At 44.0% G+C, this 72,089-nt stretch overlaps 1 protein-coding gene across 1 annotated transcript; it reads right to left on the bottom strand.

Moving 5' to 3' along the window:
• Window positions 1-4,624: 4,624 nt before the first annotated feature.
• Window positions 4,625-24,282, bottom strand: INHBA (inhibin subunit beta A). The gene is made up of 2 exons (XM_043979023.1): window positions 23,478-24,282; window positions 4,625-10,651 (listed from the first exon to the last, which is right to left on the bottom strand). Exons 1-2 carry the CDS (start codon window positions 23,869-23,871, stop codon window positions 9,771-9,773), a joined length of 1,275 nt encoding a protein of 424 aa, XP_043834958.1. The 5' UTR covers window positions 23,872-24,282; the 3' UTR covers window positions 4,625-9,770.
• Window positions 24,283-72,089: the final 47,807 nt, after the last annotated feature.

The following is a 72,089-nucleotide window of genomic DNA, read 5'->3' on the forward strand; positions in this document are numbered from 1 at the left end:
CCCCAATTGCCTCACTAAAAAAAATAAAAATAATAAAAAAGCTGCCAAAATAATATTCTTAAGGAAGAGATCTTACCATGTCACTCCTGTAGAAAGGGGGAGTCATGGTCATAGTGGTTGTGAACTTCAGAATCAAATCATGTTCAGATGATTTTCCAGGGCCCCAAGCCCCACCACCCCCAGCCTTATCTGTGCTCATTTAAATCTGGCTCCTTCCTATCTTTTCTACTTTCCGACACTTTTCTCATAGATCAGTGCCTGGCACATAGTAGGTTCTTAATATATGCTTGTTGACAGACTGACTATTCCCCTCTGGTCTCTATGATCCAGCAACACTGTCCTACTTTCTGTTCTTTACATATAACACTCCATTTTTCAAATCCGTGCATAGGTGTTGGTTATCTCCCTTGTCTAGAAGGCTTTCATCTCCTATCTGCCTTTTAGCTTCCCTGGTGGCCTTAAATCCTCAGTCAAATCCCACTTTCTACAAAGACTTTTCCCAGTCTACCCACCACTGGAGTCTTACCCTCTGGTGTTATTGGCCATCTACTTTATATGCTTCTTATGTGTACCAGCTATTAACACATTACAATGGAAGGTCCTTGAGGGCAGAGACTATTTTTGCCCTTCTTTATATTGCTCAAAATTAACACACAGACTGTCACATAGTAGGTGCTTCACTAATGCCCATCACATATTGGCCAACCAACTCATGAAGCTTGTGTTTATACATATCAGAGTACATCCATAAGATCACAGGCTCACAGATTTAGAGTTGGATGGGACATTAAAAGCCAATCCTCCAATGTTATAGATAAGGAAAGAGAGGAAGAGAGAGGAGAACCAACTTGCCTAGGTCGAACAGGAAGTACATGAGTGAGGCCAGGTGTTATCTGAGGTCTTCAAGTCCATGGTGACAACGATGAAGGTGACGATGATGAAGATGAAGGTGGGGATGAAGATGATAATGATGATGTGATAGTGATAAGATTCTAAGGCATAACAAACTCATCTTTTAGTTGGACAAATGAAGTGAACACAGAAAACATTTACTGAAAGATCGATGGGCAGATTTATCTTACTTCCCTGGTTCTATTTAGGAAGGTTTGACAACTTTCTTCAAAGTCCTCTGTAAACTAACACAATAAATACTTTGAAGCAGGCACTCTTGTCATCTGCCTAGAGGCCTACCTGCCATCTGAGGCATGGATTAACTTCTCTCTCTGTCTCTCTCTCTCTCTCTCTCTCCCTTTTCTTCAAAACAAAAGATTTTCTTCTAAGTTGGGTCTTGATCCCATGCAAGAATGAAGTTTTCCAGGCATCCCAAAACAACTCCATTAGCAGAGGAATGGAGTTTTGTGACTTCATGGTAACATTTGAATAAGGGCCCAGCATTCCTTCCTGCCAAGATGATTGGGGCTAGGCAGCCACTATGAAGCCCAGTATTGGAAAAACCACTCTGGCTTTGCCCAGGGTCTGTGAGCACACCAAACTTTTTCATGTGTGCTATCAGAGAACATAAAACTCCTCATGTTCCCCATTACTTCCCTGACTAATTCCTGAAAGTCACAAGGAGAATGCAAAAATGCCCATAATTGCTATGGATTTTATTTAAAAAAATAAGATCACATCAAGTGATTGCTTTTCTGTTAAGTTACCTCCCAACTTAAATGAATTGATACATGTAAAGAATAATAAAAGTGTTATTTTCCATTGTTGTGATTTTCAGGTATGATTTAATCCATCCTTCTTAGTCTTAGCCTATAAAGAAACCATCTGACTATTAGTTATCAGGCCTTAGTTAATCCTTTCTCTTCACTCACTATTTATGTCTTGCAAGTCCATGGCAATGATTTTAGATGAGGGATTGAGAGCTGGGTGGGACCATTAAAATGGCTGGGTCTAAGCCCTTCATTTTACAAAGAAGGAAACTGAAGCTATCTTGAAGGCAAGGTTATTTAACCACAGTCACACAAGTAGTAAGTGACAGACTCAGAATTTGATAACAGATCTTCTGACCCCATATTTCTTAGAGCACCACTAACTTTCTACTCTACTTCCACAGTGCCCTCCATGACTAGAAAACCACTGATAGAAGCCACCTATTCAAATGCAAAGAGAAAGGAATTACAGCTGTCAACATCAGTGAAGGCTCCTAGGCTCAATTCTGGTCCAAATATCTTTTTTTTCCCCTAGAGATTTCATTTTTTAAATGAATGAATGAATGAATGAAAAACACTCATTAAGTGCCTCCTTATTCCAGGAACAGTTTCAAGGGCTATGTAAACAAATACAAAAGTGAGGTAGTCCCTGAGTCCCTGTCCTTCGATGAGCTCAGAACAGGAAGAGCTAGCACAAGGCCAGTGGCTGGAAAAGGGTGTTGTTTTTTTTAATGGAGCCACAGAGAAGGCAGTCAATTGGCACTCTTTTCTCAGATGCTATGATGCCATTGATTTGATTACTGTTCCTGAGGGAGAAGCAGAAGGGAAAGGAAAATTGAGAAGTTGACATGCTTGGATATAGCCACATGTGTCCAGATATTCAGGGTGGATGGTTTGGGGCCAGTTGTTTAGGTGGGTTTTTATCATTCTCTGTTACTCAGCACATCATGAACTCAGGGAAGATTTCCAAAGCTCAGTGGATTACCTGTCCCAGGGAGAGGGGCTGGGTTGCTGGAGAATTTCTGGGGTGTGGTGTTGGTGAGAAGAGGAAGCCAGAAGCAGGAGATGACGTTCTCAGCAAAGTAGAAGGCAAGGTCATGTGCTGATAGGGGAGGAAGGTGTTTGGGACAAACTTTGGGGGCTTAAGGAGAGAAGAGAAGGTCTGAAACAGCCCCTTCAAGAGTATGTTAGAAAATTAATCAATATAAAATTATCAAATTGCTAGACATCAGTGAAGATCTAGTTAAATAATCTGAACTCTTAGTGAGTCGAAATCAGTAGGTCATGCTCCTACCAAAAGGTGGATGGTGTTGGCTACATAATAGTGCAAAGGGTGGGTGGAGAAGAGGGACCATGAGCATGAAGGGCAGAGGAGAGTGCCCCATTAATCTGCTTAACTTCCACATAATGACTGAGAAAAGAGGAAAGAGACTGGGCTCGGGAGACTGGATGGAAGATGAAGGTTGAGATGGAGGGATGTGGAAGGAGACATTGAAGGGCAGGAGAATATGGTCAGAAGGGGATTTGGTGAAGAAAAGAACAATTCAGTTAATTGGTCAGGTTTTCAGTCTGGATCTACTCAATTGGTTCTAAGGACTTTGTTTAAGGGCTTGAGTCATACGTTCAAGCCCTGGTGGCTGATGGGCTTTGCTCTGAACCCCTGGCCTATACTGAAGCCAGCTACCCCTCTGCCAGGTGAGGGTTACAGGTAAGATGCCCAAACAGAAGAGAGGGAGCCAAGGACACCAGGAGAATACTATCCTCCTGTTGAGGGAACCAGGTACGGAGCTTCTGAACTATGCCTCTTCCCCATGACCAATCAGCATCATTTTTTATTTATTTATTTATTTTAGTGCAGCAATTTGGGTTAAGTGACTTGCCCAAGGTCACACAGCTAGTAAGTGTCAAGTGTCTGAGGCCAGATTTGAACTCAGGTCCTCCTGACTCCAGGGCCGGTGCTCTATCCACTGTGCCACCTAGCCGCCCACCAATCAGCATCTTAAGAAAATATTTATCTGGGTGAAATAATGGAGACAAGAAGAGGCTTATTTCTTCATATCAGATCACCTCCATGAGAAGAACAATTAGGTAGAAAATAGTCTTCTCCATGGAAGATTCTGGGGACTTCTAATAACTCCTGGCCCAGCAGCTCCAAACTTCACCCTAAACTTGTCATACTGGGAACAATTTTACTTCCAGCAACTGGGAGGAGTAATTTCTAACTCCCTAAGGATACAGTGGGGCTGGAAACCCTTCTGTCTTATTGTTTTGCTTTGTATTCTCAATTTCCCATCCAGCCACTTGTATAAAGCTACAATCACAGAATGCTCAGGAAAATAGCTTTTGTTTACTAATCATGTAATTATCTTGTGTTGTTCCCATTGTTGTTTTAGAAAAAGGGCAAGAATTTTAAAAATGAAGCAAACAAAGCCATCCCTGGCCTAAACTGATTTAGCATATTTCTCCAAATGGCCCAGTGCAAAGATAGTCCCAACCTCACTTGTTCTAGAGAACATTTTCTCCAAATAGCATGTTGTATGCTCTCTTGTCTGTGTGTCTCCCTCCCATGTTCCATTTGATTTCTTCTCATACTCTTATTCATTGTCTTCCTTCCTTCCTTTGATTCCATTTCCCTCACTTTTCCAATCATTTTCTCAATTCTTGATTCTCATTTGCTCTCTTCCTTTCTCTAATATGTTCTCTCCTCCTTTTCATCCTATCATTCTTTCTCATTCATACTCAATACTCTCTCTCTCTCTCTCTCTCTCTCTCTCTCTCTCTCTCTCTCTCTCTCTCTTTCTCTCTCCCTCCCTCTGGCCTCCCCCCTCTCACTTTCTCTCTATCCCCTCCCCCCTCCCTGTCTTACCAATGCCTCTGGTTACATACACCCCAATATCCATGAGAAACCAATCATAACAGTTAAGATAGAAATACGAATAAACAATAAAGGCCAAACAGGTCTTTTTTATTTAACATAAGGCAAAGAAGCTATCAGGAGCTGATGAATATTGTCCCCTAAATGTACAAAGTAGAGATTGCATGTCTTCCAAATATCCGAACATCAGATGGAATGCCATGAAAATAAATAACTTCTACAATAAACAGATGAAAACATATCACACTGTTATCTCTTTAAACATATTGTAAATAAAAAAATGACCAGTCCTTCTATACAATAAATATTCAGAAACCATTGACATAGTTGAAATGCACTCATATAAATTAACAACTTGAATTAGTTAAAGCACTGCTAGGGGGATGCCCAGGCCCCCAAACCAAACAAACAGACAAAATAAAATAACAGCAACCACAGAGCACAAGCATGTTTAAACCAAACAGGCTTTAGGATAACTTGGCTTTCAGATTACATTTCTTTTTTAAAGAAAAATAGTTAAACCATTGTCAATATCTTGTTTTCCAAGCATTTAAATAGAGGGGAGAAATAAAGGAGGGGATGAATCCAGAAAAAAATAATATTCACTTGAAATCCAAAAGAAAGAGCAAGCGAGTGAGCAAATATAGCCCAAGCAGTATTTGTTTCTGCCCATGGAAATGGGGACTTCTAACCATTCATTTTCTTTGACCTACACAACAGCTCCTCCAAGATACAGGGTTTAATTTAAACCTATACAACTCCCTCCCCCAGCCCTCCTGCCCACATCTTCAAGTTTTCATTTTATGTGTAGGTTTTGGGGTGACTCATTTTTTTTGACATCAAAGAATAGGGATGCCAGGAGGCCCACAGAGAGGAAGGCATTTACAAGGAGCTGGATGATTGGAATCCAAGTTCAGTACAAATTGGAACCTCAGAGTGGGTAGAGATTCCAGCTCATACCTTTTAGGATCATAGATTGGAATCAAGAAGAGTCCTCAGAGGCAGGCTAGTCCAACTTCATTTTACAGATGAGTAAACTGATGGAGAAGAGAGAAAAACAGTAACTTGTTCAAAGTCACACATGTAGCAAGAGGACACTCAAGATTTGAACCCAAGCCCTGAGAGAGGATCTAGCCCCCTTGTCAATGTACCAAAGGAGTACAAACTTCCTTTCACTCTCAGGAGAGCCCAGGTGAGCCTCTGGGGAAAGGAGCATGGATTCGATCCCAAATCAATAGTTACATTTTTCCAGCAAAGAGATCTAAAGTCAGTGTCTGAAAAAGGCTTGACTATACTTTTAAGGGAACTCAAGCAAAACAATCACAGATAACAACCACATTCCCCAACATCATCTCTCTGTTTTCTTATATAGGCATTGGATGCAAAAGATTTTTCAAGGCATCAGATTGATTTCATTGGGTTCCTACAAATTTTTGTTCCCTATGAGAAAGGTGAACTACAACAACAGATAGATGTATGTGTTTAACATATAGAACAGTGGTTTGAGTATACATACCCACATATGCATGAGGATATATGTGTGTAATATATGTATATACATACATACATACATATGCATATGCATATGCCTATGCATAGACACACAAACACATAAAGGTGTGTGTTATGTGATCTACTCATAGATCTAATTTTCAGAAAGGGTCTGAAGGAAAACAGTGAAGACAGCTTCAAGAAAAGCCAAGTTCAGCTTTAACCAAACTGAATAAACCCAACTGGACTCATACTTAGAAAATGGCTATCTAAGAAGGTTATCACAAGCATGGAACCTCATGTATCTCCTCCACCAAAATATCTCCAAAAGGGTGAAGAGTTCTAATTTGAGTTAGCCTGTGGAAACACCAATTTAATTAAATCAAATTCAAATGTACATGTGTGTGTGTGTGTGTGTGTGTGTGAGTGTGTAAACCCAAATGATGTCAATTGTCATCCCAAAAGTATGTGTGTCTACTGTTGTCGAGTTTTAGTTTGAAAATTCAAATCCAATAGGTTTTCATTTCTTTTTGTTTCCTGTTATATTAGCCACCAATCAACCCCAACTTCACTTGTCGGATAACTTCAAGGATTGTGTTTAGTTAAATTGGGAGATGAGCTCTTCAATTTAGAAACGCATAATCCAGTACCAGCTTCCTTTTCTCCCTCCTATTTTCTCCCCTTGGTCCCTAATGAAGGACACAGGCCCCAGCCTTGCCCACTTATTCTGGAACTCCCTCTGCCCTTGGAACTAAATGGAACTGGTTTCATCTTGCCTCATTTGAATGTCTTCAGCACTATCATTGAGGCAGATCCCAAACCCTTCAATTGGAACACTGGCAATGAAACTGAGTCTTGCCCTCTCTCCTGCTCAACCCTGACCTGGCAGAGATGTCCTAACAAAGAGAAATGGGGAATAGCTCAGAAGCCCTGCCTGTTTCTGACCCTTGGTTCTTTGATACCCACTGGCCTTGCTCCCACACAGACACAATGGTCTTACCTTCCCTGCCAACAAGTGTGAGGGTACAGTTACTGCACAGACTTTACAAGGACAGCTGCTCAATCCTTGGTCAGGTTTTGTTTCTTCCCCATTGTTGCTCGAGACCCCAATGTGTTTGTATGAATGTGCACACACATCCATATTTGTGTAATGTATGTACATATGCATAGGACTATATGCATCTGTATATGTCTGTGAATTTATATATACATACATAGATAAATAATCCTACAGATTGACAAGGTTTGGAAAGCCTTCGCATTTTACAAGACATTTTAGTGATGAATTTAATTTTTACCCAATTATTAGCAAATTATTCCAAGATTATTTTCTTTTTGCAAGATGCAAACAAGTCTATAAAATTATATCTGTATAAAAAAAGCACATACATGAATAACCCATAGCGGTATTAGGCAAGCTAAATATTGTGGAATAAATTAAAGAAAACTTAGCTATAATCACGGACTTTGATATTTATAAAACAAAAGTTTTTTTTTTCTTTTTTTGCATTTCAGTTAATACATAGAAACACAGGCAGGCAACACAACACACACGCGTGTACACACACACACACAAACACACACACACACACACTCTTTCTCACATACATAGAGTTTTGGCTGAAGATACAAATAAAAAATTAAGGGATTAAACTCCTGCCTCCTTTCTTCCTTCTCTCCACCTAATTTTTCTCTTCTTATCCTGACTTTTTGGACAGCTTGACCAAGAGAAAATTCTACAGGAATCCTTTAACCAACACCAGTGATCATTGGCTTTCAGGTTTTTCATGACCCAGTTGTTTCCAGAGAGCCTGGCAAGTCTCTAAGAGCATATTTGTAATTGAAAGCTGCCATTGACCAAAGATTCTAGATATCAAAGCTTCCCCATTTTCACCTGTAGGGGCTGACAGCTGGGGGTCAGCTGGGGGAAAGAAGAACGAAGAGGAGGCAGGGGATCCCACGTGACTTTAGAGAGGGCCTTCCCGAAGAGTCACTGGCATTTCAAGCTCAGCTTCAATCCAAATGTTCAATGGATTCCCACACAATCCAAAGAGAAAGCAAAAATAAAAGCATACCCTCTTTAAAAATACTGTGTTTTGCACACAAACATTCATTATTTTAGGAACATTAAAAATGACAGCCTGAAGTTCTGAAAATATACGTGGACAGGATACAACATAGGTATACATGCACACATGTGTTTGTATGTGTGGGCCATGTATACACAAGTGTGCATGTTGGTTTGGGTGTATTGTACATGCACACACATGTGAGTGCATATTACTTGCACACACACAGATGGACAGGTGTGCACACACATATACCGTTTCATGAATCTGATTTCCAACAGTGTACAACTACTACACGTCCAGCAAGAAATGTCCCCTGGTTCCCGGCCAGGTGAAGGTGGAAGGTCTTCCTCTGTACGCTCTCACTCGCCCGCTCTCGCTTGCCCGCTCGCTCCCATTGGCCTCACTCACCCTAGCACGGGATGCCTGACCTGTTTCCTCGGAATGATCCCCATCACAAACAGACTGTTTAAAGGCTCACACAAATGTCTTTGGTGTACGTGTCTATTCATTTGTAAGGTACAAAATAATAATAACAATAATTATAATTATAATAATAAAAATAGCTATTTTGTGTGCGCTAGCAGTTCTTCTATAGCTCACATTAAGTGCAGCTCTTCACCTCCCACCCCCCACCCCCGAAAATACTTGTTAAATAAGGATTAGACAGGTCAAACACCATCATAGTGCAAATAGTAAACAATAAACAACAACAATAACAACAACATTTACAAAAGATAGAACTGTTTGGATCAAACAGTGTTCCTTTCAAGTATCTCTCCTTGAAGCAAAAAAAAAAAAATTAATCATGTTACTTCCAATACAAAAAAAAAAGTCTTTCTTTTTGTTCTCTCTCAGGTAAACAGTTTCAAACCAATTAGGTTGCATAGTTCTAGAATCATGAGCACCTTAACGAAATGTTACTTGGTATGTTTCCTTCCTTTGTTCTCTCATTTTTCCCACATTCTTGTCCGTCCTCTCTCTCTCTCTCTCTCTCTCTCTCTCTCTCTCTCTCTCTCTCTCTCTCTCTCTCTCTCTCTCTCTCTCCCCAAAGTAATGCAGAAAAGGTGTGACCCCTTGCACAACACATTATCCTTTTCTTCCCAGGCTCATCACGCCATAGGCAGTGTGTGCAGACATCGATGTGCTCTCACTGGGCACATGCACTCATTTGCTCAGAGATCTATACATATATCTGTGTGTATATACACACAGATATATGTATACATCATACAGGCATATAGACATGCCTTATGGCCTTGGCAAATCAGGGCAAAAGTCCCTGGGAATGTTCCACTCCGTGGCTTTCTGGATGCTCTTGGAAATGGTGGGGATCCATGGGACTGACAAGTCAGGGCTTGCACTGAGAGGGAACAAGGGGTGGAGGCTGTGTGTGTCCCCTACCAAGGTGGCCAGTTTGATCTCCTTAGGAAGAAGGGAGGAAGGGGGATTCCCTCCTCTTTCTCCCCTCCACAGCCCCCTGCTCACTTGCTTCTTCTCTGAACCCAGGCTAATGATGATCTGCATTTTTCCTTCAGTCTTCAGTTGATTTAATTTCAAAGTTTCATGGAGAAACTCTGCCCCAAAGGAGGCTCTTGTTTCTTGTCATTCATTGCCCTCTCACCATCTCCTGTGTCTGTCTGTCACCCCCCAGCCCCAGGGGCAGGAGAGGGCTTAGGAGCAGCCACACTCCTCAACTATCATGTTCTGAATGTCTTTCTTGATGATATTCTGGCCATCGTCATAGTACAGCATGGACATTGGCCGCAGTTTGGTGGGCACACAACATGACTTGAGGTTGGAAAAGGGGCTGTGCCCCCTCATGCGGTAGTGGTTGATGACGGTGGAGTGGAAGGACAAGGATGAGCCCGAAGTGCCCGCTATATGGCTGGGGCACTCCCCCTCGCAGTAGTTGGCGTGATAGCCGGTGGGTGCTATGATCCAGTCATTCCAACCAATGTCCTTGAAGCTGACAAAAAACTGTTTTTTGCAGCAAATGTTGACCTTGCCATCACACTCCAAGCCCCGGCGGCGACGGCGGTGCGGGTGGTCCTCAGACTGACGGGCTTGCATCATGAGGAAGGGTCTGTGGGTCTGCTCTTTCTCTTCATCTCCTCCAGCCCCACCTTCTCCAGCCTCCTTCTTTTTGCCTTCTCCTTCCTCCTCCTTCTTCTTCTTCTTGCCCGACAGCACTAGGTTGGCCCCTGTCTCCTGGCACTGGTCACAGGCAATCCGCACATCCAGGGAGCTCTTGCCCTGGTCCAATAGGCGCTGTATGCTGCTGGAGACCGGGAAGATGTGCCATGTGCTCTTGCGGGCATCGACTGCCTTTTCAGAAATCAGCAGCTCGCTCTTCTCACCCTCCTCAGCCTCGTCTGCCCCGTCCAAGCTGCTCTGAGATTGCCTCTGGTTCTGGTAGAGGCGGATGGTTACTTTGGTCCTGGTACGGTTCGCCTTAGGGACTTTCAAGAAGAGCCATATTTCGGCACGCTCTACCACAGAGAGGTCACTCCCTTCTTTGGAAATCTCAAAGTGTAGCGTCTTCCTCGGAGTGCCTGCATGGGAAACAGCACAAGAAGAGAGGGGGAGACCAGTTAGGACAAACACTTGGATCTGGTCACTGAACTGAGCAAGACCACAGGACGATTGATCGACAGTTTGAACAAACCTTGGGGATCACTTGAGGGCAACCAACACATTCTAAAACAAAAAAAGGAACCCAAAGCCCCAAAGAGAGGTGGAAAGATTTGTCCAGGGTCCTAGGGAGTAAAGGGGGATGGGGGAGGGAGGGAGAGAGAGAGAATTTGGAACTCAAGAAGTTTTTTAAAAGATTGCTAAAATTTTGTTTTTACATATAACTGGGGGGAAAATAAAATAGTAAAGAAAAAAGGGCTGGGACCCAAACCCAGGCCTCTGACGCTAGCTCTGCTCCCCAACAATGGGTAAAGTAGAGCTCTCCATTCTTTAAACAACCATGGGCATGCCACACACATGCATGTGGGAGCACATAGATCCTGACCAAACCCCAGAGCCATGAGGACATTTTTGATTTCTGTCCTGTCTTTCTGTCCAGACGCTCTCTCAGGAACTGAGCATTGCTCAGAAGTCATGTTCCTGAAGACCCACCCCATTGTGACCACTTCAGAGTTTTCCTTCAATACAAATGCCCTCCTTCACACATGCCTCTCTCTGCCTGCCAGGTTGTGTGTGGTCCAATGGTTGGAGCACTGATGTTTTAGTCTGAAGCAGCCAGGTTCCAATCCCACCTTGGACCTAATCTTCCCTGGGTGACCTTGGACCAGTCATACCCACAACAACCCCAGCAGACTCTATGAGTCAGAGATCTGGATATCAGGCACTTGTCACAACATTGAAACCCTAGGTGTAGACCATGTCTAACCCCCACCCACATGCAAATACAACCTATGCATAGAGCCAGATATCAGAAGAGCATCGTGTGTCCATGTGGCCTTTTATAGTGTGTGTATTTGTAAAGAGGAGTATATACATCTATGTGTACTATGTACATGATGCTGCTTGCATGCATTTCTACACACTTAGATATGGGATGCCCATCTTTGTAGTTACATGCATAATATGCATGTGTGCTCTGCACATGCATTGCATGGGTGCCCACTTGACACACATAAAATATGTGGCTATATAAAACACACATGTATATAGCATGTACACATACTACACATGCCTTCACAGAATGCAGACTTGTGTCCAGGAGCACAGTCGGAGTAATATACCATAGAGATGTGATTTTCTAAGCCTGTCCTGGAGATCTTTGGGCATCCCTAAGGTTTTATGGTCATAATTTTATTAAAATATTCTAATTTATAATACAGTCAATAAATGCTAGCTAGATCCCACATCAATGAAAGCTTTTGGGGAGGGGGTCCTCAATCATTTTTAAGCCTCTTGATGGGTTCTAATACACAGTGTTTGAGAACCATTGTGGTAGAACTAACAACAAAGGGCTTGAATTCAAGAGGGACGCCAGCTTGACTCTTGCCTCCGATGCTGGCTGGAGACTCATAGTTAAGCATTTAGCCTCAGTTTGCTCATACACACATTTGGTACTGTCTACTCCTCAGTTGTTGTGAGGGAAGTGTTCTGCCAGCCTCATCCTCTGTGGGTTTCAATGTGCCTTTGTACCTGTTTTGGTCTGTGTATTCGATGAGATTCCAACTATTTTAGTCCAACAAGAATTTGGGGCATTGCCAGGCACTGGACTGGGCACCAGGGAGAAGACAAAGATGAAATAAGGCACTATCTCTGCCCTCAAGGGCCTTACATTCTCCTAGGGTAGGGGTGGCAATCTGCACCACACACACAGCTAAATCAACACTAAATGTAGCCAGAGAGGGCAGGCAGGGTGCTTGCCAGCCTTTGGGAGGGTATTCAAGCAACATTTGTATGCCTCCATATAAAAAATGGAGGATAAGAAGGCCACGGCCCCCACTCCCAACCTCTGCACCCCATGTAGCCTTTCCAGCTCACAGAAAATGAACCCCATTCAGGACTCTGTGCATGGCAATGGTTATGATCCTGCACATCTGGCCGGATTCACTCTCCCCTATGCGAATGGTGGATTTCATCCCTTTTTAACACTCTCAGTCCTGTATAATTCTGGTGGGGGGGAATTGGGCCTCTCCTGGGGGCCAGACCAAATGAAAACCATGGTCTGCCTTACAGTCTCATTGAAGTGGGTAGGGAGAGTCAGGGAGTGAGCAGCTGCCTCTGCTGCTGGGTCACAGGCTGCTTACAAGAATCAGTGTCCCTCTCCTCTTGGGGAGCACTACACAAGGGTTCTTCCACAAAGTAAAGGAGAGCCCAAAAGGCTGAGCTCCCTGGTCTAGGATGAAGCAAGAACAAAACACCTTCAATAGACCAATAAATGGTCTGGTCTGCCCAATGCCAAGGACAGAGGAGCCTGTGAGCGGATCCCCACTTACAGGCCTGCCCCCCTGATGTGGAAATGCCAGCACTGCCCAGAGCAGGGCTACCAAGCTCCCCTCTGTATGCCCAGGCCTGCCTCTGGAACCCAAACAACTTCAGGCTGTCAGGGGGCAGGCCCAGACACAGGAACGGCTCCAACAGCAGCCAAAGGGCACTCGGTGGCTCAGCTTGGTTTCTCTAGGAAATCGAGAGCATCAAAATAGCTCCCCAAGATGGGAAAGGGCACCTGGTTTGTCAGCTCATTCCCACAGACTTTGCTGCTGCCAGCCCTGGAAAAGAGCACTGGGGGCAGGCTTGGGGTCAGGGATCAGGAGATGGGCCTGGCAGAACCCAGTCTCCCTGAGAAGCGGCAGGTTGGCAGAGTAGGAACATGCCCTCCAGGAATCTTAGTCTTCTTATCTGTTAGCTGGGGGGCAGCTACCTCTCAGGGTTGTTAGAGAGCTCCAGGATCATAGGCTTAGAGCTGGAAGATGGCCCTTAGCCTGAGAAGTGACTTATCTAAGACCACTCAGCTTAGTCAGTGGTCGAGTCTGGGTTTGATTCCAAGCCCTCTGGCTCCCATGCTGTTGAGTGGCATTGCCTCCCACAGAGTGCAGTAGGACGGTAGTGATGCCCTAAGTGGAGCAAGAGAGAGCAGATGCAGGTTCCGCTTTGACCTGCCGAATATACCACAAGGATGGTCTGGCCTCTGTCTGGTGCTAGATCCAGAAGCTCCAAGTCCATAGCTCTAGAGATCAAGGGGACCTCGGTGGTCATTGCATCTAAGCCATCCCTTTCAGGGGAGAAAACAGAGGCCCAGGGAAATTCAGAACCTTGCCCAGTGTCACACAAGGTAGTGAGAAGGAGAGGCAGGATTTAAACCCAAGTTTCATTGGAGGCCAGTGCCCAGTGCAGTGTGGGAGCTTCTCCACTGGACAGGAAGCTCCTGGGGAGGGGCACAGACTGACTTTAAAAACTGCTTATTCACCCGATCTGTGTTCCCAGCAGCATTTCAGTCTGGTTCGGCCACACTCGGGAGTGTTGCAGGGCCTGGATGCCAGCCTGTGACCTCTCTGCCCTCCACCAACTGCTTGTTCAGTTAAGAGGAGATCACAGCACCCCCTCCCCTCCGACAGGCAGCTGGACTGGAAAGCAAGTGATGTCTGTGCATCACGGAGACCAGGAATGTGGGAAGAGTGCTGGATGGGAAGGGGCTGAGCCCTTCCAGCCTCTCCTGCACTGAGGACCCGGCAGCGCCCTCCCCCCTCTCCTCTCCCAGTCCTCCCTGCGCTTTGACCCTCCCCCCACTCCCCATTCGGATGCCCATTTCAGCAGCAGCACAGCCAGCCCGCAGCACCTCCCGTGGGTTTCTCCCCCTCCTATTTCTGACAGTTGGACTATCCCCTCCAAAGATCCCCCTCCCCTGTCAGTTCTGGAGCCTGGACTCCATTTCTGCAATTGCTCTAGAATATAATCCAGAGAATTTTCTCAGGGAAGAAAAACAACAACCAACATCCAAGGAAACAAGTCACAAAAGCCAGAGGTGCCTTTTCATGAAAAAAGCTGTGGCCACAAAGCCCAGGAGAAAGGGGACCAGAGGGACTCCCAGCTTTCTCATGTCTGCCTTATCTACAGGTACCTTTTTTTCCAAGTTTTCTACCAGCCATAATAATGGAGGACAGATGTTTTCTGATGCCCATTTAGAGGGTGGAAGAGGAGAGTGGAAAAGGCACAAGGGCCAGTCAGGGGCTATGAGGCTGACCCCCTCCCCTTTTTCTGGAGGACCAAGCCCAAGGTACTTTGTCTCTTGGGGACTCAGTGGCCTTATCTGTAAAATGGGAAGGGGAGGGGCAGCAGTTATCAGAGCCTACTGGATAAGCCCCAGGGAACCTTCTAGCTGAAATTTATGCTGCCATGAATACATGAATTCCATTTTGTCAGGCTTTGGTCCTTCCCACTGCTTCCCAAAAGAGAGACAGAGAAACAGAGACAGAGAGGGGAGAGACAGAGACAGAGAGAGGAGAGAGAGACACAGAGAGACAGAGAGAGAGGAGAGACAGAGAAGACAGGAAGAGATGAAGGGATGGAGGGGTGGAGGGACAAGAGGGGGATGAGGGGGGAAAGAGAAGGGGGAAGGGAAAGAGAAAAAGAGAGAGAGGAGAGGAGAGAGAAAGAGGAGAGACAGAGACAGAGAGACAGAGAGAGAGGAGAGAGGAGAGAGAAAGAGAGAAGATAGGAAGAGATAAAGGGATGGAGGAGTGGAGGGACAAGAGGGGGATGAAAGGGGGAAAGGGAAGGGGGAAGGGAAAGAGAGACAGACAGAGAGAGAGAGAGAGAGAGAGAGAGAGAGAGAGAGAGAGAGAGAGAGAGAGAGAGAGAGAGACCCCACTGAACTTGTTAATGTATTGAAAAAAGACAAAATGGATTAAGCAGCCTCTGGAAGGGCAACAGCCCAGCAGGAATGGGGAAGCTCTCTGCTTTCATCCTTTTCTCTTCCAATCCAGCTCTCGATCTCACCTCTGCCAGCCTCACTGAGCTTGGGGCTTGCTCAGGGCTCTCTCAGTGACTTCAGTACCACCTTTCTTGGCCCATAAGCCCAAGAGGTACAGGCTCCCCACCCTGCCCCCACTCCCTTCACAGCCTCCTTGCCCAAGTTGGGAAGAGCACACACAGGTGGAGATGGGGGAGTTGGGAGGATTGTTACTACTCCCAGGTCATTTCTCCCCCTCCTCTTTCTTCTCCTCCTCCTCTTCCTCCTCCTCTCTCCTGTCTCTCTTGGGAGAGATATGAGAGCAGTAATCTGGGATCTGGGCTGGCCTGGGCCTCCCTTCAGGTGCCCACTCTTTGATTAGCTTCCCCTCCTCACTCCCTTTGCTATTTTTCCCCAGCCCCTGGTTGATCTAGGAGGCAGGCCTCATAACCAAAGCCATCCCCCTTTCTCATGAGCCTGCTCTGTTCATCTCTGCCACTGGCTGAGTCACCAGTCAGGGAAGACCCACGCGGGAAGGTGGGGGGAGGGGAGCTGGCTGCTGCTTTGGGCTTCCTCAAGGGAGGAAGTTAGAGCAGAGGCCCCAGGCACAGGTGAACACTCGAAGGCTGAAGGGAGTCTAGAAGGGAGACCCAGCAGTAAAGGATGGGAGAGCAGAGGGTCTCAGGAAAAACCTGGGAGAGGGGAGACTGGTACCTAACACTCTGTGGTTCCATCATTTCTGCTGAGGGAAGAAGGTGGAAAGAAAGGCCAGTGTCCAGATCTGGAATGAATCTCTCTCTCTCTCTCTCTCTCTCTCTGTCTCTGTCTCTGTCTCTCACAGACACACACACACACACACACACACACACACACTAGCATTTTTAGTCCCATTCACTTCCTCCCATCCAACAAAGGTTCTTCTCCATGGAATACTAATGCATTTTGGGCTTTGGTCCAGACTGATGATCTCACTGACACAGGTCATCCATTCCTCTGATACCTGACACCTTTATAGACTTTCCTGGGGTCACAGAGACAGTATATGTAAGGTGAGGCACTTGAACTCAGATCACTGGGCTAATAAGGCATATCTCTGGCCTGTGCCACCTGCTGTCTAAGGACCAAGAAGGAGAACCTGGGACAAGCCTCTTGGCTCCTTGGTGCCCCTGGCAGTGGCATCTTCCTAAGGCCACAAAGCATAGGTTCTCCACCCATCCCACTAGCGCCTCATGGGCAGCTCCTTATTCTGGGATCCCAGACTGGGGGCTAGAAGGGACCTGACATTCTATAAATGAGGAAACAGGTTCTAAGAAGTAACTTCCTCATGGTGGGTCATAGAGCAGGTAACACTGAATAATAATCATTAGCATTTACATCAGTGCTTTGCCCCATTTATTCTGTGGGGTCCTCACAACTTAGTGAGGTAGATGCTATTATGATTCCTATTTTATAGACAAGGAAACCGAGGCAGAGCAGCTCAGAGACTCGCCTCAGCTCACAGATGTCAAGGCCAGGGACCTACCCACTCCCTCATTGTGCCACAGAGGTTCACTCAAATCAAAAATGTTAATAACAGAAAATGAGAACAAGATATTCATCAGCATAAACAATTATTTGATCCAAGTGTGCGACAGTGTGCTAAACATTAAGCATAAAATAACACTAGCAGAATAGCAACCAGTCCCAGGACCCTTTCCATCTGAAATCCATTGAGAAAAACACTATACAATGAGAAGAATGAGAAGGACAATCGGGAGGCCCTGGGGTGCACCCAGGGGCCAGAGGCTTTGGAGTTCAGGATGCTCTGAGCTGAGGTCCTCCCCTGATGTGGGCTATCTCCGAGTCTCCAGGCATATCTCAAAGACTCTACTAGAGGAGCTGACCATACTTGTCAGTGCAGGGACTCTTCACACTGGGAGAGTCTATCCAGCTACAATCCCAGGCAGACCAAGAAATAAAAGTGACATTGATGGCCACTGGCCGGCAAGTATTTGCAAAGGGCTTTAAATCCTTGCTCTGCACTGACCCTTCCAACACCACAACTGTTGGGGGTGGGCCGATGAGCTACGCTCCTTCCTTCATGATAGTAAGCACTTAAGCTTTCAGGGTGAATGGGGTGGGGGAGCGATTCTTGTTCTTTATAGAGAGGATTTAAACTCATGTGGAAAAGAAGGGGAAAAGCCTCCCCAGCCTCTGGAACTTGCATTTCCATTCTGGCTCTTAGAGCTTGTGAAGAGGTAGATCAGGGGCTGACAAAGTTATCATTTACAGAGAGTGAGGCTTTCACCAAGGATGCTGAGGCCCATGAGATGTCTCACACGTGGGCCCCTGCAATCCCCTCCCCTAGAAGGGGACTCACAGAAGACCAGGGGAGTGTGTGGGGAGAACTCAAGGGCACCCAGAAAGGCTCATTGATCTGGTAAACTTTGCCCCTTGTTTCCTTTTTTTTTTTTAGTGAGGCAATTGGGGGTTAAGTGACTTGCCCAGGGTCACACAGCTAGTAAGTGTTAAGTGTCTGAGGCTGGATTTGAATTCAGGTACTCCTGACTCCAGGGCTGGTGCTCTATCCACTGCACCACCTAGCTGCCCCCCTTGTTTCCTTTTGAAAGTGGAACTTCTAGAAAGACCCAGAGCCTCCAAGATCTGGATTTGAATATTGAGAGGGGGAAGGGAGTCAGGAAGGATGTCCCTTCTGTGAATAACCTCCCCCTCCCTCTCCCCCTCTAACCCCTTGGCAAGAGGAATTCCTAACTTTGGCCTAAAAACCCCGTCCTATTTAGGAGCCTCCTCAATGCTGAAGTTTGAGAACTTCCCAAAGCACCTCCAACTTTCATACTTTTGACCTGGGACCTAAAGAAAGATAGGCCAGCTAGGAAGCCTTGTTTACTTTGGGGATGGAAAGTGCTCTGAATCATGATACAAGCCTGGCTTGGAGTCCCAAAGCACACGGAGAGAAGCACTGAGAAACACCATTTTCCATAGGAAGTTGCTTCAAAGGCATGGCACCCACCTCCCTAAATGCACAGAAGCTGAGCATGATCATCTACATTCTATATATAGATATAGATATAGATATAGATATAGATATAGATATAGATATAGATATAGATATAGATATAGATATAGATATAGATATAGATATAGATATAGATATAGATATAGATATAGATATAGATATAGATATATAGATATATAGATATATATATAGCCAGCCAAAAATCCATCCATCCATCCATCTAACCTGAAAGCAGCAAAGTCACTAGATTCCTGATCTGGCCCTTCCCTCCTTTGCTAAGGGGGTGGGGCGAGGGGGGGGGAGGACTAACTCATTAGTCAGCCAGTGGTCAAAGGCACTACTGTCATTGTCCATGGGGTAATGCCAATTGATGAGGAGGTACAAAGGTGCCAGAAATGACCAAGCTCCTACAAGGTTCTAAATAAATCTCCTTCCATATGCATGGGCACACACACACACACACACACATTCCCCTCTAGAGTCCTTCACTATTGTTTATGACACTTGGGAAACTTCTGGAACCTGCTAGGGAGGCTGCACCAACCCAGAGAAGGAAGGAAGATATTTCTGGGGGCAGCTGATGCCTTTTGGCAATTAGGTCACATTTCCCAGTTTGTCTGCTTCATTTGTCTTTCTAATCAGGAGCTGGTCATTCCCCTATGTCCATGTGAAGCGTTATCTTCTCCCCCCCCCCCTGCCCTCACCACTGCCTCCAAAGTCCGTCTCCCAGGGTCTCCTCTGCACTGAAGGGGGCCTGAGCAGGGGCCTCAGCGTCCCTTTCCTTTACAGTAATGGGCTGGGACTGCTTGAGTTCTAACATGGCAGGTCGTTCAGGTTCTGCTGAGCACTCCTCTTGGGGGGAGTTCTCCCTTTTGGGAGCTCAGCCCTCTGACCATCTGGCAATGGCTTCTAGGAGGAGACTAACGGGGCTCTGGGGGCAAGCTGCTAGCAGGCATGATGCAAAAGTCTTTGGAATGCGCCCTCTTGTGGCCTGTCCCTTCTCCTAGGCAAAGAGAACTGGGTGACCCCCACAGCTTGCCTTCCTGCGCTCAGTGCCCAGCACAGCCTGAGCTCCAAACAGAGGTTGTGTCTCTAGGTAAGGAATCAATCAGCGGCTCCGACCTCCCCCAAGCCCTCAACAAACAATACCCTCCAGACTCCAGGATTCCAGGGACCTCCTCCTCCGGCAGCTACGGCACTTTCTCCAGCAGGGAGGTTTCAGATTTCTCCTCTCCTTTCCTTCCTAGTTATCTCTCCCCTCCTCCTCCCTGCTGCCTGGGGGCTGCTCTGAGTCGGTCACCTAGCCCTTGCTAGCAAAGTTGCCAGCTTCATCCTCTGGCCTGGGCAGCATCCCAAAGCTTAACAGTTCACTGACTAAGAAGTTCCCTTCTTTAATAAAACAACACTATCCCTCTCCCCGCCCCCTCCCCATAGCAACATTTGCAAAACTAGAGGGAGCCACCTGCCAGGCAGAGTGAGGCTCTCCCCCCGCCCCCCACACACCTTCCTCTCTCTCAACCAGCTCTCTGAAAACGGGACAAGCCCTGGAGATCATCCTCTGAAGTGGGGGGGGGAGGGGTCCCAACCAGCCTGAGAGCTCACCTAGGCTCCACGTGGGACCCTGGCTCATTGAGTAAGGAGAACATTTATTACTGAATGGAAGAAATGGGGATCAAGGGCTGGATCTGCACAGCTGTCTCCCTACTGCTTGTCATTAGCCTGAAAAAAGCCAGCCGGCAGGTAAAACCGGGCAAAAGCACGCCACCTGCTAAGAATGGCAGCGGTATGGGTGCTTCAGCAGTAGGCTTCTGGGGCCTCACCTTGGCACCCTTCCATCTACACTGTGCCCTGGGAAGCAAATGACAAAGCAACGGGCAAACATGAACTCTGTAGACAAGGATGATGCCCGGTGTGCCCAGGTACAGCAGGGTGTGAGGTGGGGCACTGCAGCGGCTCAGCTTTGTGCTAGAGAAAATACCTTAGCGAGGGAGTCCTTCTGATGAACTCTGGGGATCCCTCAGTCCTGGATGATATTCTGTAGGTGGCACCATTGGGCAAGTCCCATCTCCCTATTGTCCATCTCTATAGATTTTCTACTCTATCGTCATTGGAGAAAAATTGGCAGCCCCAAGGCCACCTGGTCCTGCCCAATTCCACACTGTCTTTAGGTCAAGGGTTTCTTAATGTGGGTCAGATGACCCCCCTGGCGGTCTGGTGAAGTCTGTGGACCCCTTTTCAGAAGGTTTTAAAATACATAAAATCCACAGGAATACAAAAGGAGATTAAAATGCAGTAATCAAACTTTTAAAAAACAAAAATTTTAAAAAAAGTTCTCACTACCCAAGTTAAGAACCCCTGCCCTAGAGACACAGTTCCTTCTTTGGTGGCAAAGTTTACACTATTGGAAGAGGATGAAATGCTCTTATTCTTATAGGGGGAGGTTGGTTAAAACAAAACAAAACAAAAAACAACAAAACTTTGCCACAGGCCTGTTCCCAAAGCCCCACTAATCCTCCCCCCCCCACACACACACACTCCCATCTCCAAATCAAGCAGACAAGAGCTTTCCATTACAAGGCTCAACTCTAGACAATGTATGATTCATTTAACTCTTTATTTCCTAGCTCTATTTCCTTCAAACTCACTGCTTAGCAGGTAGTACAGACAAGGCCTGTTGTGAGTCAGAGAAGAAAGCTGTCTTGACTGGGAGGAAAAGGCAGAAAGTTGAGGGAGGATGGACAACAGGAGAGTAAAGGAGCAAATGTGGGGCCCAGGCCAAGGCCCATTTCAGGAGGTGCTATGCTCTGCCACCAAGTTTGTCTCAGTTTAGATGGTAGAAGCCCCTCTCTTCCAGTTGTCCCTAAAGGGGCCAGGGACCCAAGAGCAAGTCAAATCATCAGCCAGCTAGTAGTCAAAGGCACTGCTGTCATTGGCCATGTGGTACCAAAGGATAAAGGCAATTGATGAGGAGGTACAATGTATTGGTCAGGTGCCCTAAAAGGTAGATAAAAATATCCACCACATTTCTTTGTAACAGGGGACTTAGGCACTAGGCTGTCAGGCAACATGGCTTACCATGATAAGCACTGACTACTTGCCCCCAAATTCATTTGGTAGAAAAGAATTGTGGGGAGTCCCTAGCCAACACTAAGTATGGAGGGAGTCAGAGCTAGGGAATGTGTGATGCTGAAGTGGACTGAGGGCAGCAGGGACTGTACACTTCCTGACCTGGCATGGCTTTCTTGCAAACAGGACTTCTGAGTCAACAGGTTTTTAGGGCTGAAAAGTCCTCAGTACTGCTGGATTATGGTGGCCAACTTCTCAGAAGTGCTCCACCACCAAACCAGGATTGTTCGCCCCGTAGTTCTGGCGAGTGGGGGAAAGCCCTTCAGCGGTGGGGTCCCGGCGGAACAAACTGTTCCTTTTCTGGGTGTGCTTGCAAAGCCCAGCCTTCTCCTGCCCTCCTCCCAGGCACTAGCTTGGGCCAGGTATTTTCTCCCTTCGGCGGCAAGCAGGCACCAGGGGAGCCCCCTTCTGCCCTGCCCAAGCTCTGCGTCTCTGGGACCCTGTGAACCAGGGCCCGAAGAGGATCTGCAAGTGACCAGCAAGGTTGCATTCTTTGGCAGGGACAGCCTCTCCGAAACTTCACAGAGAACAAGCCTCTTTTTTCCCCTGCTTTCTTTTTTTGGTTCAGAGGGCAAAAGTCAGTGTTACAAATGTTACCCATGTGAATGCCAGCTCAGAGGGAGCTGACAGCAAGTGCGCCTGCCCCCAGCCCTCCCCAGCTAACGCCCAGGGTGTGCTACCAAGAGAGATACACAGCGAGCGACACACATCCTGCCTGTCCGTCTGTCTGTCCCTCCGCCTGCGGTCTGTCTGTCCCTTTGATCGCCTCCTTCGGTCTGTCTGTCTGCCTGTCTCCCTCCGTCCGTCAGTCCGTCCGTCCGTCCGTCAGTCAGCATCCCGGGGCTTTTTCTCCCTTCAGACCATCCCGGCGGCGGCGGCGGCACCTCAGCTTTCAAACACTTTTTTCTCCTCTTTCTTTCTGCCTCTCCTCCTCCCCCACCCCCCTACAGAAAATAAAAACAAGCGGATGCGGCCACGCCACACGGAGTTCTGGCCCCCGGCCCTGAGCAGATCCGCTCCGCGGCTCCGAGGCTCCGCGGCTCCGCGGCTCCCGGCTCCCGGCTCCCGGCTCCCGCTCAGTGGGGCTGGCCTCCACCCTGCTCCCCCCTAGACCGCTAAGCTGGGAGCGGGAATCGAACGCTCCCATCTCCCCACTCTCCAGGCACCTACAGCTTGCGGGAAGCCTGAGCAGCCTGACTCTCAGCTCTGGAGGGCTAGTCAGACACCCCTACCCTCTACCCACCCCCACCTCCCACCCCCGTCGGGTCTGTCTGAGTTAGGAAGTGTTAACAGAGAAGACACCCCACACCCCGACGCAGTCCCAGCGGAGAGTCGCTGAAGCAGTCCCCAGGGCCTGGTCAGTCCTGTGCCCAGACTGCCCACCTCTGCCTCCCTAGCTGGCCAGCCACGGCCAAGGGCAGTCGGTGATGCCGCCCACACAGGTCCCGTTCGGTTCTGTGCCCAGGCTGCTCACCTCTTCCTGTCGGCCCAGTCACCGCCAGGGACAGAGACTGATGCAGCCTGCAGGTTCTACTTCGTCCCGTGCCCAGGCTGCCCAACCTCGGCCAAGGGCAGCGAGCGATGCAGCCCGCCCAGGTCCTGCTCAGTCCTGTGGCCAGGCTACCCACCCCTGCCTTCTCAGCCACGGCCAAACGCAGCGACCGATGCAGCCTGAGGGTCTGCTCCGTCCTGTGTCCAAGCGACCCACCCCTGTCTCCCTGCCTGCCCAGCCCAGGAGTGCCAGAGCTTAGGGAAGGGCACTCATCTCAAGTGCAATGTGGTGCGGGTGGGGAGCCACGGGGGCGAAACGGCAGGCACCCACCTGACTCGGCGAAGGTGATGATCTCGGAGGTTTGCTCCAGGAGCTCATTCATCTCGGCCCGGCGCCCAATGTCGTCCTCGATCTCCACGTACCCGTTCTCACCCACCTTGCCAACATGCAGTTTTTTGATGGCATTGAGCAGGGCCGCCTTGGGCACCGGCTGGGTGACGTCGGGTCGCTTCTTCAAGTGCAACATGTTCAGGATGTGTTTCTTGACGGCTTCTACCATCTCGGGCTGGGAGCTGGGTATCTCCTTGGGCAGGCTGCTGAGGGCACAGGACGGGCACTCCGGGACGGGGCCGGGGCTGGCGCCCTCCGAGCCTGGCGTAGGGGAGCTCCTGACTCGGATCCAGCAGAGTGCCAAAAGAAAGCCTCTCAGCGAGAGCCCAGGCATGCTGGCCGCCCGAGCTGGGGTGATTCGCTTTTTTTTAAAAGCCCGGGGAGCCTGGCCCCCTCCCTCCGGCAGGCAGTGGGCTGGGGTTGCTCGCTCGCTCGCTCGCTCGCTTGCTCTCTCTCTCGCTCTCTCTCTCCTCCGCGCGCTCGCTCTCTCTCTCTTTCTCTCCCCCTCTCTCTCCTTCTCTCTTTCTCTCTCGCTCTTTTTCCTTCTCTTCAGCAAATTCTCTGGAACGAGAACAAAAAGTTTTCTGTGAAGTTTGGTTTGTAGATCCTTTCCCTCTCTGAATGCAGTAAGTGCTGGACGTCTGTGGCTGTCAGGGAGGAGAGTTCTGACTGTCTCAGAGTGGGATAGAGGGAGAGAGAGAGCGAGAGAAGGGGGGAGAGACAGACAGACAGAGACAGAGGGGGAGAGAGGGAGGGAGGGGGAGAGAGAGAGAGAGAGAGAGAGAGAGAGAGAGAGAGAGAGAGAGAGAGAGAGAGAGAGAGAGAGGGAGAGGGGGAGAGAGAGAGAGAGAGAGAGAGAGAGAGAGAGAGAGAGAGAGAGAGAGAGAGAGAGAGAGAGAGAGAGAGAGAGAGAGAGGACGACGGATTGGCCTGAAGTGAGTGAGTGAATGAGAGAGGGAGGGAGTTTTGTCTGTGAGTAAAGGCTATGTATGAGTAGGGAGGGGGAGGAACAGCCCAGATTCTGACAGGCTGCCTCACTTATGCTCCTTGCTCCCCAACGCACACCTCTCTTCAAATACCACCATTCTCATTTTTTTTTTAAACTCTCCCTACTTTAAAGTAAGGGGAATTTTTTTCCCTCCGAAGGTGCCCTCCCTCTTTTCTACTGTATCTCTCCTTCCTGTTTTTTTTTTCTTTTAAATTAAAAAAAAAGTTTAAAGGAACAAGACCAACTGGATTGGAGGGGGGAAGACACTATCCCCCTGTTAAAACCTTGGACAGCCACCTGGCTATGAAGGTGAGAGGCTTGAGACTAAAAAGGGGATGGAAGCAGTTAGGGGAGGAGGGAGGGAGGGCGGGCGGGCATGGGGGAAGGGGAGAGGAGCTGGACCCTGAATGAAACTGAAAAGATGGTGTTCCTCTTTCCTATTCATTCACATTTAAATGTCCAGGGTTATCAACACTGGCAAAGGATCTGAAGGCAACAGAGGAACGGTACTTTTGTTTGGGGTCATAGAATATAGTACACATTTCCCAAGTACAAAATGCATCAGGGCATTGAGAGAGAGAGAGAGAGAGAGAGAGAGAGAGAGAGAGAGAGAGAGAGAGAGAGAGAGAGAGAGAGAGAGGAGGGAGAGAGAGAGGAGAGAGAGAGAGAGAGGAGGGAGAGAGAGGAGGCTACAGTGGGAAGAATCACTTAATGTGACATGTACAGGATTGCCTGCTATTTGAATCTCCTCTCTCTCTCTCTCTCTCTCTCACACACACACACACACACATACACACACAAGCTTACAGCTGTCTTCACAATTCACAGATCCAACCCCAAACTCACTCGCTCTTTCCCACTTTATTTTATATACACTGAGCAGTTCTGCCTGAATAATTAGTTCTGTAGGGAAACCAATCTGAGAGGTATCCTGTGGGATGGTTTACTTCATCATGTGACCACTCTTCGACTTGGTTCCCCCCCTCCCCCCCCCCAGTTCTTTAATGGCTCCTATCTTTTAGTGTGTTTCTTCTTGCTCAGAGGAGAAAGATGGAAGAGAAATCTTTCTGTTTTTTCATTTCCATTTCCAAATAAAAGATGAACAAGACTTTTGGAAACAGTACCTTTCTGAGGGGGTCCTTATTGGCCCTGGGCTGCCTTCCCTTTATTGGCTCTATTCTGCCCTTTTCTTTTATCCTGAAGAAGTTTCTCGAAGCTCCCTCTCTCTACCTGCCTCTCTGTGGGCTTCCCTCTCCCACACAGAAACCCTTTCTATTTCTGTAGGCAGCTTAAATGTTGGTACCCAGTGTGTATCGTGCAGTACAGTTCAGCAGCATCATTGTGGTAGAAAAAAATCATTTCTAAATCTAACCACCAATTCCCCTAAACAATGAGGGCATAAGATCTAAGCAGGGAGGGATGGAAGGTAATTGTGGAAACAAGTTCAAATGAGAGAGGTAAATGAACAATCAACAATGGTGTGATGCAGTATATAGAAAGCCCACTCTTTCCAAAATAACACTTTCTAAGGCATTCCTTGCCATTAACACCCTCTTGCATTTGTGCTTTGAGATCGGCTACCCTCAGTTCTGACCCTGGTACTGCTCAGGATGTGTCAGGCATTCACTTTCTCACCCCTGCCTTTTTTTTTGGGGGGGGGGGAGAGGTGGGAGGGGGAGAAGAGCCAGAGTGGAAGGCAGTTGCACTGTCCTCTTCTCCTAAACATAATATGTGTAATATAATCCTTCAGATGATATACTTAAATATTTGGAATCTCGTAAACACAAGCCCCAAACATATTGTAATTCAATTAAGTTTTACAAGTGATTCTGAAAGAGTACTAAAAGTTTAAGTGACTGCAGGAAAGCCAGGCAGGGGGAACTAGAAGGGAGTGGAAATAAGTCCTGCTTGCAGCAGCCCCACATCATCCCTTCTCACGACTTGGCCTACGATAGGTGTCTGTGGGTGGGTGGGTGTTTCCTGGATTTATTGTTTGTGAATGGGAGTCTGAAAGAAAAACCCAAGCCTTCTCATCTCCCATGTGCATTTATTTGTTGCTGGTGACTGAGGTGTGCTAGCAAACCCAGGTCCATTGCAAACTCAGCATTAACCTGCTTGATGGACCTCAAGCCCCCACCCCATCCCTTCCTGCAAAGCTCACTTCATGTGGCATCATCCTCAATAACTTGCAATGCTCCTTCCTCCCTCCCCCCCCCCCCGCTGCCCCCAACAGCAGCAGCCAAGGAGCTTTGGATTTTGTGGCTCTGGGGGTATAGGCAGGCCCTCAAGAAAAGTTGGAAAGATTTACCTTAGTGTTTGCGATGCTCCCACTAGCACACTCTCCTTGAATGGGGATAGAGGAAGGCAAGAGCTTCTTGGTAGTATTCCTAATGGGAAGCTTTATAGCAGACTGCTGATTTGTACACTCACACATTGGTACCACTCAAACTAAAGAGGGCTGGGGCTTTGTTTGGGATTGGTTAGGGTTAGCATTACATCAGCAAGTGACTGGTTTTTCCAGTGTGAGACATATTTCTCTCATAATTCATTATCTAATGGAAAACCCTATTTGTCTAAGATGACACAAACTGTTGGGTGATACACGGAGCCAGTGAATCTTCAGCCTTTTAATAGAATACCATTTAGAGAAAATGAGAACTGAACAGGCATCCCACACTGAGGAACCAGCTCACAACTTTTCTCCTACTACTCATACACGGTGGGGGGGGGGGGAAACAGTCATCTCCTTCCAGACTCAGTTTTACTTCTCCAAATCAGAGGGGTCACTTCAATCATTCAGCTCTCAGTTTACAGACTGGATTCTTGGGGCACTCACTGAAAAAAAAAAATGGACCTGCTTTCAGAGAAACTCATTTTAGCAGGGCAAAACTCAGAGAGAAACTCATTTCAAAGACATTTGCAAAGTGTGCCTGCCCATACAAAGTCCCTCTTGGACTGGGGAGTCCTTTGTCTGCCTCCCCCCTCTCCAGGACCACAGTTTGATTGGGACACTCAGAGTCTCCTCCTGAAGCATTTCTTTTTAAAATCAGGAACAATTTTATAAATCCTCCTGTTTTCCAAACAAAATCCCTCCCAGTTCCTGGGGACATGGCAGGCTTAGGAAAAGGAGTCCTCTCCCTTTTTTGTCCTACTCAGAAATCATTCTTCCTAAGTATCTTTCTTACCCCCCTCCCCCCACTCCTCTCTGTGGTAACAGAACTTTAATACCATGAGATTCAGAGAGATGAAGTCTTTTCACAATAAGAGGGAAGTTTCTCAGGTTGAGCTAGAAGCCAGAAAACCTGGGTAACAATTTTGAGGGGCTGAATGCCCTGTGTGCAAGGAAAGCCCTTGAAGCACAAGCCAGATAAAATGTGCAAAATTGGGAGCTAATGGGAGCCATATGAGCAGATATGTTGTTTTGTTTGCAGGATTTAACTTGCATAAAATAAACTTTTCACTGTGCCCACAAGCAAAATGCAGAGGCTCCTGGCCTTCTGTTGTATGAGATAGTCTCAACAGGTCCTTTTCAGCTGAGGGCAGGCTGGAATTTTTGATAGGATGGTCCCAACTGACCAAAGACAGTGGATGTGTGTATATGTGTGTATGAGTGTATGTGTGCACGAATGTACACTTTGGACAGTTGATATCTGTAGTGTGCTCTAAAGTTTGCAAACACTTTATGTACATTATCTTATCTCAGCATCATACTAGTCCTCTAAACTTGTTGCTAGAGAATTATTAGGGCTACAAATATGGGTAACCCTGACCATTTTATAGGAAGGGACATTGAGGCTCAAGGAAATGAAATTACTCAGAGGTGGTATTGGAACCTAGGTCTAGCACTCTAGATGACTCGAATTGGGATGCCTAACCAATCTCACCTTGTATCAAATAAGGGTCCTTAAAGTGAACACAGAGAAGTGTGAATGACTGCAGGAAGAGTTCCCCACACCTGGCCAAACACTCAACCACCTTTGGTGAGGGACAAAAAGAGCTCGGAAGTATTCCATTCCTTTTCCTCCTCTCTTCCTCCTGTCCTGTCCTGTCCTATCCTGTCCTGTCCTGTCCTGTCCTCTCCTCTCTTCCTTTCCTTTCTCTTCCTTTCTTATCTCTTCTTTTCTTTCTTTTTAAAATGGACTTGTGTCCAAATTAGTTTGGGGACTCTTAGGAAAGGAATTTACCAGTATGGATTGGCAAATGCTCTACAATTTCACCTTTTGGAGCTGCCTTGGGCACAGAGGGGATACTCAGTAATAACATTTATCTAGGGCTTTGCGATTTGCACAATGTGGTACAATTGCCATCTTCTTTGAGTCCCACAAGCCTGGGAGGCAGGCACTATTGTTATCCTCAAGTCATAGATGAGGAAACTGAGGCTGAAAGTTGGGCGAATTGCCCCGGGCCATCCAAGTACTAAATGTCTGAGGCTGGATTTGAACTCAGGGCTTTCAGACTCCAAGACCAGTGTTCTTATTGATGACAGAACCGAGGAACCTCAAAGAGCTGAGTGAGTTGTTACCAGTACAGGGTAACACAGCCAATGACTGCTAGAGTCAGGGCTAGAACAAGGTCTTGTGTCAATCAGAGGCTAGCTCACCAGATATTGTGGCTACTGCTTCTCTCAATTGCTCTTCATATCAGTCCCCAGCAGCTAGCAATGGATGCCTGCCTAGGAGAGAGTTCCATGGCAGCTGCCGCAATTTCATTTTTTGGTCCAATCAAGATGGCCTTATTTCTTTAAACAAGGCGGGGGGGTCTCTCCCTCCCTCCCCGTCCCCTCCCCTTCTCTCCTCTCCTCTCCATGACACCCTCCATAGAATGGGTGTTTAGGGTTAAAGCAAACCAGCAAAGAAGCCAGATCTTCAAACCTTCAGTGTTCCTCACCCTGGGCTGAGCAGTATCCGATGCCCAGGTGCCTTGATTTCCCTCTCCTTTTGGGCAGCCTGGTCTCTGGCTTCTGTCACTGTATTGCTGCTATCAGTTCCTAACCTCCTCCTTCCTCCTCCCCCTCCTCCTTCTCCCCCTCCTCTTCCCCCAAGGCAGGTCCATTCATTCCATTGGCTCCTCAGACAGGCAGCCAGCCTTTCTGACTCCCTCCCTCCATACCTCTCTGCCTGCCTGCCTGCCTGCCTGCCCCCTCCTTCCCTGCCTCCCTTCCCTCTCTCTGCCTGCGTGCTGAAGCTCTGTACCTTGAGCAACACCTGCTGGTGGTTCCCAGGGAGCACGCTAGCTAACGGGCCAGACCAGGCAACTGAGCTAAGAGCTCACAAGCTTTGCTGGGATTGTGAGTCAGGGCATTCCTCATTCCTCGGGGCAGTGTCCAGCCATTTGCAGAAGGGGTTTCCATTCACTCCTTTTCACACAACCAGGACCCTAGGGCTGCTGTAGAGAACAGCTCTCCATCTTTCTCCTCCTCCTCCTCTGCCCCCTCTTCTTTTTCTTCTTCCTCTTCCTCTGCCTACTCTTCCTCCATCTTTTGGCAGCTTAATAATGGGTAGGGGGATTGAGGACCCCCCCCCCCATTTAGCCAATGCAGCTTGGATATTGGACTCAAATCTTGGTGCAAGGCATTGCAAGCAGAGGGTCATGGGGTCCAACCTGTGGTTGGCCTGGCAGGAAGTCATTGTTTTCCTATTGGATTCTGGATCTGAAAAGGATTGATGCTCCCCTCTCAGGAATTGGCCCAGCTCAGATGCTTATCTGGGGAGAGTTCATGACTTCTGAAAAGGCTGGAAAGCTGCACCCACTCTGAGCATAAACATGCCAAATAACCCCCATCCCTGGAAGGAAGAGCAGCCTCTATGAAGCCATGTGAGCAGTAACTTGGCAATCAAAGGCATTGGAGTGGGACCTGGGGGTCTCTGCCTTCCTCAGGTGTACCAGGTAGAGCAACATGCCAATTAGGTCCTGCCTTGCTGCCTGCCCCCGTCCTGCACTAATGGCCAGGCAGGTGGCATTGGCTTCGAGGCATGGTTTTCTACCCCATTAGGGAGCTGGTCAAAAATCAAAGTTCTTTTAAGGACAAGAGCAGCTTTTTGGGGGTGGGGTGGAGTGGGGCTATTTTCTGTATGGCCTTTTGTCTTGTGACAGCTATTGAACAAGAATTTCTACACTAATGTTTACTTTGGGCAATTTCTGTCCAGATACAAAACTGGCAGAGACTGAGAATAAAGAATGTTCCCCCACCCCTTCCCTCACCCAAGCTAACTGTTTAGCTTGCCTTTTTGTATCATGGATCTTTCCTTCTAACTCCAGGGACTTATGAATGAAACAGAAGACTTTTGGGGGTGGGGTGGGAGGAGATAAGGTGGGAAGAGAGGGCATCATTGGATTGTAACTATAGACCTGGAAATAACCAAGTGGCCATCTGGTTGGAACCCTCCCTTTTACAGATGAGGAAACTGAGGTTCATAAAAGTCAAGTGACTTGACCAAGAGCACATAGGCAGCAAAGAATCACCGGGAGGATTTGAATCCAGATCCTCAGACTCTAGAGGCATTATTTTTTCACTTCATTCAAACAGAAAAGCTTGGAAACATGAACCCCTTCAAAGCAGGGGACTGAAGCCATTGGGGACTCAGGGAAGAGACTGGGCCCTGCTGACAAGGCAGTGTGGCTTTTAGTTCTTTCTTGTGAAAAACATATTTTCCCAAAAGTTTCATTTCTGATTTATCTCATCTGGGGAACTAAACATGAAACCTGACTGTGGAGAAAAATCAGAATGTTCTTAGCATCTGGGGTCAAGAGCAGGCAAACCTCCTGGCCTTCGAAGAGTTGGTGTATCTTCAAAGAGCCTAGCCTGAAATATGAAAACATGGAGAATGTCTAAAGGCATTTGCTGCAGAGATGTTTCAGGAAACCATGATTAAGGGCTCATCAGATGGTGCAAATTAAATAGGTAATTGGCAAACCCTGCCAGTTTGCTGGAGAGCTCCACCCCTTCATAACACTCAGGCTTGGGTGGTAAGCTGGTGGCCAGAAAGTGAGCAGCATTTGCCATCTACAACCAGGAACGATCAATTCGAGAGTCTCAGAACAGAGATGCCAAGGTAGACTGCAGGACATCACCAAAATAATGATCCTCAAACCTGGGGACAAATGATTGCACTGAGGCTAGCCTGCCAACCTATATCTCTCTCTTTCTCTTTGAACTACAAATTCAGATACTAGATTTAAAACTGGAAGAGAGCTCGAGATCACAGATTTAGAAATAAAAGGTAGCATAGAGACCATTGAGTTTGAGCTTTTTATTTGGCGTGAGAAAACCAAGGTCCAGAGAGGTTAAGAGATTTGCCCAAAGTCTCAGAGGCAGGTTTGAAGCTAGGTCCACCTAATTCAAAGTCAATGCTCTGTCTCACATAGACCTGCTCCAGTGTTGGACCATCAAAATAGATAGGAAAATGGCAGCAAATTTGAGGAATCACATGCTCTTAAATATCAAGCATATTTGAGTGAGACTACTACACATTAGATAACTGATAGCAGCCCCTCCTTTTGCACACTGGGAGGTATCTAAGATACTTTGCCCAACTTTCTCAATAAATTGCTGCCTAATAGTTGTCTACTGATTTGGAGACCAGCAAAAAACATTGATTAGCACTGGCCTCAAACCCAGCCCTCTTCAAAATACAAGGCTGGGTGTTTTTTACTTTTGTTTTTATTATTTTAGATTTTCATTGTCCCATTTAGCAACTGATAATAACTGGTATTGATGCAATGCTTGAAAGATTGTAAAGCACTTTATACTGATTATCTTATTTGAACTTCATGACAACCTGACAGAGCAGGTCAGTCATATGGTTATTATCACCCTCATTCTCAGCCTCTTTTCACATATGGGGAAACTGAGGATAGAAGAAAGTCAATGACAGATCAGTAAACTAGAATCAGAGACATCTCATTCCGACCCCCAAGTCCAGCCCTTAACATACATCAGATTGTCTCTTTTCCCAGGAAACTCAAGACAGCTCAGGCAGGCCTAAAATGCTTCAGATAACCGCCCTTCCTCTTTTCAAAGCAAATACTGATAATATAGTATGATATTATAATGGAGAGAGACAGAGAGAGAGGGAGAGGGAGGGGGGAGAGAGAGGGAGAGAGACGGAGAGAGACAGAGAGAGATGCAGGGAGGGAGAGAGAGAGAGGGAGGGAGACAGACAGAGACAGACAGAGACAGAGACAGAGAGACAGAGAGACACACAGAGAGACAGAGGGAGACAGAAGGGAAACAGAGAGACAGAGAGACAGACAGAAACAGAGCAAATAGGGGGCACATAAACTTTGGTTCCTCTAAGAGGTGGTTACAAGCAAGATGATATTCTCTAAACTATGTTTCCTACTTTGGATGCTGGAAGACTGCCAGGTGCTCCCTCAGTGGCTTCTTGATCCCCTCTGCCCTCCTCTTTTGGAGGCACTGATATCTGGATTGCTATCAACCCAGAAGTTTAAGCATCAGCTACCTGTCTACATAGGCCACAGAGAAGAATGGGATCTGCCGTAATGAGACTCCCTGGTGTTTGAACTAGTGTTCTCCAGGAACGGAGGGTCACCTTTCCCAAGGTTAATCTCCTGCATCACGCAGATGGCTTTGATCATTCAGAAAGTACTGCAATGACAGGGAGTTGCTTAAAGATGAAAAGCATCTTGGGGGTGGGGAGGTGAAGGGGAGGATGAGAGAAAACTGAGCCATGGTGAGGGGGTGAGAAAATTGAGACATGGAGCTACTTTCTCATCTCTTCTAAGAACTGAATCACTCCCAAACCAAAGGTAAAAGGTCTCCTTGGGAGCCCAATGCCTGAGCTGACTCCCAGATGAATCAGAAATACCTCTATTTTTCCCCTGGATGGAGTGACCTTCCAGTCTACTTAAAGAAACACATTATTTTAGAGATGCTGGAGCTTATCCCTCAGTAGGTTTAACATGAGGCAGGGAGGCTCAAACAGCCAATTTATCTTTAAGTTCTCATATACTGGGGGTGGGCAGGATATGAACTTACAGGAAGACAGTAGAGTACAATGGACAGAGCTTAATATTTGGAGTCTGAGACTCAGGGCTGAATCCAGGCTTTGCCATCTGCCACCTATGTGACCTTGGCACAAGGAATCCCTTTCTTTGGTCTTTTGTCTAGAATGAGAGAATTGGATCAAGGTATGTTCCTGGACCCTTCCAAATAGAAGATCTAAGATCCTAAGACTGCTTCTTGTTTATACTTTTTTGCCTCACTGGGATAGCCCAATGACCTGTTCTGAATGGAGAATTTCTGGGGCAAAATGCAAGGGAAAGCCTTCCTTGGTTGGAGGTGGCCCCCTGCCTTCATGTATCATCAACAGCAGAGAGCATAACTCCCTCTGGTCCAGAAGAGAAACAGAGAGAAAGAGTCCAAAGTACCCAAGCTTTTCAGCTCCGATGAGCCTGTGCCCCTCCCCCACCTGGGCCACTGCTACTCAAGCCTACCTCCTAGTTCCCAGCAGGGGTGAAAAACCCAAGTTCTGCCTCAGCACCAGCATAGACCCCTGTAGTCTCCCCCCTGCCAAGGGTTCAGCCCTCTCACCAGACTGTGAGCTTAGTTCCAGACGACACTGGTGCTTCAGCTGATTCAGAGGCTCTGGGGGTCTCCTTCTCTGGTGAGGCCTTCCTGGGACTGGATCTGTGTCAGGGTGACTATGATGTTGGGCTCCACTCCTGTCCACTCCTGTCTCAGAACAGTAGCTCCTTCCTTCTGACCTTCCAAGCTGTTCTTGGTTAGAAGATGATTTCAGCACATTCTTCTGAGTACCCAAGTTTTTCCTGGTGGCCACCTTGGAGGGCTAGCTAAGGCTATCCAGAGCTTTCCTTCACTAGGGTAAGTAATGTAGTTTACTTTGGAAATCCTTTCTTGCACTTCCACTTATCATTGTTTTCAGAGGCTTGCCTCTAATTTTGAAAGGTCAATCCAGCAAAGATAGACCAGTAGGTGTAGTTTCTGGAAGTTTGTATCTTTAAAAAAAAAAAGTGATAAAATAGTTTTAGTGTCATTTCCCTGTATCTCTACACTAAACCACAATGGTGGGGGCGGGGGGACGACTTTATTTTGGATGGGGCTCATGATCATAGAAAACCTTAAAATATGTCATGAGGGCCCCTAAAATGATGGGGAATGAAGGACAAGTCATCACATTACTCAGAAGAGATAAGAGAAAGGTCTCCACCAGATCTTGACCCAAAAGGGTGGTGGAGGGACAAGAATAGGCAGTGATCTCCTAGGGAGCAGAGGAAACATGTCAGCATTGCATCTGGGACCAACCCAAATGTCCCAGAATATAGCTTGGGAAGAATTAAGATGGTGGCCCCCATTGAGAAGGGTTCAACCAAAGGGTTCTCCTAGTTTCAAGGAACTTTTGTTTCCTTGGATGCTGTTTGTCTCTTGGTTAGTCATCGAAAACACACGTAAACCCAGCCAGTTTGCTCAGCTGTTGCTGATGTCACCATGGCCCACTAAGAGGCAGTGACTCTCATAATCCCCCTTTATTAATCATAGGACAGGAGGAAGTGGAAGTGGATGACATCATCAGAAAGGAGGGCTAGCTCCCTCGGGCTTTCTGGAGTGGCTTGCTTGGAGCATTTCTTAAGTGTGATATGAACGCCATCATCAGAACACGCTTTCTCCATCTGAGCAATCAGCTCCAACACCCCAACGCTGCAAACTTTGGTGGAAGAACTCACCTTGAAAATCTCAATTTCAGAGTTTGGGCTAGATCACAGCAGGGTTCTGTGTCCCCACCCACCCACTCTCCCCACTTTCTGCTCACTCTCCCTTGTCCCTAAGACCCAGGAGATCTGGCCTTTGGCAAAAAAGTGAACATGGTCTCTGAAACCCAAAGGGCTCCAATGGAGCAGTGCCACATCCTCCTGCTTATTGATATCCCTGGCCCAGAGTAGCCAGTTTGCTCCATTGTAGACATTGATTCAACCTAAGCAGGACTGTGACTTCTGCACTGGCAAGTACCTAAATGAATCCATTCGAGCACCATTTAGAGAGTGTCTCCTCCATGTTAGACACAGTCATAAAGTCACTGATTAGAGGGGCAATGAGGATCAATCCCTTCCTTTTAACAAAGAAGGATTTAGAACCCAGGAGCTTAAGGGACTCGCCGGGTCACCTGAGTAGTAAACATCAGAAGTGGGATCTGAGCCTGGGTGCTGGGGCTAGGAAAACAAACAAAAAACATTGGCCCTTCCACCCTATGGGGAGGGGGGAGGGGCACAAAATGTGTACAGAGATAAGGAAAGGCAACATACAGGACAAGTGAATGGAGTCCTGAGGAAGGGGCTGAAGAAAGGACTCTGCTAGAGGGTGGCCCATCAGTGGTGTCCTGAAGGCAGCTAGGGATCCTGGGGGTGGGGAGGGGGTGTGCAAGACATTCTAAGCACGGGGAAACAACCAGGCAAAGCTGAGGCATTTTTAGCTTCCTTGGGATCTGGGCTCCATCACTGCCTGCTTCATGAGAGCATGACTGATCCCCCAACTGCTAGGGTCTCCCAGACACCTCCTTCCCCCCACTCTTCTTCTTGTTTTGTATACATTTGCTATGCATATATGTGCGTGTAGTGTATGCACACATGCACGCATACACCTACACACATTCTATTCTTCATAGAAGGCAAGCTCTTTGAGGGCAGCGACTGCTTTGTATTTCTCTTCTCATCCCCAACTTCCAGCCCTGTGTCTGGCATCAAGTGGGTATGTAATATTAATGCTTGGTTGGTCAATTGCTTGATATAAACAGAGGCTAGGCTAACTGGCATAGAAGGTCTCAAAGCCAGGGTGACTGACATAGAGAAGGGATAAAGGAAGGCCAGTCAGGCTGGAAAGGCAAGTGGGAGCAGATTGTGGAGGGCCTTAAAGGAGAAGATGTCCAATAAAATGAAAACAAAACAAGTCCCTTAAAGCATGCTGGATGCCCCAGATGAAGAAGTGGGATGGTCCGGTGGGAAGCATGGGGGGTGAGGGAGTAGGAGTTGGGGTGTCCCAGAAAATGGGGGTTGGAGCTGACTTAGAGTCAGGAAGCTCTGTCCCTGCTACTGGCCAACTCTCTGGAAGCCCTGAGCTAAATCCCTGAATCTCTTTCAGCCTCAAGTTCCTCATCTATAAAAATGGGATAATAATAGCACTTATCTCCCAGGGTGGGTGTGAAGATGCAAAGAGATGCAAGGTGCTTTACAAGCCCTGAAGTTCTATGTGCCTGCTCATTATTATGAGGGGGAGATCTAATAATTGACCCGATTCTGACAAGGGTTAGTTGTGGGTCCCAGGGGTGAGTGAATGAAGGAAATGTCCTACAACTTCTCTGTGCCCCCATTGTATTCCCTATTCCTTAACTGCTTGGCCAGAATCTTGGGAAAATTAAAAGTAGAGTGTGTGTGTGTGTGTGTGTGTGTGTGTGTGTGTGTGTGTGTGTGTGTGTGAGAGAGAGAGAGAGACAGAGACAGAGACAGAGACAGAGACAGAGAGACAGAGAGAGACAGAGACAGAGAGAGACAGACAGACAGAAAGAGAGAGACAGACAGACAGACAGAGATAGCAAAAGAGAGATAGAGACAGGGAGGCAGAAACACAGAATGACGTCCAGAGAAAGAGAGACATAGAAAGACAGAGACAAAGAGACAAAAGTAAAGGTGGAGTAAGTGACACAGAGACACCCAGAGACAGAAGGAATTCAAGAAAGGAACGCAGAACACAGACAGCAGCTTGAAGGCCTCACTAAACTCCATCCTGCCCATTTCAGGGCCCAGCCTCATCCATCTGAAGTGTGTCAAGGATATTTTGGATGAAGAATGTCCCGGAGCCCCTAGTGATGGCCCTGCCTCATCCAGACGAGGGAAGGTGTGACACAGGAGGGTCTAGTGGCTGCCTAGCAGCTCATTTCCAAGCTGACCCAGCCAGTCCTCCCCCTCACAAAGCTGCACTGGAGCAGGGAGGCCAGGGGCTTTTCAGGCCAGCTTCCCATCCTTCCCTTGCAATCTCCTCCCAGGGTGTTGAAGAGCCTTGGAAAAGCACAGTTATTTAGGTGCCTATGAGTGTATGAGAATGACCGATGGAGGCTATCGGGCCTGACCCAGAGCCTGGGCCTTGCTGATATTAGGGCAATGATGACACCTGCTCTGCAGATGCAGAAATCAGTGATCAGAAAGATCTCCTTTGTCTTGGGGAGACTAAAGAGGAGCCAAACTCTGCAAACCCTCCAGGGCCGAGGGGCCAGGATGTTTGGCTAAAACAGACTGGCCACGCTTCTTAGCCTCAGAGCCCGGCACACCCAACAAACCCCTTGAAACCCGACATCTCCAGACAGGGGCTCAGATCTGCGACTGAAAAGGGCTTTTAGCCAGTGAAATATGCCAAGAGGTCTGCTGCCCCCAACAGGTTGCATTAGGTACAGCACATACTAATAAACTCAAGTACAATGAACACAGATGGCCAATTTATGACCTTTTATTGAGAGGGGCATTTAGGAAGGGTGTTAATTGAGACCCTTCCTTCTACTTTGTTGGTACCAGTCAGGACCACTGGCCATTGGACTGAAAATCTACTTCCAGACACCCTCAAACACTTCATGATGAGACCTTCTTCCTTTCCCGATCTGAAGGCTCTTATGATGAAAACTATAACTAGACAAAAGTCATTAACAAAGATTATGTGGGTACCATCCTGTGTCCTTCCCTCTTCACCTTGACATTCTATGGATGGGAGTAAGGGAAGGAGTCGTAGTGGCAGCTGGGTGGGTGAAAAACTGGTAAGTCCTTCTAAATAGATTGGAAAATCAAATTGACCTGTTCTGTGTTTGGGGTGGGGGTGGGGAATCCCAGACAGAAATAAAGGTCCCTATGTGTACTAAAATGTAGAAGAGCACTTTTTCCTGGTAGCAAAACCAAACAAAATTTGATACAAAGTAGATGCCAATTATCAGGAGAATGACGAAAACAGATGGTGCTGTTTGGAGGTAATGGAAAAGGGAGAAATGAAATGTAGGAGGAATTCAGAGAAATTTGGGAAGACTTGCAAGAATTGATGCAGTGAAGTAAAGAGAACCAGGAGAAAAATCTATGTGCTTGTAAGAAATTAAAGGAAGGAAATCCTAAAATTCTGCTGAACTCAGTTGAATTACAATGACCAGTCTTAATGCTACAGAATGGATGATGAAAGCTACTCCCCCGCTCTAGGTTGTTGAGGTACAGCTCTCTGGTGGGAGATGATGTACACACTGTCAGACAGAGTCATGGGCTCCATTAGTCTTGGGGAGCTATTTTTCTTTTATATAAAGCAATGGAGGGTGGTAAGGGAAGGGATGGCAATAAATGATCTTGGTATAAAAAAAAGGCATAAACAAATTGTTTATCAAAAATAAATAGGTGTTAAACAGGACTTAAGAAAGGAGGGAGCCTTCTTCTTTGGGCAAGATTTGAGACTTTTCCTATTGTAGTATAACACCAGAACAGTCAGGCCTTCTTCCCTTCCTGCTGCTGCTTTCTGCTAGCCTTATGCTGGGATACTTGGTTCCAGGAGTTCAGATATTTCAAAAGCAAAATTGGAGATGCCCTCCCTGGTCCCAAAAAGCCAAAACTACTTAGATAAGCCTGTCTCGCTCTCCAGCACCTCAAAGTTGCATCACCTTTTACCTGGGAATATGCTGGGGTGAGCTGGAAAAAAGGCAATCTTAAATCAAATGAAGACATAATTGAGAGGTGGCATGTCTGGTATATGAGATGCTAAATGAGTTGACCCAGAGCCTTCCCAACTATCCCTGTGGCAGTCCCTGTCTTCATCCTGCCCATCTTCATCCTGGCCATCAGTATCTGTGCTCTGTCTTTGACTCACTGTCTTTTCCAGTGACCTGGAGGCCATTAACTGACTAGATCCACCTCAAAGTACTATCTCCTGCCTCCTGGCTGCACTTTTAGAGACCATACCTTTGCCCGCTCCTGTCTGTTCTGAGCTTGCCCTCTTGTGCCTCACAGGACTCAGTATCTCCATCTGATACAAGGCTGGAATTCAAGGAAGGTCCATTAATAGGAGGTAAGCCACCTATCTCTATAGGCCTCTCTCCAGTTCCTGATATTCTGCCTGGTCTCATTTCTCAATGTATAACCAACTCACAATCTGCCATACTCTCTCCCTGTAAATTCTTTGACCCCCCCTCAATGTTCCATGTTCCTACTGCCCATTCCTCTACATCCACCCCCTCAACCCAACCCAATTTCTGCCCCCAACCTCCTTCTCCAGATCCACTGTGCTCTTGAGAGGGAACTGCCTTTCCTATTAAGCCTTCCTTTCTCACCCCATCTTCTAAGTGTCCTGACAGCTGGCTCCCTCTAAATGGCACAAGCCTCCCCAGTCTTCCTTTTCCAGCATCATTTACACCTTCACCCAAAAGTCTTCCCTACCCAACTCTCATCAGGGCTGGGGAGGCAGAATATTTCTTGCTCACCAGTTCCACTTCCAGACTCTCCCTCTGCCCCCATCCCTCAGTAACCTCTCCTCCTTAGATGGCCTTCCAGTCAGCATATATCTTTATCAGGATTCTGTTAGGTGTTCTCCCCAGACCTCCAGGACACTTGGATAACTTCTTGCATGAGTTTATTCCTGGGTCCTCCCTGACTCCTGCCTTCTTACTAGGGAACTTCAACACACTTAGTGACAATCTCTCAAATACCCTAGATTACTTAGAGCTATATCCACTGGGATGGTAAAATCCTTAATTTTGCCATTGCTGACACATATTCCAATTCCATGTTCACTTTCTGGAGCCCTCAGCATTGTCAATTTCTCTCTTCTCTTGGATACTCTCTTGTCTTTAAGCTTTTGACATCCTGCTCTCTCCTGGTTCTTGTTCTATTTGTTTGACCCTTCTCAGTGTTCTTTGTTGGCTCATGATCTTGTCCATGTCCATTCACCTTAGAAGTCACCCAACCTCCTTTCCTGGGTCTTCTTCTCCTCTCTCTTTAAAGCAGGGGTTCTTTAACTTTTTGTGTGTCAACCATCCCTCTGGCACTATGGGAAATCCTGTGTATCCCTCTTTCGGAATCATGCTTTAAATTGTGTAAAATACATAGGATTCATAAGAAAACCATTCATACTGAAATACAATCACCTATCTTCTATCTATCTATCTATCTATCTATCTATCTATCTATCTATCTATCTATCTATCTATCTATCCATCCATCCATCCACCAACCCATCCATCCATCCATCCACCCATCCAACTATCTGTCTATCTATCTATCTATCTATCTATCTATCTATCTATCTATCTATCTATCTATCTATCCATCCATCCATCCACCCATCCAACTATCTATCTGTCTGTCTATCTATCTATCTATATCTATCTATCTATCTATCTATCTATCTATCTATCTATCTATCTATCTATCTATCTACCATCTATCCATCTATCATCTATCTGTCTAAAAGTTCAATGACTCTAGATACAGAATCCTTGATCTGTATTATTTTGAGTGGGGATTTCATCAGCTCCCAAGAGTTCAATAATCTTCTCTAGGCAGATGATTCTTATATCTATATATCCAGCACTGATCTCTCTGTTGAGCTATTCATTACCAGTGGACATCTCTAGTGGATGCCCCAAAGTTAACGCCTTTGCCTTCCTCCCAAATCTTCCCCTCTTTTCAACTTTCCTATCTCATAATTGGCACCACCATCCTCTTAGTTTCCCTGGTTCCCAACCTTGGTATCATCCTCTGCTCCTCCCTCTCTCTCACCTCCCAGATCCAATCTGTTGCCAAATCTTGTCTTTTCTCCTTTCATGTCCGGCTTCCACATCCCCTTTCTCCATATGTACAGCTGCAACCACAGAAGCAGCCTTTTTTTTTTTTTTACTTTATACATGGATGACTGAAAGGACCTGGTGGTCATTCTCCCTTTCTCCTGTCTGTTTTCTATCTGCTCCATTAAGCTACCAAAATGGAGCTCTCCCCATGTTTAGGTCCCAAGCCCATCAGTCATTTTTTAAATCCATTTTAAATCCCTTCCCCACAGTGGGCTTCCTACCTCTCTAGTATTCTGACACTTTGATCCTCTCCCTTTATTCAATGATTTCGCTACCCTGGCCTACTTACTGTTCTTCAAACATACTTCATTCCAACTCTGTCTCTTTGCAGTGGTTGTCCTCCATGACTGGGAATTGGCTTTCTCTCCAGCTTTGCCTCCTGACTTCTCTGGCTGCCTTTAAGACTCAGTTTGAATCCTGCCTTCTGACCAAGATATCCACCTGACCCTTCCCCTGGCCATGCAATCCCATCAAGATCACCTGAAGTTGACCCTCTCTCTATTTTGCATGTATGGAGTCCTTTGTGTTCTCTCTCTCTTGCATTAGAATGGGAATGTCCAAGGCAAGGGCAGGATTTGATTATTGACGGACTGATTGGACTTGGATTCAGGAAGATCTGAGTTCAAATTTGGCCTCAGGCACTTACTCGTTGTATGACCCTGGAATACTAATCCTGTTGGCCTTAGTTCTTCATCTGTAAAATGAGAGAGAGATGGAAATAGCAAACCACTCCCATATCTTTGCCAAGAAAACCCCAAATGGGGTCAGGAAGTGTTGGATATGACCAAAATGAATAATAAAAACCTTCATATTTAATATTGTTTTATCAAATTGATTTATTCTTAAAAATAAATTTTAAAACTTCTTTATCAAGATCTCCCTCAAATGAACCACTTATAATTGTATAATAGTATGGGCAGGGTGGGCAGACTTTGTGTTCAAGGGATATGCTGAATAGAAAATTCCTCATTGGATTACAAAATTCACCACCTCAATACTATTCTCAATAATCTCCTTGCACACTCTTGTGTTTCCTGAAACAGAATATATCACCAATAAGTAGAATATAGTCTCATAATCCTAGCCCTAAATTTGTGCTTGGTACATAGTAAGTGTTTTAAAATCTTTTTTTCCTTTTAAATTGAACAAAATTGAATTGTTTTGCCCTCTCCCTGCTAGAACAGTAGCTCCCTGAATCAAGGGAATATTATTTTCTTGTCTCTATGTGTCCAGCACACCCCATGGTGCCTAGCTCATGGTAGGCACATGAGGAAAATGTCTATTCAATGGAAGAGCATCCCCCAGCACTCAGCAGAATGAGCCCCATGAAATCATCGATGTCTTCATTCATCTGCCTGTGTCTCTAATGCACAGCACAGTGCCTGGTGCCCAACAGGGGCTTAGAAATGGTGTCCCAATAGAATGTAAGCAAACTGAAGGCTGTGGCTTTTCAATTCATGTTTGGAAATTCTAGAATCCAGCATAAAGTCTGGAAAGGAGGAAGGGATGGAAATGGCTTCCATTGAAGTATATCACTTCATTTGGGGAGGTGGGTGGACTGCCCATTCCACCAGGTGGGAAAAGGCTGAGATAAATAAAATTGAGTTTGCATATTAAATGTGTTTATTACCTTGGTCCCTTTTAATGATGATAATTAAGAGTAGTGCCAATTTTTATTGTGGACCCCCAGTTTCTGCAACCAGAGCTACCCTATCCAGGATTTGATCCTGTGCCAAGGGCAGAGTCACAGACCATGAGAGTTCACAGGTCTCTGTGGGTCCTGAGATTTGCCATGGCCTTCTGCTCACTCAGTTCAACTTACTATCTGCTCTTTTCTCTAAGACATGGGATAGGGGAGTAGAAGGGAGAGACAGAGTTTGGATAACCACTTGGTACCCTGTCCATCCCCTGGGGAAATCACCTAGGAATAACAATGAAAAGAAGTATTCTGTTGGACTCTTTTGTACACCTCTCCAAAGTGAGTCCCAGGCATTTCCTCCAAGTCACTTTGGTTACTGCTGGCTTGGCTGCAGAATCAAGAATTTTTTTCCTCTAACATCTTACTTGAATTTTTCCATCTTCAAAATTGACTTGATGTTGTTGTCTCTGAAGCTGGGCAGGGATGGCCCTACTTCCAAGGACATTCCACTACATGGTCCAGCCAAGAGCTTGGTTTTCTTTTACATACAGCAATGGGGCAGGGCTCACATAGACATGCTTTCGTGGATGTATGTGTGTATATATGTATCTGTACACACTCATGTATCACTTGCACTTATTTTTCCTTTTTAAATAAATGTTGGAACTCTGCTCAGTAAGAGAGAAAGGCAGCATGGTGACAACAGTAGGGCCCCTGCTCATATCCTGGATGCCTGTGGTTCCTTCATGGCTACTGTCCCTGGGAGGAATCAGAAAGAGATGCAGTGCCAATGAGCTGACTGACCAAAATTATTTTTCCTTCCCGAAGAAGCTAATCACAAAATTCTTGCCAAAGCCAGGCTCATGTTGGTGTCCATGCACACATGTGTTTGTGGGAGCCTGCACTGACAGGAGAGTGCCATGAAGTTATAGGAAGCAGATCTCTTCACTAGGCTTGGCTTGCTTTGCTCACCATGCCCACAGGCATGCCAGTCTTTGACACTCAAGGGGAGAAGCAGCAGAAGGAGTGGAGAATGGGAAGGGTCAGATTTCATGAAGGATCTCCCTCACCTCTTTCCTCCCTGAAATTCCATGCCCAAAATTCACTTATTCACACCTAAGGAATTGATTGTCCATGAACCTCTTTAAAGGCAAATACCTGCCTTGTAAGAGTAACATATTGGGGCAGCTAGGTGGCGCAGTGGATAGAGAACCGGCCCTGGATTCAGGAGTACCTGAGTTCAAATCCGGCCTCAGACACTTAACACTTACTAGCTGTGTGACCCTGGGCAAGTCACTTAACCCCAATTGCCTCACTTAAAAAACAAAACAAAACAACAACAAAAAAAAAGAGTAACATATTAAACTATTATCAGTTATTAACACCTTCATGGGAATTTATTGAAAGGCAAATATGCACGTTGGAAGAGTAACATGTTAAATTGTTATCAGCTAGCTGGGAATCAGAGAATTTCAGAGATGGAAAGGACCTCAGAAGGCATTTAGTCCATCCCATTCCTGAAAAAAAAAAACACAAATAGAGCACAATCACAGAATCCCAACAGGTAGATCCCAGTGTTTGAGGCTGCCAGGTAGTGTTGGTAGATGGAGTCCTGGACCTGGAGTCAGGGAGAACTGAGTTCAGTATGTTTTTTTTTTTTTTTTGGTGAGGCAATTAGGGTTTAGTGACTTGCCCAGGGTCACACAGCTAGTAATTGTTAAGTGTCTGAGGCTGGATTTAAACTCAGGTCCTCCTGAATCCAGGGCCAGTGCTCTATCCACTGCGCCACCCAGCTGCCCCTGAGAACTGAGTTCAAATCCAGTCTCAGACAGTATGATCTTGGGCAAGTGGCTTAACTTCTGTTTATGTCAGTTTCCTTATCCATAAAATATGGATTAACTAATAATATCCACCTCCCAGGGTTGTTGTGAGGAGAAAATGAGATAATATTTCTAAAGCACTTTGCAAAGGTAAAATGCAATAGAAATGCTAGCTCTGTTTATTAAAGATCTCCCAAAAAGAGGAATGTACTGTTTCCTGGGAAGCCCATTCTACTTTCGAGCAGCTCTGAGGTTTAGAATATTATGTTTTTCCTCATTATACAACTAAGTTTGCCTCTTGGCATCTTCCACCTCATTGCTCTGCTTTCTTCTCAGAGACCAAGAAGTACAAGTGGGGTCTTACTCCTACATTAAGCCTTTCAAATACTCCAAGACTGTTCTCATGTTCCCCCTCAGCCTTCTCTTCACTGGTTTAGATCCCCAGTCCCTTTGACCCATAACTATCCCTGTTGTCCTCTGTTGACCACTCCACCCCCACCCACCCCAGTTTCTCAACATCCTTCCAAAGCTATTTTTCATGATTAACTACATAGTGCAATGTGCTGCAGACTTTCTGGAGTAACGCCTCCCACTTTTGAACCAAAATAGAAGAAGTTGTATTCCTGACACTTCTAAAAGCCATATTTGCAAATTTTCCAGTGGTTATATCTATGATGATCCCCTATTTATTGCCATTTTGGGTAAAGTGTACTTTTATATTGTACTCACTCAAATGAATGATGGAGAAAAAGCAAGCCCATCCAGGTGATTTCCAATTCCACACAGAGACTGTTGTATTGCTTTTGCTGCGTTACATTATAATAAACCAATCCACATGCATTTATGAAGCACTTATCATGCATCAGATACCATCATTGGCTTTGGGGACACAAGAACAAAAGTGAAGCATCCCCTGCCCTGGGGGAGCCTACACTCTATATATGTGTTGGAACACACAAGACCCATACAAAGTAGATGGAAGGTGCCCTAGAAGAGCTGGCATGAATAGGAGGTGGGAAGCTGGCAAAAAGGCTGGTCTGATGTGATCTATTGATGTCTTTCATTTTCAAATCACATTAGTTTTTGATGTATTACTCCCTCTTTCTCTCCTCTGAAGGAACAAATATAAAGCATGAAGCAGAGCCACTTACCACAAAGTCAGGTAGCATCTGATTGCACACACCACATTCCACCACCCACCCCCCCCCCCAACTTGAAGGAAAGGAGGGAAGCATGTCTAAGATGGCAGCTTTGTAGCGTGTCTTCTCCCTGTCCCATCCTTGCCTTAAACACAAATATGGTTGTGTTTCTGTATTTGGGACTCTGGTCTTTCTTTCCATCTATGAGAAGAGAAGGCAATATTTGGCCAACCTCCTTGGGCTTAGGCAAAAGGAAGTTGTTAATTGAAGATCCTCCATGGAAAAAAGAAAACATGAGGAGGAAGAGTCAGGGAAACAGATATGCCCCTGGAATGATCCCAGACCTTCTTGGCAGCTACTGATTTAGCCCTAGTGACAGGAAGAATTGATTATTGAAAGATGGAGTGTACGTTTGATGGTGGGTACAGAGTCCTCCCCGTGGTTAGCCAGGGCCTATTGGAGCTTCATTTTTCACCTGGCTTTCTAGCATTTCCAGTGATGAGTTACAGGGCCAAGGATGCAATTAAGCTCAAGTAAGCTTGAGAGCTGCTGAGACAGAAAGTGCATGAGGCTAGGTTGGGTTTGTACGGCTGGGACCCAGCCCCACTCATTCTAGGCTTCTTCTGTAATGAGTATGGGGACCTGAAGGCAGACCTGAAAGAGAAGTGGTGAGGTGCTGCTTGGGGTCATTCATAAATGGTGTTTCTGCCCATCCCCCATTTCCAGTCTTCCTGTGAATTTCTCTTTCTCGAAAGAGCCTTGAATGTAAAAGTCATAAAACCTGGGTTTAAATCCTAGCTCTGCCACTTACCACCTAGGTGACCTTGGATGAGTCCCTCAGGTTCACAAGGTCTGTTTCCTTATTTTTAAAATGTGAGGGTGGGATGAAATGATGCATTTAGCTCCTGTCTAGCTCTTAATTGGGGGTCATGGCTATGACCCCAAGATAGGCCACATAAACACAGTTTTATTTTTTCCCTTTTCTTGTGAACTAAATAATCTCCAACAAACATGAATGTTTCCATACACAGAGAATGAAAAAAGAGGATTATATATGAGACAAAAAACTTGTGTTAGGTAGTTTATATATATATATATATATATATATATATATATATATATATATATATACCCCAAATTCTATATCTATATCTATCTATCTATCTATCTATCTATCTATCTATCTATCTATCTATCTATCTTTCTTTCTTTCTTTCTTTCTTTCTATCTATCTATCTATCTATCTATCTGCAGTAATAGCTAGTTATGAAAGAGTTTGGGGCAGGGCTGAATTAGTGATGAATGATGTTGTTGGGAAGAAAAAGAGCTACCATAAAACATTGAAAAACACCCAGAAATTTAAAAAGAGACAGAGACAGAGACAGAAGGACAGAGACAGAGACAGAAAGAGAGAGATACAAAGAGACAGACACAGAGAGAGACAGAGACAGAGAATGAATGCTCCAGTCTTTGATCTGGAAAAGATTTGAGAGGCTGGCCAAGCCAATTTAGCTCATTTTGCAGATTAAGAAACAAATTCAGGGAGCCTGCAAGGCTGTGGGCAAGCCAGCTTGTGCCTCAATGTGCTTGGGGGATGGAGTGTTGCTCCTGGACTTACAAAGACCTGGCTTACTACCCTCTCTCAAAAATTTATTGGCTGAGTGACCACCATGATGTCGCTTCTAGTTGGGGAGCATCAGATTCCACATCCATAAAATGGGCACGATAATACCAATGGAATCCACTTGACAGTTATTGTGAGGCTCAAGTGAGGAAATGTGCATAAAGAGTTTTGCAGACTGTAGAGCATTCTTCGAAATGTCAGTTATGATTATCGTTTGGAAGAGAGGCAGGGCTGGGGTTGGCTGTAGGCTACTCTCCTGCTTCCCAGATCAGTCTTCCTTCTATTTCCCCATTTGGCCAAGGTGCTGCACGATCATTTCATTGTCTGTTAGCCAAGCTGATATTTCCTTTCATTTCAATGATCTTGTGATTGACACTTGGGTGCAGTGCTAACTAAAAGTGGTGGGCCTGCCAAAGTGGGAAGAAGGGAAATCTGCAGGCAGAGAATTAGGAACTAGATTGAACCTTATGATTTTTTTTTTTGCTGCAGCTACAAATAAGGCCGAAGTCAGAGAATGGAGAAGAGTAAACAGTGAGACAGCTTCTGCCTGATCTCTGGACAACACTCAGCAAGACCCTGGTCTGGTAAATCCTAAGAGATGAAACCACAGGGGCTCTTACTGTTCTATATTCAACACACTGAGTCTTAACACTTCTAATGCTCTAAGTTTTAGCATCTGCAAGAAACAGGTCCTCAGTTCACTAATTAATGGGGGAGTTGGCACCCAGGATTTCATCAACACAAGGAAATCTATACAGAAACCCTGTCTACAACTTAATGATCCAGAATTTGAGAGGTTAAGGTATTTGCTTAAGGGTCACATGACCAGTTATCTGACAAAGGTGGGACATTAGGTCTTCCTAGCTCCAAGACAGGCCCTATACCCACTAGGCCCGGCTGATTCTTCTGCTTCTTCTGTTGATTTAGACTTCATCATTAGGAAAAAAGAAAAACAAGTTATTTCTGTTTCTTCCCTTGTGCAAGATTTTTGCTCTAGTGATTTTCAGAGTACTCCAAATGTCTGCCTAAACAAGGTTTTTATTTCCATCTTGCCACTCCCAAGAAAGAGCATGTCCAAGGTTGAGAAGACAGATGCACTGGGGCTTGATCCAGCCTCCAAGACATACAACTTCAACTTTCATCCAGAGAGCTACCCTAAATTAATAAAAATAATAAAAAAAGAAAATCCAAACCTCCACTTCCGTTGTCTTGGATACCAGCCCTGGCCCACCCCAAAACAGCCCAAGGGTTTCAGTTTGGTTAAGAGGGCTGCCTGTTCACTTTGGCAGATGAAAAGCCACCTAACAAGCTTTTGATATTGATAAGTCATCATTAGCATGGAGTCTTGGGCAGGATTCCCAACAGCTCCCTAGAAATACAGTTTTCTTTCCTCTCCAGCGCAATGCCAAGTGGAAGTGAATGCTGCTGCTACTACTGGAAACCCAGTGTTGGTGGCTGGCTGCTGTCTCTCTCACTGGGGCAAGGACCACAGCAGTAGAAATCTCCAAAACTGGTTTCTGAAGGATTTTGGCCCAGGTTGATAGGAGCCTTAAAATTGTTCAGATTTCCCATTGAAATCTGGCCAAGTTAGCAGCCCAAGTCCTATAAAGCTAATCTCGTTTTTGGTGGATAATCTTCTCCACAGTCCTGCTGATTCCCTTCCTCTTACAGCCCTCACTCAGACACACTTTCCTCTTCAGCATTTCCAGAATATATCTTCCAAGGGCTGTAAGTCTGGCATCCCTTTGACCTCAAGGTTTAGCTTTCCAGTCCCATTACAGTATATCCATGCAATGAGAGGAAAGTCTAGACAGACTCCTAGGGCTGGAAAGCTGAATAGGGTTTTGGAAATGATCTCATCCAATTTTATTGATGAAGAAACTTAGACTGAAAGAAGTAAAGTCACCTGTAAGTGAAGGGCAGAACTAGAGACTAGAGAACCCCAGCCTTTTGGGTTCTCGCACTCTCCCTGTCCCCTGTCCCTAATAGCTCTCCTTTCTACTCTACTGGAGACTCTCCCGGATCAGTTTTAGGCCTAGGAGATAATTTCAAGGTCATCTTATCCTACCCCCTAATTTTACTGATGAGGAAGTGATTTGCCCAAGCTCACACAGGTCAAAGGCGACAAAGCCAGGACAAAAGTCATAGTCCTGTCTATTGCAACAAGCTTTAAGGCCAAGATCGCAGAAAGGAAGTGTCTTTCTCTTCTTCCTCTTCCTTCTCTTTCTCCTCTTCTTCCTCCTCATCCTCCTCCTTCTCTTCTTCTTCCTCCTCTTCCTCCTCCTCCTTTTCATCAAATATCATTTTAATCAGAAGCATATTGCCATCTGCAATGAAGAGAGCTGGCTCTTTCAATGCACTCCTGACCCCCATCCCCCACTGGGGTCTGGAAGAAAAAGTGGTCAGGAAGCCCGAGTGTCTATTTCAGGTTTTTGATTGGAAATCCCATCCCTCCGGAAAAGGGAGTTTTATTGCCATTTAATGTCCTGGGTTTGGAGGGAAAATGAAAGAAAGGTTTGTTCAGAGAGGGATTTCCTCATTTTGTTGCTTTTGAGATCTCTCACTCACTGAAACTTATCTGAAAGGGTAGTAATTAAGTCCTATCAAGAAAGGGGTTTATCTGCCCCCTTTAAATATAGCTTAAATTAGAGCAATGCCCATTCCAGCTGATGTAATCAGTGCTGTTTATTTGAGCTTTGAGCGCCCTCTACTGGAACAGAGGGGGAAGGGCCAGGAACAGAGTCCTCTCTGGCTTTATTTGCCTTCTTCCAAATCAAAATAAATTAAAGAAAAAAGGAAATTAGGACTTGGAAACAGTGAAAAGAGAACTTGTGCAAAGCCCAGGCCACAGTGCATGCAGGAAAACATGACCCAGCTGGAGACATCTCCAACTAGAAGGGACCTCAGAGAGGATCTAGTCTGTTTTGAGGAAAAGAGATTGGGTCATGCTAGAGATTAAACAACCAGTCTAACAAGTATGCACTACATGCCACTATATAACAACACAGGACAAGGCACTGGAACTATTGGGACAAAAATGAACTAGTCACTGCCTACAAAGAGCTTACATTCTATTGGGAGAGAGAGTACAAACACAGAGAAACCTATCAGAAGTAAATACAAAATAATTTTAAGTATATTTAGAGGAAGAGTAAAGCTGCCTATACTCTTTATATAGATCTGTCGATCAACAGGCCTTTATTAACACCTGCTTTAAGCATTTGTTAAGCACAGACTCACACTCTACTTGATGATGAGGATGAAAAAATGAAAGGGAGATAGATATTAGCTACCCTTAAGAAAGCTTCCATTCGCTCCACTAAGTCACTAGTCGTCAGAACAATATTTCCAGCTATCTGATATCAGAGCTAGTATGGCCAGTTTTTAGTGTTGTAAGTTCATTCATTTGTTCATTCGTTCATTTGTTTATTTATTTGTGGGGCAATGAGGGTTAAGTGACTTGCCCAGGGTCACACAGCTAGTAAGTGTCAAGTGTCTGAGGCTGGATTTGAACTCAGGTACTCCTGACTCCAGGGCCAGCGCTTTATCCACTGGGCCACCTAGGTGCCCTGAGTATTGCAAGTTTATTAAATGTTCCATTTGACCAACTCCCCAAAGCACCTTCCAGCTTCTTGCCGCTGATCATCAGGATTAGTAAATTAGTAAGAAGTTCCTCTGGGCCACACACTATGCTAGGTACAGGTGATGGGGCTAATGATAGCAGCTCCTTTCTTGAGCATCAAGTGAAATAGTCATTGGTAAAGGCAATTGGCACAATAGCTGGTCATAGGGGCTCTATGAATGCTTAGCCTTCTCTTCACACAAACACAAAAGCACATAGAATGGGTCAAAGGTGGGAATAAGATAATTCCAACTCAAACTAGAAGCTGGAAAGATAAGATACATTTGCCTTCAGAACAATATGGTAGCCGTTCCTATCCCCTCCCCCAGGTTCCCACAATAAGCCAGGCAGTTTTCTTTCTAACTTGGCCAATGAATTCATTCATTTTGGACATGTCATTAAACTTGCCTGTGCCTCAGTTTCCGGGTGTGGGAATAACAACTCTCTATTGACTCACCAAAGTGTCATGAGGAATGGCTAATAACCTTCATTGTGGAGTTTCTAATTAACAAAGAATCATCATATTGCAGCTTCCTAAGCATTGGTCTACGTGTCAGCTATGCAAACATCCATTCTCTGTAAGTTCAACGTTCCCAAAATATAATGGCAAGAATATTTTGAAACATTACTCATTGTTTGTTAGGGAACATAATTATATCCCCACCAGAACTTTCACAGAGTTAATTGTGTCTATAAATGCAGTCAAATATGGAGTGCCAATAGCTACCCCTCAACGGTTTTATTAGGTTGTTAAGCATAGCTCACCCTCATGGATAATGGAGTTGTAAATCCTTCACTAAAATGATATTTTACTCATCTCAGAGTCAGATCGTGTTTAATAGAACCTCTGTTAAATAAATAAATAAATAAATAAATAAATAAATAAATAAATAAATAAATGAATGAATGAATAAATAAATGAATAAATAAATGAATAAATAAATAAATAAATAGGAGATGCTCTTTTTATTCTTCTCTGGAGTTCTCTTCCTCTTCCTCTTTGTCCTCCTCCTCTACCTTTTCTTTCTCCCCCTCTGCTCCCATCCTTCTTCTCCCTCCTTTTCCTCTTCCTCCTCTCCCACACACATTGGACTTGTGAATGGTAAGGAAAAGAGAAGCAACACTAAACAAAACTGAACCCTGGACTGAAAATTAGACACAATTAAAATGTTATCATTACTTACTTCATCTGTGATTGGTGTTATTATTGTTTGTCCTTCATTCTGAGGACCATGACATTGGTGTGATGTCATGACTTGCACTGAAATGGATTTAAGTGAGGGAGGGCTGTACAAGGTCACTAACCTCACTCTCCTCCAGAACCAATGGTGGTAAGATATATACCAAGATGACTGGAGATGACTCCAGATATTTTAAGGCATTTTGGGTTAAGTTATTTGCTCAGGGTAACACAACCAGTAGTGAGATTTGAACTCAGGTCCTCCTGACTCCAGGGCCAGTGCTCTATCCACTGCACCACCTCGCTGCCCCTCCATGGTTAAAGGACAAAGTATTAGAGGGGCACTTGACCTCTTAAAGGACAGATTTTCTTATCTGACAAAGAAGGATAACATTAGAAGTCTACCTCAATTCATGTATAGTAACCAGGAGAGCATAGTTTCACATTTGGACACTAGATGGAACATAGCAGGCCTTGGCTTTATAAAGCTGAGGTTGTTGGTGCAGAAAGATCTTTACTCTCTGGCACCATTAGTCTCCTGATCACAGTCATCACGGCATATTAGAAAATAAACATGTCTTTCATACCACTTCTGCTTTTAATATTTCCAAAGTTTTGTTAATGAGTTAAATTGTGTCAGTAGATACTCGACCCATGGTTCTCCAAAATAATCTCTTCCACCTTTTTCATATCTTCTTATGGTATCATAATATTCATTTACATTCACACACCACAGTTTGTTCCTCCATTCTTCAGTTGTTTAAGAGGCAATCTATGGCAATCTAGTTCCTTTGTGTTCCTTTTCCTTTCTTTACCTTCTTTCCTTTCCATTTTTTTCTTTCTTTTTCACTTTTACTCATACTTCAGGATCTATTTATTTCGAGTAAAGAAAGTCTGGATGACTACTTATTCAGGGTGTTGGGGTAGAGAGTTCATTCAAGAAAAAGTTCAAGCTAATAGCCTCAGATTGTCCCTGACAACTCTGAAAATTCTCTTCAATTAAGTATTTATTGTGTCACCACCCTTTGGAACATGAAATCATCTTCCAACCAAGGATGGCTTGGAAGGTCTGAATAAGGGAGCTGCTGAGAACAGGAGTGGATCCCAACCCCACAGTCACCCTGGCACAAATCCAGTCCCAGGAAGATCTCACCAGAGAAAGTGACCCCCCCTACCATCCCCAGAGCCTCTGAATCAGCTACAGCACCAGTGTTGTTTGGAACTAAGCTCAGAGTCCAGTGAGAGGGTTTGGCCCTTGTCAGGGGGGAGATTACAAGGGTCTTTGCTGATGCTGAGGCTGAACTTGGATTTTTCATCCCTGCTGGGAACCAGGAGGTAGGCTTGAGCAGTAATGGCCCAGGTTGGATAGGGGCACAGGCTCGTCAGAGCTAACAACCACAACACACAAAGCTCATTGATTAGCAAGTTGGTCTGGGGTCATCTATGGACCAGGGAACAGGCCAGGTGAGTGAAGAACCTGCTCCTCCTCAAATCATACCACCTGGGACGTTCTGAAGCTTGGGACGCTGCAGCCTGGAAACAGTGCCCCACTTTGAGGAGCTAAAAGTTAAGTCAAATAAAGGCAAGATGAGCAGACAGAGAAAGGTGAGGACCATAGAAAGTTTCTTTAGTGACAAGGAAGATCGAGGTACACCCTCAGAGGAAGATGTCAACATCAGGGCCCCTATATCTAAAGCTTCCAAGAAAAATGTGAATTGGTCTCAGGCCACAGAGGTGTTCAAAAAGGACTCTGAAGATAAAGTTAGAGAGGTAGAGGAAAAATGGAAAGAGAAATGAGGGTGATTCAGGAAAGATAAGAGAAAAAATTCAACAGCATGTAAAGCCAAATTTGCCAAATGGAAAAGGAGGTACAAAAGCTCTCTGATGAAAACAATTGCCTAAGAATTAGGATTGAACAAATGGAAGCTAGTGACTTTATGAGAAACCAAGACACAACAAAACAAATCCAAAGGAATAAAAAAAAATAGAGGGCAATGTGAAATATCTTCTTGGAAAAACTGGTGACCTGGAGAATAGGTCCAGGAGAGATAATTTGAAAAGTATTGGTCTACCTGACAACCATGATCTAGGAAAGAGCTTAGACACCATCTTCCAAGAAATTGTCAGGGAAAATTGCCCTGATATTCTAGAAGCATAAGGTAAAATATAAATTGAAAGAATTCACCTATGACTTCCTGAAAGAGATCCAAAAAGGAAAACTCCTAGGAATATTATATCCAAAGTCCAGAGCTCTCAGGTCAAGGAGAAAATATTGCAAGCTGTCAAAAAGAAAGAATTCAAGTACTGTGGAGCCCCAGTCAGCATAGCACAAGATCTAGCAGCTTCTACATTAAAGGACAAGAGGGCATGGACTATGATATTCCAGAGGGCAAAGGATTTGGGATTACAACCGAGAATCACCTACCCAGCAAAACTCATCATAATCTTTCAGATGAAAAAATGGGACTTCAGTGAAAAATAGGACTTTCAGGCATTTGTGATGAAAAGGCCTAAACTGAATGGCAAATTTGACTTTCAAATACAAGATCCTAGAGAACCATACAAAATTGGAGTTGGGGAACATACCTGGGGTCATGCAGTGGGTCTTGTGTCTGAGGCTGGCTTTTGGCTGGGGTCCCCTGGGGCCCAGGGTGGATGCTGTGTCACCTAGCTACCCTGTGATGACATATTTAGGATAAAATTGAGGGGTGAGGGGAATGCACTGGGGAAGGGGGAATGGCAGAAGTAGCATGGGGTGAAATCCCACATGAAAGAAAGAGGAAAGGGCTTATGGAGTGGGGAAAGATGGGGGAGGAGCAGGGCAGTAAATGATTTTTACATTCATCAGAATAGGCTCAGAGACCTTAATCTCATCAGAGTTGCCTCAAGGAGGGATTCTCTCTCTCTCTCTCTCTCTCTCTCTCTCTCTCTCTCTCTCTCTCTCTCTCTCTCACACACACACACACACACACATATGCACGCACCTAATTGGGTGGAGTAATCTATTTAATTTGGGCATTAAATGAGCCTAACACTAATCAGAATTGTCTCAAAGACCTCAATATCATCAGAATTGCCTAAAGGAGGGAATAACATACATACTCAATTGGGTGGAGTAATCTAGCTAAACCTGTAGGAAAATAGGAGGGGAAGGGGATAAAGAGAGAGGGGCAAAAGAAGGGAGGGCAGGTTGGAGGAGGGGATAGACAGAAGCAAATTCCTTTTGTTTGTTTTTTTGGTGAGGCAATTGGGGTTAAGTGACTTGCCCAGGTTCACACAGCTAGTAAGTGTCAAGTGTCTGAGGATGGATTTGAACTCAGGTCCTCCTGAATTCAGGGCTGATGCTTTATCCACTGTGCCACCTAGCTGCCCCTAGCAAATTCCTTTTGAAGAGAGATAGGGTGAAAGAAGATAGATAATAGAGTAAATACCATAGGGAAGGAAATAGGATGAAGGGAGACAGTTAAAAAATAGTAATCATGAAAAAGAGAAAAGGGAGGAAAATTGTACAAAAAAAAATAGCAATTCTTTGTGGTGGCTAAGAATTGGGAGTCAAGGAAATGTCCATCAATTGAGGAATGACTGTCATTTCCTATAGCAAAATACCATTCCACTACAATCATATAACACAGCTTCTTCAAACAGGATGATCCCAGAAAAACCTGGAAAGACTCATATGAACTGATGTATAGTGAAGTGAGCAGAACTGGGAGGACATTGTGCATAGTGCCAGCAGTATTGTTTGATGAGCAATTGTGAATGACTTAACTACTCTCAGCAATACAATGATCCAAGACAATACCAAGGGACTAATGACAGAAACATACTATCCACCCCCATAGAAATAACTGATAAAAAGAGCACTTGTGGATTGTACATATATAACCTGGTTGATGTTTTGTGGAGTGGGGAGGAAAGGGAGGGAGGGAGAAAAATTTGGAACTCCAAATCTTATGAGAATGAATGTTGAAAACTACCCTTACATGTAACTGGAAAAATAAAATAAATGTTTGTTGCACTGAAAAATTAAATTTAAAAAATAATCAGGGAGAAAAAAGACATGTGTGGTCATTTAGTAGTTGTTGCTTTTGGGAGTGTGTGGGAGGTAATTTAAAATTTCTTTCCAGAATGACTCAACTAACTCATAGATTCACTAGCAGTGCATTAATATACTCCCCCCACTCCCACAGTCCCTCCACAATTTATGACTTTACCTTTCAGGATTTAAGCTATAATGTTCCTGCACATTTTTATTTTGGAGTATTTTTCAGAAGGTGACTTGTGCATTTTTCTTTCTTTTTTTCAGTATTTATTTTTATAAGTTTTCTAGTTTCAAATTTTTCCCTCCCCCCTCCCTGAGACAGCAAGCAATCTGATATAGGTTATATATGTACAATCACATTGAACATATTTCTGCATTAGTCATGCTGTGAAAGAAGAATCAGACCAAAAAGGGAAAACCTCAAAAAAGAAAAACAAACAAAAAATAGAAATAGTATGGTTCAATCTGCATCTACATTCCATAGTTATTTTTTTCTGGATTTGGGGACCATTTTCTATCATGAATCCTTTGGAACTATCTTGGACTATTGTATTGCTGAGAAGAGCAAAGTCTATCACAGTTGATCAACACACAATGTTGTTGATACTGTGTACAGTGTTCTCCTGGTTCTGCTCATCTCAGCATGAGTTCATATAAGTCCTTCCAGGTTTCTCTCACATCTGTTTGCTCATCATTTCTTACAGCACAATAGTATTCCATTACATTCACATACCACAATTTGTTCAGCCATTCTCCTATTGATGGGTATCCCCTCCATTTCCAATTCCTTTCCACCACAGAAATAGTAGTTATAAATATTTTTGTACTTGTGGGTCATTTTCTTTTTTTACGATCTCTTTGGGAAAAAGACCTAATAGTGGTATTGCTGGGTCAAAGGGTATGCACAGCTTTATAGCCCTTTGGGCATAGTTTCAGATTGCTCTCCAGAATGGTTGGATCAGTTCACAGCTCCACCAACAATGCATTAGTGTTCCAATTTTTTCCACAGCTTCTCCAACATTTATTATTTTCCTTTTTTGTCACATTAGCCAATTGGATAGGTTTCAGGTAGGACCTAACAGTTGTTTTAACTTGCATTTCTCTAATCAATAGTGATTTAGAGCATTTTTCATATGGTAATAGCTTTGATTTCTTCATCAGAAAACTGCCTGTTCATATCCTTTGACCAGTTCTCAATTGGGGAATGACTTGGATTATTATAAATTTGATTTAGTTCCCTATATATTTTAGAAATGAGGCCTTTATCAGAAATACTGGCTATAAAATTGTTTCCCAGCTTTCTGCCTCTCTTCTAATTTTGGATGCATTGCTTCTGTTTGTACAAAACTTTTAAAATTTAATGTAATCAAAATCATCCATTTTGCATTTCATAATATTCTCTATCTCTTGTTTGGTCATAAACTATTCTCCTTTCCAAAGATCTGAGAGGTAAATTATTCCTTCCTCTCCTAATTTACCTATGGTATCACCTTTTATGTCTAAATCATGTACCCATTTTGACCTTATTTTAGTATGAGGTGTAAGATGTTGGTTTATGCCTAGTTTCTTCAATAATATCTTCCAGTTTTCCAGCAGTTTTTGTCAAATACTAAGTTCCTATCCCAGAAGCTGTGGTCTTTGGGTTTTTCAAACAGTACTGTGATGAAATAATGGGATTTTGCAGATACTCAAAGACCCACCTGGAGATTAATCTAGACTGATTGAATCAAGTGAGAGTGATTGACTGCTGATTAGCCTACTTCAAGTTAACTGGATTGTAATCACACCTGACTATCCCTTAAGAAGGTATTGTTCTCAGAAGCTAGACTGTGAACTCAACTTGAGAACACCTTCAAAACCAATGGATTTGGATAATGCCAACCAATCAGCTTGAAGCAGCGTGTAAGGACCGCCTCTGTTCCAGACCTATAAAAAGCTTCCACAATTAGCTTGCTGGAGAGTTCCTGATTAAAACAGGCTTATGGAGGAGGACTTGAGGAAGAACACAACCAGGCTGGAACTCTAGGCTAGAAAGACCTTTTCTTAACTTTCTGAACTCCATGTTAATGCCTGTATACTTTAATAAATGTTTAATGCCCAAAGACTTGTGCTGAAGCTTCTAATTTAAGGCAATCACACAATATAGATTTTAAACATCACAGTACATAACTAAAATAATTTACTTCGATGTCTCCTGTGCCTAACCTATTTCATTGATCCACCACTCTATTTCTTAGCCAGTACCAAATAGTTTTGAAGACTGCTGCTTTATAGTAAAGCTTCAGATTTGGTACTGCTAGCCCACCTTCCTGTGCATTTTTTCCCATTAATTCCCTTAATATTCTTGACCTTTTGTTTTTCCAGAAGAATTTTGTTTTTTTTTTCTAGCTCTATAAAATAATTTTTAGGTAGTCTGATTGGTATGGCACTGAATAAGTACATTAATTTAGGTAGAATTGTCATTTTTATTATATTAACTCGGCTTATCCATGAGCAATTGATATTATTCCAATTATTTAGATCTGATTTGATTTGTGTGAAAAGTGTTGTGTAATTGTGTTCATAGAGTTCCTGGGTTTGTCTTGGCAGATAGACTCCCAAGTATTTTATATTGTCTACTGTTGCTTTAAATGAAATTTCTCTTTCTATCTCTTGTTGCTGGACTTTGTTGGTCATGTATAGAAATACTGATGATTTATGTGGATTTATTTTATATCCTGCAACTTTGCTGAAGTTGCTAATTATTTCAAGTAATTTTTGAGTTGATTCTCTAAGATTCTCTAAGTATATGATCATATCACCTGCAAAGAATAATAGTTTTGTTTTCTCCTTGCCTATTCTAATTCCTTTAATTCCTTTTTATTCTCTTACTGCTAAAGCTAACATTTGTAGTACAATATTAAATAATAGAGGTGATAATGGATATCCCTGTTTCATCCCTGATCTTATTGGGAAGGCCTCTAATTTATCTCCGTTATATATAATGCTTGCTGATGGTTTTAGGTAGATACTGCTTATTATTTTAAGGAAAGCTCCACTCCACATATTCCTGTGCTCTCTAGTGTTTTTATTAGGAATGGGTGCTGTATTTTGTCAAAAGCTTTCTCTGCATCTATTGAGATGATCATATGATTTTGGTTGGTTTTCTTATTGATGTGGTTGATTATGTTAATAGTTTTCCTACTGTTGAACCAGCCCTGCAGTCCTAGTATAAATCTCACCTGGTCATAGTGTATCATCCTGGTGATGATCACTTGTAACCTGTGAATTCTTTCTATTCCCATATTGTCTTCTGGTTCTAAGATATCTTGTAATTTTTGCCTTACGTTTTCTTAATATGTGGGTCCTAAGCTCTTCTTGTCATTACCTTCAGATAGTTGAATGATTTTCTAATTTTCTTTCTCAATTTGTTTTCTAGGTGAGTTGTTTTTGCTATGAGATTTGTTATATTTTCTTTTTTAGTCTTTTTACTTTATTTTAATATTTCTTCTTGTCTCTTGGAGTCATATATTCTCTTTGTTCCTTTATAATTTTCCAAGAGTTTGTTTCTTAGGCAAGGTTTTATACCACTTGTGCCTGTGTTAATTCCATTTGAATTCTTTATTCTTTACCTATTATTCCTTTCCCCTCCCCACTGAAGTTTTCATTAAAAAAAAAATAACCAACTCCCTTTTAAACTCTTTGTCTCTTACAAAAATTGTGGTATAACTTTAGCCCAACCTGTTTGGGGTTTTTTTTGAAGCTTTCCTTCTAGATATTTTGGAGTTATCTTTTCCTGGGCTTGTGTCTTGAGTTTTCCTGTCACCTTAATAGCTTTTGTGTTTATGTGTATGTGTGTGTGTGTGTGTGTGTGTGTGTGTGTGTGTGTGTAATTCTTTTTTTTCTTTCTTAAATAGCTCATTCTTCCAGTCTTCATCCTGATTATATTTTGTGTTAGGGATGGGCTCTGCATACTTTTTGGGTTATTGGTTTTGTTTTGTTTTTTGTTTTGCGAGGCAATGAGGATTAAGTGACTTGCCCAGAGTCACACAGTTAATAAGTATCAATTGTCTGAGATAAAATTTGAACTCAGGTCCTCCTGAATCCAGGGCCAGTACTTTATTCACTGTGCCACTGCATGCTTTTTAAAGGGGATGTCTAGGATGTATCTTCTGCTCTTTTCTTGAGGTATCTAGGGTTTATTCCAGGATTTCAGGGACAGCTTGGGCAGAGGACTTGTAAACTTTCAGTGCTCCCAAAGTGGTCTGATCTAAGGCAAGATCTTTTTGCTGATTTGTCCCCTAAGTACCATCTGAATACTGCAAGTTTCTGACTTGCCATGGTTGATGTTCCAGTAGACTGAATGCTGGACTTACTATCAGCCAGCTGGAAAACTCTTCTGGTTCAGAGTGACAGAGCAAGTCTCATTTTCTTCTGGGTTTCCTGCCATGCTTATTCTGAAGGCTGGAACTGATATAGAGCTTCACTCCTCTGCTCAGAGCCCCACAGGTGATACTTGCTTCTGAATTTCCTTCTTGTTCAGTACTAGGGCATGTGGCCATTCCTCACACTGCAATTCCACCATTAGACATAATCAAGCAAACCAACCAATAAACATTTATTAAGCACCTACTATATGTTAGGCACTGTGCAGATCCTCTCCTCATCCCACTTTGTATTTAGAGTGAGTGACACAGCTTATATCTGCCACTACTTCTTACACTATGCAAAAAGTGAGGCCTCTCTATTGATCTTGAAGACTCCATTCCCTCAAAAAAAAGACTTCATCCGCAGTGTACGAAGATATCCCTCTAGAAAAATTTTGAAGCAGAGGCAAGAGCAATGTAAGATGATGATGATGACAATGATTTACTGATTGATGGATTGATGAGGATTGTCTGAAGATGAGAATTGATGAGGATTGATTGAATGGTACTATATAAATATTATCTATTACTGTTGTTTCAATAATCAAACTCGTGGGTTTATTGTAAGAATATATATTTAAAGTACTATATAAATGTAGTTTACTATTAAAAATGATGAAAAGGATGCCATCAGAAAAACCTGTAAAGACTTACATGAGCTGATACAAAGGGAAATGTACTGTGTACAAAATAACAGCAATATTGTAAGATGATCTACTGTGAATGACTTAGTTACTTTCAGCAATACAATGATCCAAGACAACTCTGAAGAACTTAAGAAACATACGATCTATCTACAGAGAAAGAACTGATGGTATCTGAATACAGATTGAAGCATAATTTTTTGTTAGTTCCTTTATCTGAAGTTTTGTTTTTGCCTGTTTTCTTTCACAACCTGGATAATCTGGGGGGCAGATACACCATTCTATAGATAAATCACTGGCCCTGGATTCAGGAGGACCTGAATTCAAATCCAGTTTCAGACACTTGACACTTACTAGCTGTGTGACCCTAGGTAACCCTACCCAAAAACAAAAAACAAAAAAAACTGGCTAATGTGGAAATGTTTTGCATGACTACACATGTATAGCTAAAAAAAAAAACCAAAACAAGCAAAACCTCCAAAGATACTGCTCTACCTTCCTATGTTGAACTAGGTTAGAAAAATAACTCTTGGTGATTTTGTTCTTGAACTTCTCAATCAAGACTCAATCTGGTGCATTTTGTAGGTCTGTATGAAGGAGCTCAAGGGAGAGTTTGGCTTTCTTCCTGTTACTCTGCCATCTTGGCTCCACTTTCCTAATGCCTTTCTTTAATGGCATCTTTCCCATTGTCTTTCCTTCCCTGATTCCAAATTTGTAATTCACTACAGCCTACTTATACCTCCTATCCTTCTTCAATGCCATTGGAAATCCTCAGTTTCAATTCTTCCAAGGTGGTGTGCTTCATGACTCGCAGACGTATAACAATAGGTGAAGAACAGTAAGATAGAAATGATGGGGCTGCTTTTGCATAATAGTTAACACTTTAAAAATATGTGTTTCTAATCATAAATGTATAGTCTATTTCTGAATGCTTGCCACCTCAAGGAGGGGGGAGCAGAGGGAGTGAAGAAAGGATAGAATTTGGAACTCAAGACTTTAAATAAAAATGTTTATTAAAAAATTTGGGGGCAGCTAGGTGGCACAGTGGATAAAGCACTGGCCCTGAATTCAGGAGGACCCAAGTTCAAATCCAGTTTCAGACACTTGACACTTACTAGCTGTGTGACCCTGGGCAAGTCACTTAACCCCAATTGCCACACACACGCAAAATGTTTCAAGGAATTGAGTTGAATTGTATCAAGTCAAATTAAATAGAATTCAATTGGATTAGATTGGATTGAATTGAATAAAAGAAAGCTCATTTTATAGGACAAGTATATAACAGTGAAAGATGTGAAGTAGGACACTAAGGGTAGAGACAGCAGAGAGGAATCTATGAGTCAGGGGACCAATAGGGAGAAAAAGGCCCAGCTGGATAAAAGTAAGAAAGAAGTCTTCAATGGAGATTGGGGGAGGGGGAACACATGGCTGCACTTTGATTTTATTCTAAAATTTGGCTTTGTTTTTGACAAATCTTTAAACGATTTGGGGAAAAATAATGAAATTTCTAAATTGAATCAGGAGTTCTAGGCCACTGGTAGCTGCCACAGAGCAGACCAGATTTATACTCTTATGCAGCATGAAATTGGAGAATGGAGGGATTGTGAAAGGCTAGTTTGTCTAAAGCCTTTAGTCTCAAAGGAAAAGGCAATTCATTTGGGAAGAGAGGAAGCAGAAGGGTGTGATCTCCATAGGTCACAAATCTCCCAATGACATTCTAAATACCATTAGCAATCAGTTAAGAAGGGATGCTCTTTTAAAGAGAGAAGTCACCTCAAAATATGATCATGTCAGTTTTTAAAAAAACTGTCAACCTTTGAGAATACGACATTCTGATGTTCAAAGCCCACCAGAAGGAAAAAAAAAAACACTGAACAAACAACATAATGGGATAACTAGACAGTATTGGCAAGGATGAAGAAAACAAAAACAACATGAACACAATAAATCTCATTATGGTACACACCCTTGCTAGAGAGTGTCTCCTTGGACAAGTGTGTGGAATGATGAATTTGGAGTAAAGAAGATTTGTTCTAATTCTATGTTGATGATTTAGTCGATGTACCACAGATAAGCCACTTCATCTCTGTGGATCTTAGTTTTTGAGTTTATATAATGAACATAATAATACCCCATCTAAGAACTATCTTACCCTACCAATATCTTACCACCCCACCCCCAGATACAAGGTATACTCTATTATCACATATAAGAGATTTTTATAAAAAAAGAATAAAGAAGCATTAACCTCCTAGGAGAAATAACATGTTTAACAAAGGGTGATGATTATATAGAAAGAAATATGGCCCAGAGCTCAAGGACCATAGCCCCCGATTCAGTAAGCACTTGACTGCTCAGTCTTACAACTACCTTAAGGCACAATGGAATATACCACTGGGAAGTGGGAAGATGGCTCGATTTGTACACAGAGGAGCTGGGTTCAAATACTGGTTCTTTTACCTGCCACATAGGAAGTGATGGCTTTTATGATCTTTCCAACTTCTGGTACCCCATATTAATTAATTTCTATTTCTGTATATGTATATATGTTGTTTCTCTGATAGAATATAAGCTTCTTGAGGGTAGGATTTATTTTTCCTTTTTCTTTGTATCTTTACCATCTGTTAGCAGTTCTTGGTACATAGCAGGCACTTACTAAATGCTTATTAATGGATTGACTGATTGGTTTTATTACATGATTTTAGGCAAGTCACACCACCTCTGGGCCTCAATTTCTTTATGCACAAATATGAAGTTGGATTACATGACCTCCAAAATCATCTTTCAGCTCTAATTGCATGATTTTTAGCCTAAACCTAGAGAAGTATACTACGTAAGAAAGTGATAGAGAAAACATTAGTAATGCAGATTATACTTAAACATGTGCCAGTTGTCAGGAATTTACCAGTATATTCCTGTATAGAAGAATGATGAATTCTGAAACCTTACCTACTTTCCCTGGTCCTCTACCTAAAAACAGTAGAAGGAAGGCCAGCAGAATGAAGGAGATAACTCAAATTTGTCATTAAGAACTTATTTATCATTAGGCGTATACTCTTGCGATCCTTTTCATGCTGGCTTCACCCATCCAAGCCTCTCTATTATCTGAACTTTGAATGCTGACTTGCTATTTTGCAAGATTCCCATTTTGCTGAGATTAATCAAAAACTAATGATGGAGGTCTTCCTATCAAATGCCCATTTGGGAAAGTTGATGGGAAAGATGACTCAGATGAAACCGGACTATCAGAGCCTACAAAGGAAGTAACTTTGAAAATCATCTATAAAAATTGTCGAAAATTGGGGTCCATTGAATCTTCAGAACAAAAAAAGCAGTTAAGAACTCTTTGTACCTTGAGGAAAAGGGTGGAGACATTAATGTTGTATCTGAGTCCTGGTCACAGCCCTTTCCCAGGTGATCTCCCATAGAGTCCTTGCCTTGGGAATGTACATGATTATGTCAGTATCTAAGATTTGTATGGCCCAATGTGTACTCATGATATGTATACTTGAGATATCATGGTGTTTTTTAACATGTTAGGACAAGAATTTCTGTGAGAGGTGAATTCTTTGCAACTAGTTCATTCTTTAGGGATAGACAGGGAGGGTTGCCCAATTTTAAATCTCTGGTTTTCTCCTGTCTGAAGCCATCCTGTTCCTGGATCATAATAGATGGATGTCAGGAAACTCTGAGAAATTTGGAGACAAGAGAAAGAAAAAAAGTTTAAGTTTCAAGATTGAGCTTCAAAGTCTCTTGCTACATACAGCCTTCATTTGTTCTGCCCAGTTAAATACTCTCCCATTCTACTTGCAATATATTATTTTGTTTGCCCGTTATATTGACTTATCTGTCTACATGCTGCCTCCTTCCACTAGAATGTAAGCTTCTTGAGGACAGGGATTATTTCAGTTTTGCCTTGAGTTCTGTACTGAATTGAATTGGGCAGGAAGGCTAAAAAAAGGTTAAAGAGTCTTAAGGACATTTCTTGTTTAATCCTGGCAGCTGAAAAACTGAAAGATGGCAAGGAGAGAGCTTAGCCATATTCCTTAAAGTCTTCAGCTCTTGGTGGGCTTTAAAAAGGAATAGATGTTTTCCAAGGCCACAAGGAAAAGGCTAAGCCTCTTTGGAAACTGAAAAAGGCTCTTCAAAGGAAGCTTAAGGACAGAGGTGGCTTTTAAAATTTTTGTTTTGGTTTCAGTAATCACATATGAATCCAAGAAGCCCCCAAATTCTGATGCCTCAGGTCATTCACAATGGCCTTTCTTCACTCTCGCGAAATCAGCTGAATGCCTCAGTCTAGAGAATATAAGACCCAGATAGTTTACATTTGTCCCCAAATAACAGTAATGCAGAGAAGGACAGTTGTGGAAAAGCAAATTTAGGCTTGATATAAAGAGCTGTCTATCAAAAAGAGCTGTCTCAAAGTTCAGTGGGCTTCCAGGGGTGGTGGTGGGTTCCCCCTTCCTGGAAGGTTTCAAGCAAAGCCTAGTTGATCACTTGTTGGTGATAATGAAGAGTAGATTGTTTTTCAGGTGTCAACTGGACTGGATGGTCTATAGTATCCCATCCAACTCTGAAATCCCATGAGTAGGATCTAATGATGTCTACTTAAAACAAAAGGCAAATCACTAGAGTAGTTGTAGTTCATAAGCAAAGTCCAAAATAGAAAGGAGCACCAGCCTTTTACCTCATTTTGAAGGCATGAGAATGGAATGCATGTATTCTTTCAAACATACAGGAGATCTCCAGTAACCCCCACCCTAACTCTACTCCTATTGAATTGGTCTTACATGCATCTGGTGTTATTTTGAGAGCATGCTATTTTGGTACAGGGATCAAAATGATTATTTAGGGGTCTGCACTTAACATTAGTGTTCTTCTCTACAGGGACCTATGTAGCTGTGTTTGAGTGGGAAACAGGTGGGAAAGGATGAAAAGGCTAGGATGATCCACTTAGCCATTCTGAAAAGTTGGAGTGAATTTCCATTGCCTTTCTCAATAGACTCAGAAAAACATTGAGTGGCTCAGCAGCAACCCAACAAACAATATTTAGAGCTTGTTATTGAATTTATGGACTTGTACAATAACCCTAACTTTTTACATCTTTAAAAATGTTTAATGTGCCACATGTACTCCTTTTGCTGCACTCAATTATTTTACACTTGTTTTGGCATTGAGTCCATAAGAGTTGGATGCTTTCCCTTTAATTCTTCATCATGAAATAGCCCTTAGATCAAATTGGGTACTGATGTGCAGTCCCCTTTTCCCAAATCTCATCTCAATTTGAGTCACTTCAGCTCCTGAGATCTCTGGAGCCATCTGGCTAGTCTGTAGTCAAAACTCACTCAATTGCCAACTAAATATTCTTTTTGCAATTTCACAGCTCTTAGCTACCTTTCCCTGTTACATAAAACTTTACCTTGTCAGCAGTTCCCTAGTTATGACTTGGAACTTGGATTGAAGCAAGAGGTTCACACATACTCAGAAAATGGCTTAGTTTAGCAAACTCTGTCTAACTAGAAACAGCAAAAAGGCCTGGTTTCTGAAGCCTTCTTTAAGGATGGTTCAGATCACTGACCCCTTGTGCTCATTAAGTATATTTCTATCTGTCTCTCTGTCTCTGGCTCTTCCTCTCTCTCTCTCTGTTTCTCTACCCCCCTCCCTCTCCTTCCCTCCTTTCCCCCTTTCCTACCACCTTTCATCTATCTATGCCATATAAAGATTATTTGAAGGAAGGATCTAGCTTCAAGGTGAAACTTGAAATCAGTTGTAGAGTCACAGAAAGAATCGATTTTATTCATTCCTCTTCATGCCTGACTGGGAAGTAGCTGGACCCTAACATTAGGCCCTTGGGGTTTGTTACCTTTGCTTTCATTCAAGACAAGGTCATTGCAATCAGAGTGACCACTTGTGATTCAGAGAAAATGAAGAGATGGGTGAAAATGTACATGGAATATTTCACTTCAGCTACTATGTAACTGAGGGTTGCAGCAGGCACATTTTGGAGATGTGATGTATCTTCCAGATATCTCCTTAGCCTTTGAAAATAATGCCACCCAGACCTACTCTTTCCCAAATTTTCCTTTGGTGCTACTGAGCTGGAAGAGCGAACAGACTGAGCCTGTAGGTTCTTAGCTTCTCTTGTTGACTGAAGAGCCTCAGTTGTTGCAAAAATTAAAGAAGAGTTCTCTAATCTTCCTACTTGGACTTTTATCATTCTCTTTCTTGATCCTATTCTATCTTTCTCTTGCTAAGATAATAATAATTCTGCATGATTTCCCTTTTTTCCTCCCATGTCCATCCCACTGAACATTAGGTAGTTTCCTCAAGGGTAGAAAAGCCTTGGTATCTTAGAACTTACCTCGGAATTGGGATTGGGTCTGGGGAAAGAATGGAGACCCTTTGGGAAGACAATTTTTCTTTTTGTGGCTCAATTTCCTATCTCATGGTATAGCCTTGAATAATGGCATTTCTAGTGCATAGGCTTGGTTGGTATTTCCATGTGTTTGATAAAGCCTCGGCATAGAGAAATCATATATTTTTCTTTCATGAAATCAGAACAAAACATTTAAAAACCTCATACTTGTGAATATACATAGCCAATAGTTGGTTGATCCCCCTACCTCACTTTTTCTACGGTACGGAAGGGATGACTATCCAAAGGCCAGTACCAAACTCCACTAGAAACAAAATACCAATAGCATTAAATTTGTCTACTATTAACAGCAAAGAACACGTTCACAGAAAATAGTAATGAAAAATAGTAATCTAAACATGACCAATGAGCTTCTTTCATCAGTGCATTCCCCATGAATAATGGCACCTTTCAGAGAGAAGGAAAGAATGTGAAGGTGGGAGAAGGGATACAATAGGACTCGGAGTATTTCTTGACTGAAAAATTTTGTAACAATTCTAAAGAATAGGTGGTGAGCTTCACATGTAATGACAAGACAAGGTTTTACTCCTATTGACTAAAAACAAGAGTCAGTAGGAAGGACACAGTGGATGCTAGGGATCCAGCAACCTTTCTAGAACAGAGTAGTTTCTTGGGTAATGGGGTGGGAGAGTCAAGTAAATTCTAGATCCACTAGACACTGGTGCCAGCAATGAATTGGGCACTTATTTCTACGTCTATTTGCAGAGTGTTGGGCTGATCCTTTAGCCTTATCTATCTTCAAAACAGTCTAGAGCCTTCAAGAAGAAAGGAATAAGGAAGGAAGAAAGGAGGGAGGGAGCAAGGAAGGGAGAAAAACCATTTATTAAGCATTTACCTTGTGTCAGACATTGGGAATAGAAATTTTAAAAAGCAACAGTGCCTGGTCTCAAAGAGCTCATCTCGTATTCCCAGGAAGCTACGTGACAGAGTAAGTGTGGCCAGGGGAAGGTATTTTGTTCAAAGGAATAATTGGAATGATGAGTGGGCATGTTAGGAAGTCAATTAATGTGCCCTTTTCAGAAGTCATGATAATGTTGGTTTGATTCCTGGAACCAAACATAGAGGTAAAAAAGGTGGGGGGAGGGGAAAGTGACGAGTAAAAGACTGAAAGTAGGGCAGGGAGTGAGTTGTTCAGATCAGTCCTAGTTTCTCATAGTTGAAAGTATAGCAGGTTAGGGTTAATTCCTCCAATTTACTTATCAGTCCAGAATTTAGGCCCATAGTAGAGTTTCCAACCTATGTGAATTAACTCTCCCAGGGAAGAAGGTCATGCTCTCTAGAGGTCAGATTGGGATAATGCCTGTTCCACGTGGGAGAAAGGGAAGCTAAGCAGGCCTACATGGCAAAGAGTATAAAGTAGGCCCTGGTTTCTTGTGGCTGTAGTAATATAGAAGAGCTAAGTCAAGATCATTTCTAACATTATATTGGTATACTCAATATGTCATTCTCTTCAAATTATAGAGATAAAAAACTATCCTAGATAAAATTTCCCAAACTTAGTCCTTCTATGAGTTCTGTTGTTTTTCACCCTTCATTTTCTTCTTTCTTTTCTTTTTCTTTCTTTTTTTTTTGCATGACAATTAGGGTTGTGTCAAGTGTCTGAGGTCAGATTTGAACTCAGGTCCTTATCTACTGCACCACCTAGCTGCCCTTCACCCTTCATTTTCAAAGGAGACCAATGATATCCCAGAATGGTATCTCGACTTGCCTGTGAATTGGGTTTGCGAGGCAGAGGTACACAGGCCTAACTTTCTCTTCCAGAGTCACTGAAGTCCTGAGGCAAGACAAAAGTCAAGATGACCAGCAATGGCCCAGGTTGACTTTGGCATCTTTGTTGTCTGACTAAATCCTTAGCTCCCCACAGCATCTGCTTCAACCACCTATGAAGGATGTTGGAATAAATTGTTCTTATCCACCCATTCTGCCAGTCTTCACATGCTTGGGGTAGATAAGCCCTTAACTCACTGATTGGTTTGAGGCCTGTCAATTACCCTCAACCTGGTTTAGCTTATCTGCCAAGATGGTTTACTGGGAAGTGTCCTTTGCACATGCTCTAGCTTCTTGGAGCCACAGGCAAGAGGTGGTGACAGGTAGACACCAAAGGGGAATGAGCAGCTCTGAAAAAGGCTCAGTAAGTCCTCACTCCAGAAGTGCTAGTGTTCCCTGAACACTTGATGTGGTGTGTACATCCATACCATATGGAACAGTCAGGGAAAGGGTGAGCAATATTTGTCTAGGATGATAATCCATGGATGGAAAGGATCTTCACCATGGGAGATTTCACATCTTTGTGCCTTTGTACAGGCTTCCTCACATCTCTGCCTCATGTATGTCTCCTAGAATAACTTTTCTTCCATTTCCTTCAAGGCTCTGCTCAAGTAAAAGTGCACACACACACACACACACACACACACACACACACACACACGCCTCTCTCCTAGGGTTGATTGGAGGATTCAATGGGATATTTGTGAATTAATTTACAAACTTTAAAGTCCTATATGATGACGGTGATGATGATAACTGTTCTTCTTTTCTGATCCTCCCATCAGCTCATGCCTTCATCCTTCCCCCTCCCCCCAAAATTACCTTACTTTTATCTTGCATATGTAAAGGTGGGGGGTTATTAAGTTGTGTGATCAATTAGTAAACACGCTAACTGACAATTATCAACTGATAATCATGTGAGGAAGTAGACTGGTGGGGGCTTGGCAAATAGAACATTAGAAAAAGATGACCTCCCAATCCCTCAGGGCTACCTGGAGAATCTGGAGGTGAGTTGTAGCAGTCACCTTTTTGAAACCCAGCCTTCCAAGTTGTTTAGAGCTGGAGAGCTGGAGCCCCCAAATATGCATACCTGTAGGATTTTTGTCTGTGTATGTGAGAGTGTATGTGTGTGTGTGTGCACGTGTGTGCACACATGTTGTTACCCTGACAGAACACAAGATACTTGATGGCAGGGACTCTTTCACCCTTGTTTTGTATCTTCAGCACTTAGCACAGTGCTGGGCACATAGTATGTGCTTAATAAATGCTTATGGGTTGACTGATTGGAAGAAGGACTTACTGTGCTGGGATAGTTCAGGAGGAGCAAGTGTCATCACTTTTCCTTGTATCGCATCTTTTTTTTTTTTTTTTTAGTGAGGCAATTGGGGTTAAGTGACTTGCCCAGGGTCACACAGCTAGTAAGTGTTAAGTGTCTGAGGCTGGATTTGAACTCAGGTACTCCTGAATCCAGAGCCGGTGCTTTAACCACTGCACCACCTAGCTGCCCCCTATCCTCATCTCTTAAAAGTTCCAAGAATATAGTCAGTTCTTAATAAATACTGATTAATTGAAGTCAGTGCACTAGCCCCATAGATTTTCATTAATTTTTCCAAGGTTGATTCTACTTCAGAATTGAAGAATTCTTGAGCTGGAAGGGATGGCTGTCACATCTAGTTTGACCCATACAGAAAACAGAATTCCAAGGCCACCGCATCCAACAAGTGATCTGACAGTCTCTGTTTGAGGACCTCCAGTGAGGGGGAACCATGATCTCCTGGGGCATCCCATTCCCTTTTGAGATGACTTTAATCAAATTAAATTCTTATTAATTTCGTAAGTGGAAAATATGAGACAAGTCAAGTGCTTTGCTCAAGGTTACACAACTAGCCACGTCAATTTCTTGAATGTAATCCAGCATAATCTCTTCCTTTTATTTGATCCTATGCCCAGGTCAATGTCCATCTGACATCCCTGCCACAGATATAGGTACTGATGAATTCAATGGACCACCCATTCAATTGTACTTCAGTGAGCTAGCTAGGCAAGCAACACTCATTTGTCATTCACTTTGTCTTTTCAAATAGTGGTTGTTGGGCCAATCTCTATTGTGGTTGTAAGTCTGCTTAAGAGCCCCTGTGGTATTTCAGGGTTTGGCGCAATGAATCAAATGTTATCTGTAAATAAGAGGTAATAGCTAGTGTTTCTATAGGATCTCAAGGTTTGTCAAGAATTTTACAAACATAATCTCAGTCTATTAGCGCTTCTTCCTGAATTACTGTTAATTTTGAACTTTGATCTAACAAATGAACATTCTGACTTTACAAATATAGAAAACTCAAAAATTCCTCCCATAAGTTACCAGTCATTACCTACATGTTAATATTTATTCAATATTAATATTCATTGATCACCCTGT

This window comes from Dromiciops gliroides, chromosome 1, assembly GCF_019393635.1.
Source record: "Dromiciops gliroides isolate mDroGli1 chromosome 1, mDroGli1.pri, whole genome shotgun sequence".
Taxonomy (NCBI): Eukaryota; Metazoa; Chordata; class Mammalia; order Microbiotheria; family Microbiotheriidae; genus Dromiciops; species Dromiciops gliroides.

Bases quoted from the DNA above. Each gene is read 5' to 3' on its own strand.
- INHBA (XM_043979023.1), bottom strand. From the start codon at position 23,871: ATGCCTGGGCTCTCGCTGAGAGGCTTTCTTTTGGCACTCTGCTGGATC. The intron at 10,652-23,477 runs GTGGGTGCCTGC...TTTCCCATGCAG, and splicing joins CATCACCTTCGCCGAGTCAG to GCACTCCGAGGAAGACGCTA.